The sequence below is a fragment of the Cornus florida genome, unplaced genomic scaffold (genome assembly GCF_030987335.1).
Source record: "Cornus florida cultivar Cherokee Brave unplaced genomic scaffold, ASM3098733v1 CherokeeBrave_3.0.0_Hap2_Chr03, whole genome shotgun sequence".
NCBI classification, from domain to species: domain Eukaryota; kingdom Viridiplantae; phylum Streptophyta; class Magnoliopsida; order Cornales; family Cornaceae; genus Cornus; species Cornus florida.
In genome coordinates, this window is record NW_026775573.1 from 49,030,171 (window position 1) to 49,083,006 (window position 52,836).

At 38.3% G+C, this 52,836-nt stretch overlaps 1 protein-coding gene across 1 annotated transcript; it reads left to right on the plus strand.

The window, feature by feature from the left end:
- The first annotated feature begins 33,393 nt into the window (after positions 1-33,393).
- On the plus strand, positions 33,394-44,097 carry LOC132300468 (thiamine biosynthetic bifunctional enzyme TH1, chloroplastic). Its single transcript, XM_059797552.1, has 10 exons — positions 33,394-33,493; positions 33,770-34,051; positions 34,174-34,248; positions 35,600-35,675; positions 35,750-35,825; positions 36,647-36,781; positions 37,196-37,260; positions 37,388-37,515; positions 38,318-38,574; positions 43,382-44,097. Exons 1-10 carry the CDS (start codon positions 33,443-33,445, stop codon positions 43,935-43,937), a joined length of 1,701 nt encoding a protein of 566 aa, XP_059653535.1. The 5' UTR covers positions 33,394-33,442; the 3' UTR covers positions 43,938-44,097.
- The last annotated feature ends 8,739 nt before the right edge of the window (positions 44,098-52,836 follow it).

A 52,836-nucleotide genomic window follows, 5' to 3' on the forward strand; every position in this document is an offset into this window, starting at 1 on the left:
GTGAGTTGAAAGATGATTTCCAAAGAGATTCATTGAAAACAGTGTTGAAAAATGTGTTTGAGAAAAGTTCTTGAAAAATGTTATTCATGATTCTTCTTTGAAAAGTGATTTGAAATCCAATGAATCGAACAAGTCCAATGCTGAAAATTCTTTGAAAGAAAATGCTGAAAGAGTTTTTGAAAAAGCTCCATTTCCGGACGCCTTGAAATGGTCAATTTCAAAAGAAAGGCAAAAGACCAAGAACAATGAGATAATGGATATGTTTAGGCAAGTCACAGTTAATCTTCCACTTTTGGATTCAATTAAGCAAATTCTGGCTTATGCCAAATTCTTAAAGGACTTATGCACCCAAAAGCGGAAGAACAAGAGCCAAACATCAAAAAAACTGGTCTTAACCGAACAAGTGAGTTCCATTCTACAACACAACACTTTGCCAAAGTTTAGGACCCCGGTGCACCTACAACATCTTGTGTCATTGGTGAACATGTCATCAACCGGGCATTTCTTGACTTAGGGGCTAGTGTTAACCTTCTTCCCTAATCGGTTTATGTCAAATTGGGCCTAAGTCAATTAAAACCGACGTCGGTGGTTTTACAACTTGCCGACCGATCCATTAAGAAGCCTAGGGGGATAATTGAGGATGTGTTGATTAAGATTGATAAGTTCTTCTTCCTGGTTGACTTTATCGTCATTGACACGGAACCGGTGCCCAATCCAAAGAACCAAATTCCGGTTATCCTTGGCCGTCCTTTCTTGGCAACCTCAAATGCCAACATAAATTGTAGGACGGGGATAATGAAGATTTCTTTTGGGCACATGAGAGTGAAGTTGAACATCTTTAACCCCACACCCAATCCATTTGACAAATATGAAGAAGAGGTTAATATGGTAGAGGAATATCATGATCTTGCTTGTGAAAGAAATGAGCTTTTGTGCATGAACAATGTTTCAAAGCCTTCATCTTCATCTTCAGCATTGCATGCCAGAAAAGTGATTTCGAACTCTTGTTGTGAAAGGGCGTGGAAGCCCAAGGAAAGTTTTGACAAGGAACTCAAGACGTCTTTTGAGTTTACCCCAACAAGTTCTTCTAAGAACCATTTGTTGGGAGTGACTCGAAACATCTCTCATCCCAAAAAGGAGGGGATGCATTGCAAGATCTTTGATCCGGGCTGAAAGAGCCCAAGGTCTTGCTAGAGACGTTAAAGACTAGCACCGAAATTCGTAGGATGTCAAAACCCTATTCCTCCCTCATTTCTATCTTGCATTTTGATTCTTGCGAAGTCTAGATACTGTTTTTGTGGTTCATATACATTGGAAGGAACTGAGTAAGGGATTGCATGAGCATTCAAGTCATTTTGAGCATTTAGGCATAATTTCGATCAATCCAAGTCTTGGTTCGATCGATCGAACTTTGGTTCGATCGATCCAACTATGGACTCGATCGATCCAGCTCTCATTTTACACCCAACACTTAGAAAAATTTTGGACCTGCATCCAAATTCCAAAATGCATGCTCTCGGGATCTCCAAATTTTCAAAAGTTCGATCGATCGTAAACCATTTCGATCGATCGAACTACCTTTCGATCGATCCAACATGTGGTTCAATCGATCATGAGTCCCAACACTTAGAAAAATTTTGGACCTGCATCCAAATTCCAAAATGCATGCTCTCGGGACTTTTCAAAAATTTTCATGTTCGATCGATCGAATTCCAAGTTCGATCGATCCAAGGTTCCAACACGTATCAACTCTTGAACCCTTAAACTTGTACATTCTTTATCCTCTTCGATTGATCGAAATCTTTCTTCGATCGATCGAAATTTGCATCTCATTGATTTAATTTCCTTTGATTTTTCAAAATTCATTTCAAAAAAAAAAAAAAAAAAAAAAGAGAAAAAAAATCCAAAATTTCAAAAAATGCCATTAAGAGTGAAGACCTAAGTTCGATCGACTGAACTCCATATTCGATCGATCGAACTCTGCATATCGTGTTTTTAAAAATATAACCGAGTTGGATCGATCACTTTGGATCGATCCAACTTCAAAAGGAAACCAAACCCTAGTCTCCCTCTTCTCTCAATCTCATCTCAATCCGGCCAACCTCCATTCCAATCATCTTCCTCATCTCCGGCGAGCAAATTTCGGCCAACTCAAGTCTCATTTTCCCCGCGGCTTCACACCTTTCTCTCATCTCATCTCTCTCGATTTAGAGGTAAACCGAATGCAATTTTCTTGATTCCAAGCTTAAATTAATGCATGTTATTGATTTTCTATGTCGAATCATGTTATAAATGTGTAAATCGTCCATTATTGAAACTTGAATTTCCTGTTAAATGATATACATATACATATCCATTCGGCCGAACCGAATTGGGGATTGTAATGTGATTTGTGGAGATTGGGGAGTGTTTGGGTGTTGAGGATTGGATGTTTGGTGTGTAGATGGGCCCACAAACACGTTTGTGTGGGCCCCGTACTCTAGATCTCACAGATCTACGACTTTTCAGATTCGGCATTTGCACAGTTCGATCGATCGAACTTGTGCTTCGATCGATCGAAGTAGTGAACTTCATTTCACTACCTTCGATCGATCCAATCTTATGCACTTTCATGCTTCGATCGATCCAAGTGTTGGATTGATCCAATTCACTTCGATCGATCCAACTTTTGAACTTTTCCACTTCGATCAATCGAAAATTTTCGGTGATCGATCGAACTTAAAGTTCGATCGATCGAACTTTCACAGATCACACATACACACTCCATTCATCTCATGTTGTCTTCATGCTATCTTTATATGCACAATGCCTGTGATATTCCACATTGTATGCATTTCATACCTACATTGCTTAGCATGATTCACATTTCATCATCATCATAGATTCATGTCATCCGTATTTTGTCTATCTTATTTGACATACATGTTTCTATTATGCACTTAAATTCTTATATCTGGCACTGACTTATATTGAAATTTTCTTGTCTTTTTACAGATCATGCCTCCGCGGTACAAGAGTACAGCCAGGAGATCTTCGGGGCCACAGCGACCCCGCAGACATATACAGCCTAGGATAGAGATGGTTGCAGAGCCATCTCATGCTCAGGAGGAGCCCGCACAGGCTACTCCCCCTCAGTCCCCATCCCACGAGGCTGAGGAGGGAGCTGACCACATGCCATCTACATCCCAGGCTCCTCCAGCCTTCACACCATCACCTTCTCCTGTGCACCATCAGGCAGATGCAGCCGCCATGCCATTACCGCAGCCACCTCTACCGGCTCAGCGTCGTGACCAGTTGCTGCCGAGATATGCAGCTATGACTGTGGCTCAGGAGTCATACTTCGATACTAAGTATTTCTCCGAGTCTATCCTGACCCGGTCTGGCTATCAGGATATCATGCAGAGGGGCCTCTCAGCCATCTTTGCCCCAGTCACCGGCCTTGTATACCCGCGACTGGTGCGGCTATTCTTTCAGCATCTCCGGCCTTTGCCACGATCTCTCGCGGAGATGATCACTACACTGGACAGCCACGAGATTGTCATCACAGTTGACACTCTGGCCCGTGCTTGCCGGTGCCCACACCGGTGTCCACCTGAGCTTGCAGAGACATACCCGAGGCTGTATAGGCCTTCATTTTCTGACATGGCTGTCTCCTTGACAGGCCATCATGCCGGTGGTCAGACATTCGCCACCAGGACCTTCTTGCCTGACGACCTCTGGTTCATCGACACATTTCTCTTCCAGAACATTTACATGGCGGGCCACAAGATCCAGAGGCGTCATGACTACTTGACAGCTTTTTACGCTTTTTACACGGGCTGCTGGGTATCTATCCCAGTCCTCATCTGGAGCGTGATGAGGTTGCTGTATGATTCTTTCATTTCCAGGAAGGACCCTAAGCGGTCCAAGGTCCTGCCCTTCGGACACCTCATCACGCAGATCCTTCTTGACCAGCGCTACAGAGTGCCTCCAGATGAGGAGCCCCTTGCACGGTCCAGCTTCTATAGGAGGAGCGACTGGAATAAGAGCTACAATGCTCTTATTCGGAGTCTTCAGGAGCCAGCTGTAGAGGCAGCAGCTGAACTAGAGGAGGAGGAGGCAGCCCAGGCATAGCCGGCACCTCCAGCAGCAGCAGATATCGCAGCGGACGACGCACCAGTCGGTCCGGCTACTGATCCCATGGACATTGACCTGGAGCGACCTGCGGAGGAGTATGCCGATGCTGCAGATGATGCTGATGCCGATGATACCAGTGATCGAGCCGCTACTCAGGAGCGAGTTCGGGAGTCTTCTTCAGAGGCATCTCTGCCTGAGTCTCCAGTTCCCACTCCCGGATTCGGAGCACGCTTGCAGACACTGGAGGAGGACGTAGCAGCCATGCGAGCCGACATCACTGCCCACCGAGCTGAGTTCACCTCTTTCAGGGTGGATGTCATGGCTTGCTTTACCGATCTCTCCAGCCGACTCCCTGTACCTACACCCGCACCTGCACCTCCAGCCACTGCAGATCTTCACGATTAGGCCTCTTGAGACTCCATTTCCAGTTGTTCTATGCTTTCATTTCTTTTATTTTGGATCTGTATTATACTGTCACTGTTACTGTATTATACTTTGCGGTCGGTCTGTCGGCTTTATTATTTTATTGATGTACCTGCACTTTATATTCTCTATATATTGCTTTTTGATTATGGATGTCTCTTAATATCTCATATTTGTATGTTTGACTCCATCAGGTACACCACAGTGACTTCAGTGAGAGAGTGCTGCCCAATTTTTCAGGACCACTCTTACACCTCTCTCTTTATTCTCTATTTATCCCATTTTACACTTGCATGTCCACTGTGCACTGATTATCCTATCTTGTTATCTAATGAGTTTATCCGAGTGCAAACTTTTCAAGACCACAGTTTATCCCAAGTTTGGGGGGGCCATGCCTTTGGATACTTCTATCCCGATCTTTCATGTCTAAAGCACTGGTATACTCTTTCCTTTGTTCTCTTCACACATTGAGGACAATGTGCAGTTTAAGTTTGGCGGTATTGGTGTATGTTTCAGTGCTACTTTAAAATTCAAATTTTGAGCATGTCTTGTGTATTTGAGGGATATTTCTATACTTGGTCCATTTCTAGTTATGATTTTGATCTTTTGAGGACTATATTGCTTAAAATTTAAAAAAATTGCTTGACTTGAGAGTCCAATACTCTTTGTATGCCGTGAGGATGCCATTTAGGAGTAAATTTTTCAAAAGATCGATATCTTGCTTGCATTTGTGGTCCACATCATCCTGAATTTGTGATTGTTTTGAGATTCATTCTAGGATTCTACACTAGCACCGGCGCACGCTAGCATTCAATTGTGGGGTACATGCTTTGTTGATTATTGAATTGGTTATATCCCAATTGAGCTAGTAGTGCATTGAAAGCTTTCATTCTTGATAAAGGTGGATAACAACCCCTTTTCATTGAGTAGCCGGGATTCTTGCCTCATTAAGCAGTGAACTTCTCGCGCCGAAAGGTGGAGGGCCCAAACTCTAGGTTAATAATTAAAAAACAAAAAAAAAAGAAAAAAGAAAAAAGAAAAGAAGTTGTAAAAAGCAATAAAAGTGAGGGCTTCTCCCAAAATGCGAGAAGTGGGAAATGATTAGATGGTTGTTATCTTGATTTGTAGCTTAGTTGATTTGAGTTTGTAAGTCCGTAGGGGTGTCTTAACACCTAATGCCCTAAAGCCATCTGGTTTGGGAGTCATTGACCTAAAGCTCGCTACATGAATCTTCTAGAAAGCTTAAGAGATCAACACATTGCACAATACTTCCATCTTTGATCCTCAATAAAAAATAAAAAATAAAGAAAAAAAAATAGAGTGAAAAGAATAAGTGCACCTAGAACAATAAAGCTTTAATAAAAGGTCCACTCTCTTATCTTGATGATCGGTACTAGATTTGTGTGCTAGTTTGAGGGTAAGGATGTGATTACTTCTCTAGTTGGCTAAGATAGCAACACACTTGATGTCAGACCTCTCACATGGATTCTAGACTTGTTTCGATTTTCATGATCATTTTCTTGATGTGTGGAGGACCATGCTTGCTTGCTTGATATTGAAATTTTGGGAGATTGCTTAGAAACGGTTGAAAAATTGCATACTTGAGGTAATTTTCTCCTAATGCTTGTTTGCAATATTGGTGCCTCTTTTGAAAGAATGAGCTTAATGTTTGTGGGTACCATTTCTGGAAACCCTCACGAGACTTCACTCGTCCACTAGGGGTTTAAAAGACTTGTTGCATATGTTAAATGCAATCGTGTTCCGTACGAAAGTGGCGCTATCATTTTATTGCTTTCTAGTTCATAGTTATTTAGTTGTTCATTTCATTCCTTACTTCGTAGTTCATTGCTAGGGACTAGCAATATTTAGTCACCAATGGTGATAGAGGACCATGAGACTTCATCATTTCGTGGAACCACTTCTCGATAGACCCCGCGAAATCACCCTCAGCGACATCAACAGTGCCAGGAATCAAAACAATTTTTCCTCCGAAGGCCCCAGCCATTAACTTGGGACGCTTCGAAGAAGAATCATCCTTCGCTAATGGACGCTTAGTCCTTAACTGGGCCCTTTTTTGCTTTTGAGAGGGAGAAAGCTTGCTTGCCTTGACAAGAAGGTTCTTCTTTTCTTGTAACAACTTAGCGGCCGCTTCCCTCTCCTTCTTTGTTGTACGGGGTTTTGGAAGAGGAAGTTCCATCACTGATTGAGAGAGGGTAAGAGGGGCAGGCAATAAGATAGCCTCAGAGTCGGAGGCATCAAGGTCAATGGGCTCTTCAGGATTTAAAGCAATTACTGGAGGATCTCTCGAGATCACCTCAAGAAGAGAAGAGGAGAGAAGGATCTTGACAGAAGGAACGTCGCTCCAAACTCTTTCCTGTAAGTAGGTAAGACGATTATCAGCAAATTTTGAAGAGAAAAAATTAGTTTTGTGACCTAGGAAGTCATATATACAACAAAAATGTTTTACGACACAAACAAAGCAAGAAGACTCGCCCGAATCATCAAATGCGGAACAGATAGGGCATGAAAGCTCAATCGGATGAATAAATCCCGAACGGAAGAAGACCGTTGTAATACCCCTAATTTGAAAAGGATAGTCCTGGTATTTTAATTTAGTATTTTGTTGTATTTTTAATTATTTAATTGTTTTGTTGCTTGGTTATTTGAGTTAATTGTTCTTATTTGATTTAATTGATTACTTGAATTAATTGACTTATTTGATTTAATTAATTATTTGAATTAATTAGCTCATTTGATTTAATTGCATTCTTTGATTTAATTGACTTAAATTATTTTATGTAATTATTTAATTATGTAAAATAAGTTGAATGAGTTTTTTTAAAAACAATACGTTAATTACCTAGGGTTCTCTAAGAAGTCAGTATGTGTAGCCAGCATGGATTAACTTAGGATGTTCAATCTATGGGCCGACTAAGATTTTCATTAGGGCTCTGGCTCTAGTTATACAAGGATTAGGGTTTTAGTGTTTTAAGCCTATAAATATAATTATCACGTTGGTTTAGGGTTTTGGAAAAATAGAGAGTTAGTTCATAAACAGAGGGTTTAGAACGGAGGCACCATAAGGGCTGTCAAGGAGAAGAATACAGAGGACCAAGGAAGGGTTGTGGTGGATTAGAACGGAGCAATAGGAGGCTTGACAGTATTTCAGTGTTACCGGAAAAGTGGACACAACGCCGAGATTTCATAACTGAAATCACAGGTAAGTTCTTTCCTTCCTCTTTCCCGTTGGCTTGTGTTCTGTGCACCTAAATAGTCTCTAGGAGATTTATTAAAGTTGACCTTTAAGTCTATGGGACAAACAGTATAGAATTAATGAACTTTCTATGCTGTTAATGGATGGAAGAGAAATAAATCGCTTAATTAAATTTTAGCAATTTAATGGGATTTCGTATGTTTATAAAACTTATTTTAAATGCATGATAGGGTCATTTATTTATTTGTTTTGATCTATGCATGCTCTGGATGTCAATTGTTGAAATATTTAACATTTTCTGCAATTACATGGATTAACGCTTGGATTTTAGTTGCTGAAATATTAAATACTCTTCTGCAATTATTTGGATAGTGGTTTTGGACAGTAAATTACTAAACTATTATTTATGTGTTGTAATTTATATGGATATGGAGGATTGTATGCATCGGTATGGGACGGTGGCATACTAGGGATGGTTTAGCTCAAAACGCTAAGACCTAACCTATCGAATTAAAGGAATGGATTGTAAAATATTGAATCCTAAATTGTGTTTAAGCCAGATCAACTGACTAAGTTGAGTGACTTCCTGGATTAGTTGGTTGTAGTTAAGTCATATTAGCTGAATGAGTTGAGTGACTAACTGGACTGTGCTTTGTATGTCACCTCAATAAATAATTGAATGACATACTATGGTTTTGGACGGACTTTAGATATATGGTTATAGTACCATGAGATGAGCTTGAGTCTTAAGCTCGTTGGTTAGGGTGCGTATATGCAGTAGATGCGTAGTTGGCTATAATAGGTTGAGGTGTACCCTGTTAGTTCTAGGTACTCATACCCACCTTTAGGTGCGTATTCGCATGTTGCCTTTTACTCAGGTTGAGACCCCTATTGTAGTCTAGTGAATGTCCCTTAGTGTGGATATATATAACCTTATGCACTAGATAGCTATTGTGAGGTATCTATGATATATCTGCATATCAGGTCACTGTATAGATTGCAGTTAGAATAGAACTTGTTCCTGGGCTTGACCCACTATTTTTTTCTTTTCAGGTACACGATGGTTCCAGCCTTAGAGCTTGATCGTGCTCTTCGAGGACAATCTCTTATTCATCTACTTACGTAGGACTTCTCTCGATATTCTAGCTTAGTTTTATTTTTTTTTTCTTTCATTCAGTTCAGTTGGGATGTAATGACCTGGTCATTTTTCTTCCTTTTCTTTTCTCAGATTTTCACGGATATTTTTTTTCCGTTGATCTTTCCTTTCTGAGTTCGGTTTCTCGTCACTTAGTGTCATCTTGAGTGCTCGGGGATGGTTTCCGAGACTCTTTTCCTTGGATTGACGACTTCCTTTGAGGATCGAGTCATTTTCACATTTTCACTTTTGTGACACTATTCATTTTTCGTCTTTTCTCGGTTATCACTTTGTTGGAATAACCTCACTTTTCGTGTTCGGGTTTGATTCCGGTTTTGCATGCATCCACGATATTTAAATTCCATTCTATGTGTATTTTTACTTTCTTATAACAGCATGCTAGGTATTTACTTTTCTTGTAAAGGACATGGATGCATAAATTTTGGTAAATATTCATAAATTGAGGGTTTTTGTGTAATTAAATAAAGTAATTATTTTTCGTCTTATGGACCATTTTATAATTTAATTTGGAAGATATTTTCAAAGAGGACCTTTTTGTAATTTTCGAAAAGTGTGACAAGTGTCACACTCTCATTGGTCCACTTGTTGACATTTGTGTGGAAACACTTTGATATCTTGGATGATGACATGTGGAGGGTGGAGATTCAACCACTTGTTGGCTTAGGATTGGTGCACTTGTTAGTTTGGATGGTTTACAAGTGTAGGCTTGAGATTAAGCCTAGGATGGAGCCTTGGATGGAGCATTGGATGAGTGGCAAGTGTATGCTCCAAATTAAGTCTTGCAATTAATTTTTGGGCCACTTTGGAATTATGTTGTTAAGAGGGGTTTTTAGTGCAATTGACCAAAACTTGTGTGTGTTGACCTTGGTGTAAGACCACATAGTGAGTGGAGGATTTCAATTTCCTCCACTCACATTCTTTCACACTTAATTTCTATCTCTTCCCTCTCTTGTAAAGAAAACCCTAGCCTCCATGGATGGAGCTTGAAACCTTAGGCCTTGACCTTGATTCTTGATGGCCTTCCACTCACCTTAGACCTTGAAGCTTGGAACACTTTTTGTTCCCCTCATCCTCCTCTACATAACCCTAGAAGGGTTTGCCATTTTGTGTTGATTTGCCTTGAATTCTAGAGAGACTCTTCTCTAGTGAGGTAGGGAATGTTATAGGGTTATATTTTTGTTTCTTGCATGTTATTGATGCTTTTATAAGTTATATGTATATCTTTTGTTAATTTGAGAAATTAGTGATTTATCATACCTTGCATATAACTCATTTTAGACTTGGTAAATGGCATGGCCATGAGTTGATCTTTGATATATATTAATTTGGGATGATTTAGATGTGGCGGCCCTTAAACGAATTTTTCTGCAAAAACACGAAGAAGAAACCCCCCTTAAAATCACGTTTCCTACTCGGTCACATGGAAGAAATAAAAAAAAAACACGCTATAAAATCCCTAAAATGCCCCTAGAACAAAGTAGGTCAAGAGGGACCCAAAAAGCTGCTACAAGCATTTTTTTTCCTGAAACAGCCAGAACAGAGAGTAAAAATAGGCTAGTAGATGAATTTTTCTGGAAAAACGCAAAGAAGAATCCCCCCTCAAAATTGAGTTTTCTACATGGTTGTCAAGAGATTAAAAAAAAAACTCACTGTAAAATGCCCAAAATGCCCCTAGCTCAGTAAGGGGTCAAAAACTCAAAAAAAATGCAACTTTGCACCAAGTATGCATTTGGCCCTAAATGCATTTCTAGGTTGAAACGAATGTGCACGCAAGTGTATTTAGTGTTTTTAAGCACGCGGGAATGGTCCACGGCTCCCGAGAAAATCCGATGCAAAATCCGACCCCCAACGGCCAAAAAGGCGAAAATGCACAAGAATTGGGAAATTTGAAAACAAAATTAACAAATGATTTCAAATTACCATTTAGCCCTTGGCCACACTTCATACATGATTAATGAGACCCTACGAAAGAACAAAAATGAAATTCCCACACCCGATGCAAAAGTTATGACACAATGTCTAAGCATTTTTCAACATTTTCATATTAAGCCTTGAAAACGAAAGTGCATAGAAAGCAAGATACATGTCATTGGCTTCCGGCCTCATCTCATACATGTTAAATACATTGAAAAGAGTGTACTCATGTACACTTTACATAAATGGAATCAAAAGATACAAGCTTTGTCAAAATAAACAAAAGTAAACATGATATGCTAACATGTGCATAATCAATGTCATCAAAAATACTTCAAGACTTCTAGCATGTCTAAGAGTGTTGTGTATCCCACAACAAAACTTCTTTACCTGCAAAACACCCAGTAACTTTGGGGTGAATAAACAAGACTAACAAGTTTATTCGTAGGGGATGAGCATGCATCGACTCGATTTCTTTAGAGATTTTTAGGACTAACATGATATAATTCAAAAGGGATCATGCCACCTAACGTCTATATCAAATATTAGACTCAGAGATCATCCTAAGCTACCATGGAGTATAAGCAACAAGAATCATGATATATATACATATATAAAACAAGTCAAAGTTGGGATAATCCAAGAACACGATGAAAAGGATACTTGAACATAGGTTAACATGAATTGCATTATCAATACAATTAAGCAAGGTTTAGAATAATCCCATACAACACGACAAAAGGATACTAGAATACAAGTATCACATTATTAATGGAGTTGAACAAGGTTTGGAACATACCAATTAACACGACAAGAAGTATACTCGAATACAAGTTAACACGAATTACATTATCAATGCAATTAACATGATTAGAGCATTCCAATTAACACGATAGAAGTAATACACGAAATGAAGAACAAGACATAATATCTATGCAATTAAACAAGAATGGATAATTGCATGAAACACAAAAAAGAATATACATAAATCAAGAACAAGGCATAATATCTATGCAAGTAAACAAGATTGGAGTATTTTACATACACGACAAGTTTAAATCTTCAAAGAATAGTAACTTGAATTTTTAAAGAGTGAAATCAACCAATATGGAAACTCGGATATCGCCCGGATTAAAACCGTACTCTTGAGATCACTTTAGGGCTACTAGAACCAAGTCCTAGCCATGTCAATTCTTGATTGATATCACAAGTCCCAAAATCAACAAGTTGTGCAAACCAAGATAGTACCAAAATACTATAAATGCATTAACCATGTCTCATGCATAACCAAGATTTTGGAACACACAAGTCATGCCCTAAGTTCATCAACTATCGTGGCATGTAAAATGTTAAGAAATCATAGTGTGCATCTATATAGATTACAACTAAGATATATATAGCACATGGAATCCATTAATGTAAATATACCACAAGTATAAGATTAATGATTTAATTAACTACTAAACAACACATGTGTAATTAAATCATTCCAAGACAAATATGCATGTTCATTAAGTACTTTAACGAAACCAAGATACAAGGGATCACGATGCTTGATAAAATGATATAAGTCCATAATTTAAAAGTCAAATTCACAAATTTAACAAGAGTTCAATTTCAAGGCATGATTAACTCGATGGAAGCATTAAAATAGAATTTAATCTACTTAAATGATTAAATTATCAAGATTTCAAGGTGAGTCAAAATGTTCTTCGAACAAGTTATTTTAAGGGTTATGTCAAGGCCAAGTTCGAGGAAACCACTCAAGATGAAAGCACGTAAAGTCAAAAACCAACTCCGAGCACGAAAAGTGAGGTTGTGCCAAAAACTGGCAAATGGGGAAAAGACAGAATAGGGAAAAGGACGAAATAAGAAAAAGGACGAAAGTGAATAGTGTCCCGAAAAGTGAAAATGCGAAAATGACTCGGTTCTCAAAGGAAGTTGTTAATCCACACAAAAAAAGTATTAGAAGCCAATTCTGAGCACTCGAGAAGACACTAAACGACAAGAAACAGAGTTTAGAAAGGAAAATTAAACAAAAAAATTTCATTCGTAAAATTTCAGGAAAAAGGAAAGGGAGGTAAATGACCGGGTCGTTACATTTGATGAATTTTCAAATCTAGAGATTAAATGGATTTAATTTGATTTAAATTCTAGTAAATTGTATTTTACTTGTATTCCATTTTAGACTTGAGATATGGTATGACCATGATTTGGTGCTTGATATATATTAATTAGGGATCATTTAAATAACTTTTGAAATCTAGAGATTTGATTAATTTAAATTAATTAAATTCTATATGATGTTATCTTGCTCATTTGACACTTTTGATTTGATATATGTAATGAGCATGCTATGTTGTTTAACATATATTAATTTGAGGTTATTCGAATTTGATTTGAAATCTAGAGAATTTAATTATCTTGTTCGATTAACTTATATCTAATGGCTCCATGGATCTATTGGTATTTTAGAAGTTGTTTCTATATTCAAATCATGGAATTGAACTTGTTATGTATTCACTTTGTTGTGTTTTGAGCATTGGACAACTTTGTTGTTATATTTATATTCATGAGAACATGTGTTTCTTTATAGAATATATTGATGCTATGTGTAATGAATTGCACACTTTGTAATTGACATTATATATGCCATTTTAGAATTGAAACTCTAAGATATAGATTGTGTGGTTTCAACCTACTTGTGCATGGAAGGTGGTTTTCGTGTATTATATAAATTACGTATAAGTTGTGAACTTATTTGATTAGTTTGGAGTCTTGGGACATTGTTACAAGTGACATGGCTAGAGTTTGGCTCTAGTGCGGGAGGTATGAGTTCTCCCCAATTGAGATAGTGCGCACTAGGGTGGTTTTCCCAGCGGGTTAATGCTCGGAATAACCATTTAGTTCTCGGCGGAAATCCAAGATGTGATGTCCAAGTCTTCCACTATTTGATTTCGCATTCAATTCCAAGTTGACAATCATGTTTAATTGTGACTTGTGGTTTTGGCTATTGGCGATTGATGTTATTAAGTACATCCATACTAAATTGTTATATTTAGTTGTTTTCACACTTTTAGATTTCAAGTTGATAACTTAGAGAATCTATGTCTTGATGTGTGGTATTTGAAATTCTAATTGTACTAAATTGTTATATTTAGTTGTTATTGCATTTTAGATTTCAAGATGGTAACCTTAAGAATCTATATCTTGATACTTGTGTAGTATGCTTCTATGTTGGTTAATTGCGTAGATATTGTAATTTATGCTTTGTTGTTCAAATGTGACTTTGGAATGATCCTATAGATTCATTTGGAACATAGACTTTAGGTGGCATGATCCACTATAATTGTTTTAGCATTTTAGATTTCAAGTTAGTGACCTTGAGAATCTACATATTGTTGTTTTGTATAGCATGCTCCCATGTTACTTGTATTGCACGAATGATGTGATTTGTGCTAGAAATGATCTTAGGTAGCTTAGGATGCTCCCTGGATCACACTTTGACATAGACGTTAGGTGGCATGAGCCCTTTTAACATGTTTCTCCTTAAAGTGATAAAATTGAAAAAAGTTAGATCGATGCATGCTCATCTCCTACGAGTAGCTTTATGTTACTCACCCATGTTGTGGGGACATTTTTTAGGTACAGGAATTAAAGTTGAGACTCTCATTATGCTTGGATGGTTTGTAGACTTGGAGGTTTCCATCTTTGTGAAGGTTGGCTTGGAATGCCATTTGTAACCTTATTTGTCAAAATGTGTATATTTGATTCCATATATGTAGTGTGTACATGGGTGCACTCCTTACAATGTATTCAACATGTATAAAATGAGGCCAGAGGCCAATGTTATGTATTTTGTATCCTATGTAATTTTTGACTTCATGAGATTTTGTGAAAATATTGAAAAATCACAACTTATTGTTTCACCATGGGTGCATCGGGTGTGGGAATTCCATTTTCATTCTTTCATAGGGTCTTATTAATCATGTATGAAGTGTAGCCAAGGGCCAAACAGTCATTTGAAGTCATTTGTTCATTTTGGTTTTCAAAGTTTCCATTTTAAGTTTATTTTCGCCTTTTTGGCCGTTGAGGGGTCGGATTTTGACTCGGCCATTTCTGGGAGCCGCGGACCATTCCCGCGTGCTCAAAATCACCATTTACATGTGTGTGAATGATCGTCTTCATGAAAAACTCTTTCGTTTGTGTTTTGAGCCTCCTATAGATTCATTTCACCTTTTTGTTGAAAAATTCAGCTTAAGGGCATTTTGGGAAATTCTTTTGGGAAATAAATTCCGTTCTTAACTCCGTCACATAGAAAATATGATTTTAGGGGGATTTTCTTCATGACATTTTTCCGAAAAATGTCATCTTGACCTCAGAAATCGTGTCGCAAACTCATTTTTCTGCTAGAACACTGTTTCTGCTACATTTTGGGTGTTCTGTTCAAGTTAAACCGGTAGAACCGGTTTAAGGTGTCATTTTGGTTCAGCTTGGGCGTACTGCCAATGTTGAACCGGTTCAAGTTCTCCAGAGTTTTCAGTTTTGGTCATCCAATTTCAATCTGATGTAACTTCTTCGTTTTAACTCCGAATTGGTCCGTTCTTGAGTCTAAATTGACCGCGTTGAAGTAAGATTTCCAATGGTACCAATTTTAGTTTCAAATTCTTCTCCTAACTCATGATATACTTATTTTAGTGAGAGTATGTCAGTTTTGGTTCGAACCGGGATAGGGTTCATTTGGGATTTCTTTTCCTTTGGCCTTAGGACTTCATATAAAGTTACCAAAGGATGTTTTGTTGATGTTTTTGATCTCATTCGACTTATTGGGAATCAAATTCCTTCCTCTTAGGGTAAAATGACCATTTTACCCTTGGTTTTTCTTTTGGTAGGGTTTTGATAACCTTGTCTTCGTTTTGCTTCTACCGAGTCTCAAAATTCCTTGAAGGGCCATTCTTGTGTCTTAGGGATGATGTACATCTCTAAGGACTTGGTTTTGTTTTGCTTCCGCATTTTGGATCCGCTTCGGGTCATCACAGGACACACTAGGTTGAAAAATCCAAGGTCGTCACATGGGATTTTTATTTAGGGGTCCAATGGATGGATTCCCAAGTTGTAATCTTGGAGGTTTTGGAGAGTTAGATTAATAATATTCATTATCATTTGGAGGATTTTATATTTGATATTTCTTCCATCTTTATTCTACTTCTTATTTCATTTTTATATTCTGTGTTCGCTTTAAAATACTTTAATTATTTGATATTTCCCTTGGGTTTGGACCTGGGCCTGATCAACCCATGTCTCGGATCCGAGGGGTATCACAGTTGGTATCAGAGCACTCCAAGTTCAAGTGTCTCTAGGATGTTTCGTATTAAGATTTCCGCGTAGCGTTTTCTCTTTATTAGAGTTTAAGCTTAGGATTCGTTGTATTCCTTTACGGTTCGCTTAGAACGTACTGATGTCAAGTTTATTCTGTAATTTCAGAATGTTTGGCACTACGAAAAGGATGTGGTCTGTGATGAAAGCAAAGAAGGACCCAAGGAAGAAGAAGGTTACTCCGACGATTCCCCTGCGAAGGCCGACTAAGAAGGCGGAATTGGAGACCAAGGAATTGGTTCCAATAGGTGTTGTTTCGGAGTACAAGTCATGAAAAGTTTCTGGTGTGCGAGATTGGCCACTATACTGTGGACCTAACACAACTTCAGTGGTGCTCGAAGCTAAGCCAAGCGGAGAGGAAAACCCCGAAGAAGATCAGGATGGAGGAGATACCGGAGCATCCAAGATGGAGGGCACCGGAGTTCAAGGATGACTGCTCTTTTAAGAGTACTTTTAATTACTAGTAGTGGAGGAGGTATTAGTAGAAGTGTAGTACGGATTTAATCACGTACACTAGTATTTTGTTAAAGAATATCTTACGTTTATTCATTTGACAGTTTATGGTTTGGAAAAGTTCTTAATAAAGTGAACTAGCGGTTTTGGCTATCTTTATTGTGTTTGTGGTTGCATTTTTTTTATGTAATATATACACATACGGTTTTATTAGACTATAGTGGAATGTGTATGTTATGATAATAAATGGTTATCACAGAGGAGTGATTGGTTTTTAGACAGGCAAACAAATATTTGTTTGTGGTACATTGTGTTGAGACAGGACAATTACCAAGGAATTTATAAACTAACTTGTGTAGGTCGATATGGTAGGTTTGTTTCCGAAGGATGAATTTCCAAGATAGCACGATAATTTAAAAGGGGTAGCTTCGGAGTATTTTAGTTACCTTAAGTGTTTTGCTCTACGGAGTATTCAGCATTCTGGTTTGGATAATTTAGTTGGTGACACTAGATGTTGCAGGCTCAAATTTCTAGCCAATCTAGTGGTCCTGGACATACACACTTATGCTGTGTTACTTGGGGTGGGTTGGTTAACCTGAAGATGAGCCAAATTCAACACCGACAAAACCCGAAGATAAAAAGGACTTGAGGGGTATTGAAAGACGGGAAAATGCAAAGCTGAGAAAAGCATTTTGCCCTCCTCCAAACCCTCACCTATACTAACGTTCAAATCATGGTCATACTCCTCAAGGGTAACGTCAGAAGGAACATGATTCTTCTTTCTCAACTAAGAAATCAAAAAGGACTTCCTTTCTACAACATCTGCAGGGAGGACTATGGGACCCTCGGCATAATTGCTCAGACTCGCCGCCATAGTTCCCGACTCAGAATAAGACATGTGAACACTATGAGTTCGTTCACTACTTTCTTAACTCATAATATAAGAAAGATGGAACGAAAAGAAAACTAACCTCGGTGAATGGAATGAGATGTCGAAGTAGCTAGCAATCGGATTCTAGCCAAAACTCAGGAACAAAATCACAGATACAGATGCCGAAATCACGAAAACGCAGTATATAAGCTAAAAGGGGCAGATAACGGAAGGGCAAACACAAAGTCCCAGAATCAACAGCACGAATGGTAATGATCAGCAATAACAGCCGCGAAAACTTCTCCACTTCCCGAAAATGGTTACAATTCCTTTTATGAATCAAATTCATAAAAAAGAATCAGGGGCAAAGTGTAGAGGGAAAAAAAAAATCACACCAATCGCAAAACAACACGTGGCGACAAAAGGTAGCCCACAATAAAGTTAAAAAAAGCTAGAAGCCCATAATCAAACATAAGCCCAGCGAAGGAAGGCCTACTTAAAACAAAGATAGAATGAACAGGCCCAATCTTGACAAGACCCAAACTTCATAACGCCCGCAATAACGTTAAATGCACGATCTGTAGGCATAAATTACCCATGTTAGGGAATAAAAGCCAAGAAATGGCTCCATGTAAATTCCTAAGCCAAAAACACTTATAAATAGAGTCTGAACAAAGGTAAAGACCATCGAACTCTGAATATAACTACTATCTCAAATATTTACTTGCTCCCTTCTTGATTTTTTCTGTGTGCTCTCCGTACTTAATCTCTTTAGGTGTTCGAGTGTAAAAAATTGCACCCACAGGGACTTCGAGCCACCAAAGCCCATCCATCAGATGACGCAGACTCGGGTAAAAAAGAAGTGTGGACCCCAGCAGCTAATTAACCGTCTTCAGGGAATAACTTTTGTCACCAAGCTCCGGAAAGAAATGAACGAGCGAATCAAAGGGCTAAAAGCCCAAACGCCTAAAGACATGGCAAAAGAATTCACTATGTCAATAGTGAAGACCCTTTTCATAGATCAGATAGAACGGGTCGCAAGACCCAAGAAATTCACAATGCCAAAGTTCATCAAATTCAATGGAACTGGAGATCCCCTCCAACACCTGAACCACTATACTCAAGAAATGACACTAGAGGCGCACAATGATTTATTCATGTGCAAAATATTTTCGTCCAGTCTGATAGGGGTGGCCCTAGAGTGGTTCAAGAATCGCCTGTGCAAGTCAATCCCAAACTTCGAGTCACTATGCGTTGCGTTCTTGGCCAGTATTATGGAAATAAGAAGCAGAAAAAAACCATTGCCAGTCTTTTCACGATTCGATAGATGAAGGGAGAAGGCTTGCAAACCTTCCTTACCTGATTCAAGATGGAGTCTTCGGGCATACCAGATTGTAATCAAGATACAGAGCCATAGAAGTATTCAAGATAGCTATGGTGCAAGGCTCACGTTTCCACTCTTCTCTGGTGAAGAAAACCCCAACTAACATATCAGAGTTAAATTCGCGGGCACAAAACTACATCAGGGTAAAAGAAAATGAAGTAACTAGACAGTAGAGAATGACCCTGGTTACAATAAAGAACCGACCGAAAGAATGATCGAGCACCTAGAGGGTCCATCGGGAACCCCCAGCCAATGAGGGACGAGCCCCTGAGAAGAAGTCCTGAATGGCCGAAAGAGTCACACCTCTCAAAGTAACTCTGGCCAGACTGTACCAAGAGACCAAGGCAAGAAACATTTTCCAGATCCCATTACCAATCAGACAGTCAATGGAGCAAAGAGACCAAAGTAAGCAATATGTATTCCACGGTGATTTTGGCCACCTAACCACTGATTGCAGGAGCTTGAGAAGACAAGTGGAGGCGTTAATAGCCAAGGGCGAATTAACTGATTACCTGATTACCCTAGGACAACAAAGGCAGCAAGATCGAACCCAGGCAATTCCAAAGGCCGCGGTAGAAAACCATCATGTCCGAGTAATCAACACAATTCATGGCCGTCTGGAGAAGGACGAGCAATCGGGAAATTCCCACAGGATTCAGCTTAAACAAGCCCATAAGCTGCGGAGGATTGGTGAAATCAATGATGTTGACTGCAAACGTAATCCAGCACAAGTTTCTTTTCATAAAGGAGATCTCAGAAGGGTACAATAGCCGCACAAAGACCCATTAGTAGTTAGCCTACTAGTGGCCAATTGCCTGGTCAGATGAGTACTAATTAACCCTGGCAGTAGTGCCAATATCATAACAGATTGGACATTCGATCAGTTAAAATTGGCCACAGATCATATTCACCCCACTAGAAGCCCTCTGGCATGATTCGATGGAAGAAGAGTAAAGCCCACAGGTGTAATCACACTGTCAGTCACTGCTGCTAATAGATCTCTAAAAGAGAACTTCGTGATTGTGGATATTCACCCTACCTACAATTTGCTAATGGGCTGAGGATGGATCCACCGCACGGAAGGAGTCCTATCAACCCTGCACCAAGTTATGAGATGCGTGATTCCGAACAGTCATGAGGTCATCGATATCTGAGGGACCAGGTAATAGCAAATGAGTGCTACCACATGATGAGTTATCCCTCTGATAAGGATAAGAAATTGCTGAAATAGCAATTACCGAGCTCTTCCCCTCCCGAAGAGAGGGAGGAACCGAAAGAGGAGCATCTTATCGAAAAACCCTTAGAAGCCGTGCAGATAGTCACAGGGGACGAGCGCAAGTTGACCTACATAAGGACTCTCCAGTCAATTCAGGAAAAGGAGGAGCTGACAGAAATCCTGAGGCAAAACGCCGACATCTTTGCTTAGAATCACTGGGATATACCGGGAATTGACCCACAGACGGCCTGTCATAGCCAAAATGTGAACCCTAGCCACCATCCGGTAAAACAAAAGTAGAGAAGGTTTGCCCCCAAAAGAAATAAAATTATTGCTAAAGAAGTCATTCGACTTTTAGAAGCAGGGTTCATCAGAGAAGTCCAGTACCCTCAATGGTTGTCAAATGTGGTGGTTGTCCAGAAAAAGAATGGCAAATGGTGAGTATGCATTGATTTCACCAACCTGAACAAAGCATGCCCAAAGATAGCTTCCCACTCCCCAACATTGATTAAATGGCAAAAGCTACGACTGGGTATGAAAAACTGACTTTCCTTTATGCTTACTCAGGCTACAACCAGATCCCGATGAACCCTTCGAATGAAGAAAAGACTTCTTTTATCACCGAACATGGGACCTACTGTTACAAAGTAATGCCCTTCGGGTTAAAAAATGCAGGAGCAACGTATCAAAGACTAATCAACAAAATGTTCGAAGAGCAGATCGGCCGAACGGTCGAAGCTTACATAGACGATATGGTTATAAAAAGCAAAGATAAAAAAGATCATCGGCAATACCTGCAGGATGTATTTGATACTCCCAGGAAACATAGAATGATGTTAAACCCAGCAAAGTGTTCGTTCGGAGTATCCTCGGGTCAGTTCCTCGGTCACCAGGTGAACAAGAGGGGAATAGAGGTAAGTTCCACTCAGTTGGCAAAACTACTACAGAGCCAAGAGCCTCGAACCATGAAGGAAGTCCAAATCCTCACTGGGAGAGTAGTAGCTCTTAGCCGTTTTACATCCAGACAATTAGACAAAAACAAGCCATTCTTCGACGCAATCAAAGCAAGAAAAGGAGATATTTGGGGGGTAGAGCAAAGAGAAGCTCTCGTGAAACTCAAAGAGTACATGATAAATCCCCTAATTTTATCTGCTCCAGAGCTCGAAAAGCCATTGTACCTCTACCTAGCGATATCTCAGTCAGCAACCAGCTCGGCCCTAGTAACACCCGGTCTTCCACTCCAGCAAGGCCATGACCGACGCAGAAAGCCAGTACTCAATGGCAGAAAAAATCATCCTTGCTCTAGTTCAGGCCAAAAGGAAACTTCGACACTATTTTGAGACTCATCGGACAGTAGTTCCCATGATACACCCTATCAAGGCAATTCTCAGTAAACCAGATATCTCAAGTCGGATCCCCAAGTGGGTAATCGATTTGAGCTCCTTTAACATTCAGTACGAATCGCGCACCGCAAAAAAAGGGCAAGTGATTACAGATTTTCTCTTAGACACTGACCCAGGGGAAGAATAGCAAACCACCGCAGACCCTTGTTGGGAGTTATACGTCGATAGTTCCTCGAGCCAAAATAGAGCTGGAGCAAGGCTAGAGATAAGAACCCCTGAGGGAACCAGAATCCAATAGTTAATCTGACTAGAGTTCCCAGTCATAAACAATGAAGCTGAGTATGAGGCGCTATTGGCAGGGCTCAAATTGGCCAAAGAACTCCAAGTAAAGCACCTCAAAGCCTATAGTGAGCAACTCATCACCAGGCAGGTGACGGGAGAGTACACCTCCAAAGAGAGCAGAATGAATGCATACCAAGAAGAGGTTAAAAAATTGGCAAAGTACTTTGATACAATCAAATTTCAGTAGATTCCTAGGGAAGAAAATCCGATAGCTGATCGCTTGGCGAATGCAGCATCCATAGTGGACGAATCACTAACCAGGGTCATCCCAATTGATGTCTTAGATATGCTAAGCATCATGAGAGGAATGCAGGTACTGGTCATCCCATGGGAACCAAGCTAGATAGATCCAATATTGGCCTACCTTGAGAGAGGAAAACTCTTCAACTCTAAGGAAGCAGCCCGGCAGCTAAGAATGAAAGCTCCCAAATATTCAGTTGTAGGAGGACAGCTCTTTAGGTGATTGCATTCCAGGCCCTACCTCAAATGTTTGACCCCTATGGAGTCCCGAGAAGTTTTAAAATAGATACACGAAGGGGAATGCGAGAATCATTCTGGGGGCAGGTCATTGACTCATAAAGCTCTCACTCAAGCTTATTTTTGGCCCTACATAGTAAGGGAAGCAGAGGAATACTCTCGTAGATGTAACAAATGCCAAAGGTATTCCCCTTTGTCCATCTACCCACGGAAAAATATACACAATGGGGAATGGACATGGTAGGACCCCTACCAATGGCTGCATCGCAAAAAAGGTACACCCTGTTAGCCACTGATTATTTCACCAAATGGGTAGAGGCAGAGGCATACGCAAATGTGACTAAAAAGTTTGTTTGGAACAATCTAATATGCAGTTTCGGAATCCCAAAGTCTATCATCATAGATAACGGGCTAAATCTGGATAATCAGTACACTCAGAGTTTCTTCGACAAGTATGGAATCAGCCAAAAAGTATCAGCTGCATACCACCCCTAAGGCAATAGGCAAGCGGAAATAACTAACAGAACAATCTTTGCCTGCATAAAAAAGAAGCTTGAAGATAAAAAGGGGAAGTGGTTAGACGAATTGCCAAATGTCTTGTAGGCATATAGAACCACCCCAAGACGTCCCACAGGCGAAACTCCTTTCTTTTTAGCTTACGGTACCGAAGCCGTAATCCCCACCAAAGTGGTAGCACCCATCATCCAAAGCTTAGCTTGGGACCAGAAGTCAAATAATCAGTTTCTAGAACACAGTCTGGATCTATTGGAAGAAAAAAGAGAAGTTGTAGCCATCCGGCTAGCAGCTTACCAGCAGAAGATAGCAAATAGTTACAACAAAATAGTTAGAAGGAGAAACTTCAATCTAGGAGATATGGTACTCCTAAAATCAGAGAAGTATATCGGCAAATTGGAACCCAACTGGGAAGGACCATATAGAATATCAGACGTGATTGGAAAAGGAGCTTATGGACTTCGACACCTGGATGGCACCGAAATGACCAAGCCAAGGAATGTAATGAACCTGAAAAGGTATTTTCAATAAAGTAAATCATTCGATGTTTTCCAGTACTCTACTTTTTGAATGAATAAAGCTACTAACAGTTTTCTTCAAAAGTCCCACATTGGATAAAAAAAAAAACTTCTGGCTGTTATTTAAAGTAGAATAACACGAAATCAAAACAGTGAAGTGGACCCCCTGATGGTAGGCAACCCATAATTGGACCCACCATCAGGGGGCTCCACTTCACACTTTTTATCTTGCCATAGATGAGACTTCGTCACCTATAAGAAACGATGTCCCACATTGTTTAAAAAATGAATTCTTAAGCTTTTCTTATAAAGTCACCCACTTGCTTATCTGTCAGTGTATGGAACCATTGACAATGGGATCCCATTCATGACATCAAAATGCCCCATTGTCAGAGGTCTCCATACACTCCCCACGTCTTTTTAGCAAAAAGTTATTTTTTGTTCCTAGAACTTGGGGTCCCACATCAACAAAAAAGGAAAAGAATCATTTATTATTAAAATATGACCTATTAGATGTACAGTTAGCGGGTGCGGGCCCTGAATTATGGAATCCATGGGTAGATACAGCCCATTATTGGAGGGCCCATAATTCAGAGCCTTCCCCGTTTTTCTCTAGGAAAGATCTTTTCAATACGATGCCCCATTTTAAATAAAGAAATATATATATACGTGCATATATGTTTTTTGTAAGACAAAAATGCTTGAATTCTGTGTCGGCAGAACAACTCCCTTAGAAAAATAGAAACCTGATACCTATGTTACCAACAGAGGCCCAAATAAAAGGGGCCAAAAAAAAAACTAAATGGCCCCAAGAGCCGATCGCAAAATAGGTAAAGGCCCCAAGAGCCAAATGCCCGATCAGGTTTGATCAGAAAAATGATCAGGCCAAAAAGCCGAATGACCTAGCCGATCGCAAAATAAGGGAAGGCCTCAAGAGCCAAACGCCCGATCAGGTTTAATCAGAAAAATGATCAGGCCCAAAAAGCCGAACGGCCTCAAGAGCCGATCGCAAAATAAGCGAAGGCCCCAAAAGCCAAACACCCGATCAGGTTTGATCAGAAAAATGATCAGGCCCAAAAAGCCAAACGGCCTCAAGAGCCGATCGCAAAATAGACGAAGGCCCCAAGAGCCAAATGCCTGATCAGGTTTGATCAGAAAAATGATCAGGCCCAAAAAGCCGAACGGCCTCAAGAGCCGATCGCAAAATAGGGAGGCCTGAAGATCCAAATGCCAGATCAGGCTTATCAAAAAAATGATCAGGCCCAAAAAGCTAAACGGCCTCAAGAGCCAATCGCAAAATAGGCGAAGGCCCCAAGAGCCAAAAGTCCGATCAGGTTTGATCAGAAAATTGATCGAGCCCAAAAAATCGAACGGCCTCAAGAGCCGATCGCAAAATAGGCGAAGACCCCAAGAGCCAAATGCCTGATCAGGTTTGATCAGAAAAATGATCAGGCCCAAAAAACCGAATGGCCTTAATAGTCGATCACAAAATAGGCGAAGGCCCTAAGAGCCAAACGCCTTATTAGGTGTGATCAGAAAAATGATCAGGGCTAAAAAGTTGAACGGCCTCAAGAGCCGATCGTAAAATAAGCAAAGGCCCCAAGAGCCAAACGCCCGATCAGGTTTGATCAGAAAAATGATCAAGCCCAAAAAGCTGAATGGCCTCAAGAGCCGATCGCAAAATAGGGAAGGCCCCAAGAGCCAAATGCCAAATCAGGTTTGATCAAAAAAATGATCAGGCCCAAAAAGCTGAACAACCTCAAGAACCAATCGTAAAATAGGCGAAGGCCCCAAGAGCTAAACGCCCGATCAGGTTTGATCAGAAAAATGATCAGGCCCAAAAAGCCGAACGGCCTTAAGAGCCGATCGCAAAATAGGCGAAGGCCCCAAGAGCCAAACGCCTGATCAGGTTTGATCAGAAAAATGATCAGGCCCAAAAAGCCGAACGGCCTCAAAAGCCGAACAGCCTCAAGAGCCGATCACAAAATAGGCGAAGGCCCTAAGAGCCAAACGCCCGATCAGGTTTGATCAGAAAATTGATCAGGCCCAAAAAGCCGAACAGCCTCAAAAGCCGATCGTAAAATAGGTGAAGGCCCCAAGAGCCAAACGCCTGATCAAGTTTGATCAGAAAATTGATCAGGCCCAAAAAGCCGAACGGCCCCAAGAGCCGATCGCAAAATTGGCGAAAACCCTAAGAGCCAAACGCCTAATCAGTTTTGATCATGAAATTGATCAGGCCTAAAAAGCCGAACGGCCCGAAGAGCCAATCGCAAAATAGGCGAAGGCCCCAAGAGCCGAATGCCCGATCAGTTTTGATCATGAAATTTATCAGTCCCAAAAAGCTAAGCGGCCCCAAGAGCCAATCGCAAAAGAGGCGAAGGCCTTAAGAGCCTAACGCCCAAACAACCTAAAAAACCGAATGGCCCCAATAACTGATCGCAGAATAGGCGAAGGCCATAAGAGCCTAATGCCTGATCAAAATTAATAAAAAAAAAAAATCAAGTGCAAAAAGCCAGAGCAGCCACATAACACAATCGCAAAATAGACAAATGTATCGAGATCAAATCACAAGCAAGACCATAAGCAAAAGCAATCTCAAAGATTGTTAAAAAGAAACTTCCATATTTTTTAAAATGGGTGGGGGGTAGGGCATACCTAACACCTCAAAACAATAAAATAAAATAAAATAAATAGCAAGGAGCTACGTAGGGTCATTATCAAGCTCAACTTCACCTTCCGCATTAAATTTATGTGTAAAAGCATCAACTAACTCTACCCTGGCTGGAGTAGAGGAAGGGGCATCAAACGACAGAGCAGGTAACCCTTGGGAGCCCGAAGGATATTAGAGAGGAGGCAGAACCTCACTAGCCACCTCACCCTTCAGCAGAGCAGTAAATTCAGTCTCTCTAGGGCCAGCCGAGGGCTCAGCATATTCACCAGCAATTAAGAACCCCTGTTTGGCATCATGCTCATCAGCATCACCATAATCTCTCTCCTTAGAAGGAAGCTGCCCCTAAGCAAAACCGAGCCTGAAGCCTTTGGCATAACGAAGATTCACAATATAGGAAAAACGGTTAACATCTCCAAACCCCCATCCTTGCAAGTTTGAATAAGAGAGTTTGCCTTCCCAAGCTATAGGTCAAGCTCAGCTGCTTTGTGCTCAAGTTCCTTAGCTCTTTTGTCAAAATACTCAATTGACTTAAACTGCTGAGCTTTTTCCCTCTTCTCCTCTGCGAGGGAAGCCTCCAAAACATTTACCCTACTCTGAAGGGTAGTAGACTGGTTCACTTGAAGGGAGTCAGCTGACAGCTTCTTCATAAGAGCGAACATTAAGAAAGAGCTCTGTGCAAAGATAACAAAGAATTGTTAATAAAAAAAACCCCTTAGTAAAAGGAAAGCAGAGGAATGAGAAAGAGTTACCTCTATTATGGACTTGGGAGCAAGAGACAACGGATCGTCAATACTCATTTGCTGCTATAAAATTTCATCTCTGGAAGGCCACATCCCTCTGGCTAAACCCGTCAAAGTCTCCAGGTCTTCGGCTTCAGAGTCACCAATAATGATAGGGGACCCATCAGACTCCATTATTTCGAGGAACCACTTCTCGGTAGACCCCTCAAAATCACCCCCGGCAATATCAGTAGCGCCAGGAATTAAGACACTTTTTCCTCCAGAGGCCCCAGCCATAAGCTTGGGATGCTTTGAAAAAGAATCGTCCTTCGTTAAGGGACGCTTAGTCCCTGACTGGACCCCTTTTTGCTTTTGAGACAAAAAAAGCTTGTTCACCTCAACAAGGAGGTTCTTCCTTTCTTGCAACAACTTAGCAGCTACCTCCCTCTCCTTCTTTGTTGTACAAGGTTTAGGAGGAGGAAGTTCTATCACTAATTAAGAAAGGGAAAGAGGGGCAAGCTATAAAAGGATAGCCTCAGAATCGGAAGCGTCAAGATCAATAGGCTCCTCAGGATTTTGAGCAATTACTGGAGAATCCTTCGAGATCACCTCAAGAAGAGAAGAAGAAAGAAGGACCTTGGCAGAAGGAATATCGCTTCAGACTCTTTCCTGCAAATAAGCAAGACGACTATTTGCAAATTTCGAAGAGAAAAAGTTAGTTTTGTGACCCAGGAAGTCATATATATAACAAAAATGCTTTACGACACAGACAAAGCAAGAAAACTCACCCGAATCATCGAATGTAGGAACGGATAGGGCATGAAAGCTCGATTGAACGAAAAAATCCCGAGCGGACGAAGATTGCCACGCCCCTCCGACCTTAACAATTTTGTATTTCCATTCTTTGTCAAAGGTATTAAAGTGAGAGAAAATAGTTCTACCTGGTCTAGAATGAAGGTGGAATCTACCCTCTCCTCCTTTCAATCTATCAAATGAATAGCAAAATAGAAGATCGGCAAGATTCAAGGTTAAACCTCGAACCCTGTTCAAAGCGAGAAGACAGGAAAGAATAAAAAAAAAAATAGGGTTAACTTTAAGAGGAGCCAGATTCAACACCGACAAAACCTGAAAGTAAAAAAGATTTAGGAGGAATCGAAAGGCGGGAAAATGCAAAGCTGAGAAGAGCATCTCGCCCTCTTTCAAACCCTCACCTGTACTAAAATTCAAATCATGATCGTATTCCTTAAGGGTAATGTCAGAAGGAACGCGATTCTTTTTTCTCAATTGAGAAATTGAAAAAGACTTCCTTTCTATAACATTTGGATAGAGGATTATAGGACCCTTGGCATAATCACTCAGACTTGCCGCCACAGTTCCTGACTCAGAATCAGACATATGAACACTATGAGTTCGTTCACTACTTTCTTGACTCATAATGTAAGAAAGATGGAACGAAAAGAAGACTAACCTCAGCAGATGGAAGGAGATGTCGAAGCAGCAATCGGATTCTCTCCAAAACTCGAGAACAAAACCACAGATGCAGATGTCCAAATCATAAAAAACCCCAATATATAAGCAGAAGGGGGCAGATAACGAAAAGGCAAGCACGAAGCCCTAGAATCGACAGCACGAATGGTAATAATCAACAGTAACAGCCGCGAAAACTTCTCCACTTCCTGAAAGCAGTTACAATTCCTTATATAAATCAAATTCATAAAAGGAATCGGGGCAAAGTGTGGAGGGAAAAAACCACCCCAATTACAACACACCACGTGGCGGTGAAAAGTTGCCCACAACCAAATTAAGATAACCAGAAGCCCACAATCAATTGGAGGTCCAACAGAAGAAGCCTTACGTATGTACCAGTTCAACCTAGTTAGAGTGAAGGAAGTTTTACTTAATTTAAAGGCTAAATGGGCGGCCCAATCTTAACAATGCCTGAATTCCATAACGTCTGCCATAATAGTGAATGCACGATCTACAGATGTAATTACCCATGTTTGGGAATAAAAGCCAAAAAACGGCTCCATGTAAATCTTTGAGGAAAAACTTATAAATAGAGCCTGAATGAGAATGAAAAGGCATCGGATTCCCAATACTACTATTCTCTCAAAGATTTATTTGTTCTCTTCTTAATTATTCTGTGTGTTCTCCATAATTTATCTCTTTGGGTGTTCGGATGTGAGAAATTACACCTACACATATTATTTGGATTTGGGTTACATCAATGCCCTAACAGAAGATTTAGCTACTCATGAAGATGGACGATAATATCATTGTTGGTGTAGAAAGCATCTCTATGGACTGCAACTCTTCTTCTTGGGAGCTTCTTATTCAATCTTTAAAGAGAACTCCAAAACCCTAAAAGCCGCCACAAGATCTAAAAATTGCAAAAGTGAAAAAGAGATTTCTTTATGACCTTTCGTTTTCTTCTTTGTTTTTTTTTAGGATAAATTGGCTCATACTCCTTCTTGAATGGGCTTTAGGACTTCTGGGGTCATCTCGAGCTCTACAACATGTGCTCGAGCACAAAAATTTGTGCTCGAGCATTTTTTCATCAATTATTTTCGAAGCGTCTTTTTTTCCAACACTTCGCATTTTTTTTCTGATTTTTTGAATTTGTGTTTGAGCATAAAGATTTGTGCTCGAGTATTTTGGAAAATGCTCAAGCTCTGGGACCTGGAACTTGCGAAGCGTCTTTTCATATTCCCAGGGGAATTTGTGCTCGAACACCAAAATATTTGGCCAAAATTCTCTGGTTTCTTCAAACTGTGTTCAAGCACAAAAGGTCTGTGCTCGAGCTCTAGGACTAGTATTCCTTCGATCACCCAAAAATAGCTTCAGAATAAGCTCGGAAGGTCCGATACATTTCTATCAACTTTGGAAACATTCTTTAAGCTCTAGAATCATGGTTTTGTCCTATTCTTCGGGAAATGATCTACAAAAGACAAATATTTTAAAATAAGTATAAAGACCGAGATAGAGACAATGTTAAGGTACTAACTATGCATGCTGAAGGGCTCAAATATGAAATATTCAACGCTTATCACTTATTTAGTAAACGAGCCTAAAAAATGTGCTCAAGCTCAGCTCATTTACTTAATGAATGAGCCTAAACCGAGCTTTTAATGAGTCAAGCCCGAGCTGTTCATTTGTAGCCCCATCCTCAAGGTTATTTTGGAGAATGTGACAGTTGATTGCACCCATGAGTTAAAAATTTGATTGTTTGGAGTGGGTTGAACGGAGCTTGTCATGCATGCACATGAGCCAAAAAATAATATAATAATAAAAATAAACAAGTTTTTGAGTTTATATATATATATATATATATATATATATATATATATATATATATATATTGAAGGAATGGACAAAAACAAATTATTGTATTATATATATGAATAAATATTTTAAGGACGTGTTACTACTGTTAAGTGGGACTATGGAAATCATTGAAATTTTAGACCTATACTACTATATGCACAATGATCCTAAGTTTGAAGCCCTTCTAAATTGGAACCTAGGCGACTACTTGGGTTGCCTATGCCCAGGCCGGCCCTACATAATAGAGTTGGAAAAGTTTCAAAAGGGATTTTGAGCCAAAGGGTAGGAGTTCCAAACCTTGCTAAATTGTCATTTGTGTTTGATTCCTTCTTCCATTATCTCATTTATATTATGCTTGTTTTGAATATTGTCACTTCTTATTATTACACAATTTAAATAGATATTCATATTGTCTTGCATAATTTTTAAATTAAAAAAGTAGCTATTATTTGCTATATACTTTAGGGATAAAATCATAAAACACTCACTACATTCAAATTTAGATCATAAAACCCTAACATATTTCAGAAAACCCTTATACTTTTAAAAAGTGATCACACTGCCTCAATATCCGCATCCAACCCTTTAACCGAGCCATGAGATGACAAATTTAACCTTACTATTTAATATTAAATTAAAAACTAAAAATTATTTTTAAAATTATAAAAATATCCTTTAAAATTGCATAAATTATGTTTGAGAGAGAGAGAGAGGGGTGAGAGTTTTAGAGAGAGAAAGAGGGTGAAGAAGAAGATTAAAGGATATTTTTATAATTTTAAAAAATAATTTTTGTTTTTATAATGTAACATTAAATAGTAAGGTTAAATTTGTCATTTCATAGCATGGTAACGGTTAGATATGGATATTGAGCAATGTGATCACTTTTTAAAAGTGCAGGGGATTTTTGAAATAGGTTGGGATTTTATGATCAAAATTTAAAAATAGCGAGAATTTTATGATTTTAACCTTGTACTCTCCTTTATTCACCCTTGTGAGTCTTTGAGCAACACATAGTTTACCTTTTAATTCGGAGGGCCCAATAGTTCAGGTTTTTTTTTCAAAACTATTTTGTCTCACTTTACATATATATTTTCAAAACAAATTGAAGTAGGACAAACATATGCAATTAAATATGTGGAACAATCACAGGTGGTTTTACAACAATTTTTGAGTGTCTCCAAAATAAATATTTGGATAAAGCGCAAAAATAACCCCTTAAATTACTGGCCAAAATGCAATTAACAGTACAAAAACTTTAATTAACCCCTGAATTAAGCAATTTGGTTGCTTTTAACCCAGTCCGGTCACCCATAAAAAAAAAAAATTTGATCGTTAATAGGCGCATAAATGACCATTTAATCTTTATGAAATAATTTAGTTTCTCACTTCAAAAAAAAAAACCAAGTGTCCATTAAACCCATTCTTTATTTCTCTCTCTCTCTCTCTCTCTCTCTCTCAAAATCCCCAACTGCCTTTCACACACACACACACACACAAAATAAAAATAAAAATCATGATCAGATTTCTCTCTTTTCTGTGTGCATATATATATATATATATATATATGCACGTGTGATGTGTGTCTTTGTATACATAGTTGAGTACAGAAATTGACGATGGCGATGGCGATGGGGGAGGAAGGCGACCGGCGGTAGCTACGAGTAATCAAAGAGAAGATTATGGCGATGATAGCAATCGGGAAGCTCGCCGAACTGGGTTCACCCACTAGAAAACCCACTCCGTCGGCTAAGTTGTGAAAGAATGTGTATAAATAGGGCAAGATTGCACACAAAAATGAAGTAGTTAAAAATGTCAAGAACAACCCAAAACATTGCTCTGTCATCTCTTTGGTGGTACAAACTCTCTGGTGATGGACCTCAATTGTCAGCAATCCAGTCACTAAACCCCCCATGAATATTTTGTCACTGATCACCAAGAAAACCCAATCGCAAAATCCTTAACCCATAGCCAAACCCATATTATGACAGCCACGTCGACGGGTCTTATCGTCAAAACACCATCACATTCTTCCCACAGCCATCGCCATTTCCATCGCCGATTATCAAGCCCTTTATCGTCGTTACCAAAGTCTAGAGATAGAAAAGGAAAAAGAATTCTTGTTGTTGCCATCGAAATCTCTCACTGTCACCTTCCTCACCAAATCTTTGCCGTAGTTGGGTCTGTTATGCACGTTGGAATTTCGCCCCAAATTGCTTTCCAGTAGGTGATCCTGATGGTGGTGAGGATGTCGACTTTACAGAGGGAGACATCGGTAATCAGTCGGCAGTGGAGTCGCAGCTGATACCGTATCAGTTGGCGCAACAATAGTGCCGGTCTAGGAGTCGAAGATGGGATCCCTTAATACCTAGAATTACTGAGGTGTTGATTTTTTGATGGCCCTTCAAAATTACAATCCTTCATGTCCATTGAGTAAGTTTTATAATATCAAATAATAATGAAATTACGTGGTTTTGTTTAAGGGTATAAATGTCTTTCAACAATTTAGGTAAGAGCAATTGTCCAAAAAAATAATTGCCGTCCTTAATTGCACCAAATTAATAATTCAAAGGGGTATGTTATAGTTCAAGGGGATTATTTGCAAAACGCCAATAGTTGAGGGTTTTTTTAGGTGTGCGTACGGTTTGGTTTGGACCGGTTTGAGATTTTTTAGAACCAAATCAGTCTAACGGTTCTAAAAAATTTGGAACAAAATCGGACCATTTGACCAAAGAAACCGAACGAAACCAAACCGTGAGAAACTAGTTTGGTTTAGTTCGATTCCACGATTCCTGTAACTTTTTTTTCTTCTTAACGAAGAATTAATATCTTAAAATCCAAATGTATAATAATAAACTAGGTTAACCAATATATTCATAACTGTTAATATATTTAGAACTTTTAATTCATTCTTCTATATTATTATTTCTCGAACTAAATTTAATACATTCAAAATTGCTAATAACATAATACATTCAGAATTATTAATTCAATAACTAGCACTTCGCAACAATTTAGAAAAAACAATTTAGAAAACTAACAAAATTCAATTACTGAAAATCAATAATGATAAAAAAAAAAAAAAAAAAACACATGCACCAGCCAGAGTAAGATTATACGGTTTGGCTCGGTCCAAAATAATCTCAAATCGTGATCAAATTATATCTCCACTTTAGAACCGTGAGCAAATCAAATCGTTAACAAACTAATTAATTGAACTGTCCAGTAAAATCTAATCCAATTTGAATTTTCAATTTGAAGGAAATTTTGTGCGCCCTAGGTGTTTTGCGCTCTAATCTAATTTTTTTGCACTTTACCCTAAATATACTTTTAGGGTAGTGTATAGAAATTGATCTAAGGAGATCAAATGGACCTCTCTTAGTGCCGCTTGGAACGCTATACAATAGTCTTCTGCATGGGTCACTATTGCTCTCAAGCCCTATCCGGTTCCTTCTTCATCCCCAAGGTATGGTCACCGTATCATCATTTATGTTCTATTTTCTCACTAATAAAACACAGAATTTAGTTAGGTTCGCTATTGATTTTTTTTTTTAAAGGTATATACCCCGACAGTTTGCGTACTACTTTTATATAATTTTCCATCTAATTTTCTGACCAACCAAACGAGTAATTTCACATGGTTTTGTCTCATTTAGTAAAATACTTTAATTCAGTACTCTCTTCCTTATCAATGTATAACATACAGTACAATTTTTTAGAATTTGCATTGAAATTTTGTTAGAGTTGCTCGCGATTCAGTACAATACAAGTTCCTCCCCAAGGATTTCATCAATCTAGGGTTTCAAGCACTTTGTCTGCGAATTCAAAAGTCCACCAAACACCTAGCTTTGTGGCAATGCAAGAAGACAGGAGTTTGAAAGTTCCGCATGTTCTGACAGTTGCTGGCTCTGATTCCGGGGCCGGTGCCGGAATTCAGGCTGATCTCAAGACTTGTGCTGCCCGCGGAGTGTACTGTTCTACCGTGATCACTGCTGTCACTGCACAAAACACCATTGGTGTTCAGGTTTGATTGCAATTTGGAGACTCGTATTATAGCAGATTCTGGTGAAAGTTTTTGGTTTTTTGTTTTTGTTTTTGTCAAAGTTTGTGTTCTGATTTGGGTTCAAAAGTTCATTTTGTTGTCAGGGTGTGAACATCGTGCCAGAGGAGTTTGTTGCGGAGCAATTGAAGTCTGTGCTATCTGATATGCATGTTGATGTTGTAAGTCAATATTACGGATTGCCATTCATGTTTCAGTTTTATGGTTTACTCTGATTTATCTTGATCTAAGAATTTTTTTTTATTTATTTATTATTATTTAAATTATTATGAGCTGAATTATATATTTTGAATCAATCATAATATTGAATCCATGAATTATGTCCTTAGCTTTGACATACTCGAGTTCCTTATGTGGTGTATTGGATCCACGAATTTACAATGTTGTCATTGTAGATAATTATAGCATATAATACTTGTTTTGAAGTTGACAAAAACTGTCTAGCAAGTTGTTGCATGGACAAGGATATGTGATCCGATTACGATCACAACACAAATTGGACATGTAAACAAGGTAAATTCCCAAAAGGCGGCAAGGACATCACACATACATATATGGTTCATGTAATTATGATCACTCTGCTCCACCAAACCGGATTATTGATTAAACATAAGACATTCATGTATATTACTTATGTTCTAAAATATAACTAACTTTGTCTTTTCAAAAAGAGGCATTGCCCCTTTCCCACCGATCATCCTCCCGTGTTAGATGCCCCTCCCATCAGGACAGAAAGTTCTCGCTACCACTTCGTGGAACAAACCAGTATATCTCGTCTGTCAACAAGTTCCAATCATCTTTGGCACACGAATTGCCTCCAGTTGAAATTGTGCAGTGCAGGGTTTTGAGCCGATGTCGCAAACTGATGTGTTTACCTCCATGAAGGACATAGGCATTTGGGACTTGCATAACCTTTTACTCACAAGGTAAAATGGACAGCTTTGTCTGTTTCAGTGCTCAAAATAGTTAAATTTAATTCATAGAAGAGAGACTCCAGTAACACCTCTCGAGCATCACCCTGTCATTATGTGAACACAAATCTGGTTCTTGGACTAGATGAGAATTTTTGATCCCTTTTTCTAACAATGGTAGGACTGAAGTTTTAAACCGATCTGGTTCAGAGTAATCACAATTGCTTTTTGGAAGGGAAGATTTTTTTCCTGACTTGTGCTTAGACATTATGAACTTGTATCTAAACAAGTTCTCCGGCACATTTGAATTATCATAAAATGAGAGAGAGAGAGAGAGAGAGAGTAATGTACTCTTCTGGAAAATTGAAGAACACCCTACTCTTCAATTTGTTATTTCAGATACATGTGTCTTTTTTTCTATCTCTGATCCTTTATATATTATCTTAATTAAAATTCCTAAAGATTCATTGCACATATTATATCGTTCTTTGGTTACTTTGCCATTTAACCTGAATTGCTTTTGACCTTTTGCTCCTAATTAAAATCATATTATTAATATTATTGTTAAAAATTCATCTAACCAATGCTGAAATCAACTTAGGTGAAAACAGGCATGCTTCCTTCAATTGGCATAGTCAAGGTCCTTCATCAGAGTCTTAAGAATTTCCCAGTTCGAGGTATGCAGTGTTTTTTATTTTCTGGTTGCAATTGTGGTGGCTTTGAGTTGACTCAAGTGATTCACTGAAGGCAGCTTTAGTGGTTGATCCTGTTATGGTATCTACAAGTGGAGATGTGCTGGCTGATTCTTCCATTCTTGTTGGATTTCGGTATGCATTTATTTGGATGCTATGTAGATTTATGGTGATTTCCATCATTGAGTTCCGTATTGTTGCATCAATTTATTTTGATCGTTTTTTTGCCACTCACTTTAAATAATAAACATCTAATGCTTTAGTATTAAGATGGTGTCTCTCCAGATTCCACTTTGCTTTAGTTCTGTGTTAAGCACCAATTACTCTACAAGCATAAGTGATTCAAAGTGGCTTTAGCTTATTTCTATGCATTTCATTTGGTTTAATCACCTGACTTGTTGAATAGTTTTTTGGGTCCAATATGACAACCACAATGTCAATCTTCCTCTATTACGGAGCAGAGCCTTTTTGTTGATCTTATATTACATCCTAAGCCTGAATAATTAATCATCTGAATGATTTCTGGAAATTAATGCAAGCAGCGTGCTTGCTTTGTTTGTTTGTTTGTGTGTGAGAGCGAGAAAGAGAGAGAGATGCACTACTCTTTTATATCTAAGCATAGAGCCGTGATAATCTCTCCAAAAGGAGATAGTACGAATCTGTGGCCGAATAAAGCTCCCCGTCTGATGCACTTGAGTATGGGTCAGTTCCTGCTCGTGTCAATACTTAAAGATGAGACATATCCATGCTTTTAAGGCCAATTTTGTTTAGCAACCTTCATTAGAAGGTTCATTAAGCAAAAAGCCTAGTTGGTTTACATACTTCTTTTGGGTTGGGTAGGGTGTGATTAAGGTACTTTATCTAATGATATTTCTCTAATTATTATTTCTTATCTTTAATCCATTTTACTTGCTCAAGAATCATGTTTTCATTGTTTATTTGGTTCCTGAATATAGGGAGGAGCTTCTTCACATGGCTGACATAGTAACTCCAAATTTAAAAGAGGCATCTGCTTTGCTTGGTGGTGTGCAATTGGAAACTGTTGCTGACATGCGTTCTGCTGCAAAATGTATACATGATATGGGCCCAAGGTTAATTCTTGCAAAATCCGGCGGAACTCTTTAGCTTTTTGATAATTATGCATACCTTCACAAAGCTACTGAAACTGTATTCTACAACTCTCTGCCACAAGTGGGAAAATTACACATTGACCTGACCTCCTATGGTTTGTGGTCACTTCACTTTTCCTTGAATGTATGGCTGTGAGTCACGTGATATTGTACCATTCTGATCATTCTTGAAGTGTTTACATGAGTCCTTCCTCACTGGATCACCATTTCCTGTTGCATCTACTTTTTCTTTTTGGTCCTTCTGCTATTTTCTGCATACTCCAGGTGTACTTAAGGATGTTCCATTTACTTTCGTAATGAAAATTACTTTTAGAATAACTAAGAGGAAGAAGAAGAATAAAATGAACTGTAACATATTGTTGATATTGCTTTCAGAAATGTACTTGTCAAAGGAGGTCACCTCCCTGCTTCATTGGATGCTGTTGATGTTTTCTTTGATGGTATGTTCTACATATTCTATAGAATCTTTGAGCAGTAATAGAATTTTTGCTACCTGCCCTTAGGTGTGAGCATGTGTATGCGCTCGCTTGTGCATAGGTTAATTTATTCTCTGATTTATTCTTGTAGGTGAAAATTTGTTTGAGCTATGTTCATCACGAATAGAAACTCGGAATACTCATGGTACTGGTTGCAGTTTAGCTTCATGTATAGCAGCTGAGCTAGCAAAAGGTTCTCCAATGCTAACTGCTGTCAAGGTAATGAATTATTTGCTTTTATTTCTGAGCCCCAAAAAGTTTCTAATAGTTTAGTGGCTTGAAATTTCAGAAAAGTAAGACCTAAATCTCAGTATTTGGCTGTTAATAATGATATAAACAGTGGGACTGCTTTTAATTGAGTCTCACAGTTGATGATAGACCTGAATCATATCCAATAGGCTTGGTTTATTAGGCTTCTCTTTTCTTATCCTCAATTGGCTTAGAGGGCCTGCCATTCTTGATAGTACAAAATCAACAGGATGCAAGGAAATATTATACAAATGCATATAATCTAGAATGACAATGTTGTGATGGATGAGTTGCAAGAGAAGAACAGGATGGATACGGATGCATTCATGCAATAGATGTACAGAGTAATATGGTATGATTAAATGCTTTGACCATATTACATGGCCTACGATTGAGCTGCTACAAGATCTAGGGGAATGAAGATAAAGAGAACGGAAAGGAAAAAAAAAAGACATTAACTCAACGGGAGGTTTTGAGAAAATAAGTGGTCTATACTTCGAAAGATGTTAAGACCCTTGACAGGGTATAAATGAAAAGGATATTTAGTGTATCTTGGAAACTGGCATTCATTTTGTGATAGTTGCCAGTATCCATTATATGAAAATTACAAGGTTCATATCTTGATAGAAGCAAAATTTCAACTACTATGCTTACAATTAATTTTTTTCTAAATTTTCCCGGCATTAACTTCATTTTCTTTTCTGTTCCCTCCACCCTGTGACTGGAGCATCTTTAATTTTTAGTTTATGTGAGTTTATATGATTCTTGGCAGGTAGCGAAACGTTATGTTGAGACAGCCTTGGACAACAGCAAAGACATTGTCATTGGAAATGGACTTCAGGGTCCTTTTGACCATCTATTTAAGCTCAAGAGTAATATCCATAATTCATGTAGGCAGAGGGCATTTGATCCATGTGATCTCTTTTTGTACGCTGTTACTGATTCTGGGATGAATAAGAAGTGGGAACGTTCCATCACAGATGCTGTGAAAGCTGCAATAGAAGGCGGTGCCACAATTGTACAGCTAAGGTATATATACATATATTTAAAAAAATTGTTTGTATGCATAACAGAGTTTCTATGTGGTGTAGGCTCTTGCATTTAGTTCTATACATACTCAATGGTCAGCAGAGGTGCTTGTTTGAGTTATAATATTAATCTAATATATTGCATGCCAATATTTAATAAGGCTGTCTAAAATTCATTTTAATGTGCTGACGGTTTATTATGTCATTTACAAAGCATTTTTATTTATTTTCCGAAGAAAAATTCCAAATATTCACATAGTGCGTGTTATGAATAAATTAGCTACCTTTCATATAGTTTACTACTTATTGGTTTCTTTTTGTTGTTTACGTGAACTATATGTAAATACTTCTATTCTTAAACTCCTTTTGTAGAAGTAGTTGTATATATGATGTGTTCTTTTAGTTCTATCTTTCACAGGGTTATGCCATAACATTTCAACTTCAGTTTTACTTTTTGTATGGTGGTGGAAGATGTTTGGAGCCGACCTCATCATAATTGTGAAACTGGAACTAAAGAACTGCACTGCTGAAAAAGCATCTAGTCCCCTTTATAAACAACTAGTGATATATCTTTTTTTACCAGAGTTGGAGTTAGCAATCTGAGATTCATAAGCTCCCAAGTATTCTCCACATTTTCTTCCCTCATTTGAAATTTAACAGCGAAGGGAGATGGAAGGAAAGAAATCTGGGGGGTAGGGGTGATGCGCAAGTAACACCATGCAAGAAACACTAGAAATGAAGGTTGTGAACGCCAAGCACAAAGCTTGAACTAATATTAGAGCAAAAACCATGCTGCCACCTCATGATGTTCCATATATCAAAGCCTACATCTCCTCAACAAAGGAGTCTCCAGAGACAGTTTACCTACATGAACTTCTATACTTTTACCAAAATATCTTTCTGTCCGAATTTTATGCTCTTCAATAAACTTTCCTGTATCAGCTCATTTACTGCCAGCCTGTTGCTTCGCATAGATTGATTTTTCAGAAATTATTTATGAATTTATTATGCCTTTTCTGCTTGAAAGCAAAATATTCCAAGTAGACCAGTGTGTTGCCTTTGTCAAAACGCACAGTTGATAGTCGTTAAGAGTTAAAGAGTGTTTAGTATTTTCCTTGTTTACTTTGGGGTTAATTGTAATTTTCTTTTCTCAATATATATATATAGAAGAGGTGGTGTAGAAACCCTACAACCATCAAATTACATTCCTTATTTTTCTTCTTCTCCTCCTCTTCTTCTCTTCCTTAAACCCTAAAACACATACACAGATTCTAACTTGGTACTGGGTAGAAGAGCCAAAGGTCTCGAGTTCGAACCTCACCATCACCCTAGTAATTAAAATTGAAACACGTGTTGGACCAAAAAGAAGGCCACACGTGAGAGGGCGTGTTGAAAGATTTAAATATTTAAGTTACACCCTCTCTAACAGCTTAAGCTTTTGGAGTATATGGTTGTTAATTTGGAAATATCCTTCATTATGGAGTAGCTGTACTCAGTGACAGCAAACTTGAGATTATCATTGCTAGGTCTGACGGTTGAATTTCAATCTAGATTTCTGGAGGTAGCAAAAGATGTTCTCTAATTTAGTCCCCAAGGATATTCCTTTTCTAAGGCTTTGATTTGCTGCTCTTCCAATTAATTTATCAAATTTTGTTTTAAAGAATGAGGCTCTGTTACATTTGTAACATTTCCTGCAGCTTCTATGAATTGGAAGTAGGTGTAGTGCTAAATCCACCTGATGTTTTGAGGGTCCATGTAGCATTTAGCAAACATTGGGCGACATAGGCCTGCCTTTCAAAGAAATCCATGTCATCTTTTGTCTACTTCGGAAGATTTCATGACCTGTTCCTATATTTATTCATGGGGTAAAATGCAAAAAAACCCCCTGAACTATTGAAGAATCAGCAATTAACCCCCTAAACTACTAAAGTTGCAACTAACCCCCTGAGCTATACATTTTTGTTGCATATTGCCCCTTCCGGCAAACTTCTGTTCCAAAGTTGCCATCAAACGACCATGTGACTGTCACGTGACCCTCAATATTTAATTTAATGACTATAATTCCCTTATAAGCATGAAAAGACTTTAATGCCCCTTATTGTGCCCATTACACACCCAAACAAGCCTTTTTTTTTTTTTTTGCCACAAACCCAAACACACCCTTATACACCTGTTATTCACACAAACACACCTTCAGTTCTGTCTACACACACACACACATTTATATAATACGAGTATATATATATATATTACTGTTCATCTTCACATCGGATAAAAAAAAAAAATCTGGTTGACCACGCCCTAAACGTCTCTCTCTCCTCTTCTCTTTCTGTCTATATATATATATAGCTTGTTAATTCTTCAATTAAAGATTGTCCGGACCAGAATTTTCAGAGGAAATGTTTGCCGGAGAAGAAACACGAAACAACCCTATTGTGAGTGGGAAAGTGCAACCAACCCAAAATTTGGGTCTTCTTCCCAAATGCTAGTACTATTCTGCAACTTTTCCGCCAAACCCTAGCCCTTCCTCCTTCAAATCGGGCCACCAATATACCTTCAAACTAACTCAATTCATAGGGCTTTGAGAATACAATCCCTAATCTTGAATCCACACCATAACCCGAAAAAGAAAAAAAAAAACCCACACTCTCGGCTATGGTGTGGATTCATCACAGATAAAGTCACATCGCCGATAAAGTCTCCACCGTCGAGCCGTCTACCACCACGATTCCAATCTCTCTTGAAATTGTTAGGTCGCAAATTTGGGAAATTTGGCAGGTGGTGCGAAGGAGTAGTGGGCAGAGAGAGTGGTGGTGGTATGAGAGGGTCATTTCGGGCATTCAGGTGGTGGTGGTGTTGTTATGGTTCCCATGTTTGATTGGTGGTTGTGGTTGAGCTTGGAGGTAAAGAAGAAGAAGAAGCAGCTGCAGATGGTGGTTGTGCTTGTTATTTTTTTTTCTTCAAGTTCTTGGCTGATTGATATATATAGAGAGAGAGAATTGGTGATTGATCTGGTTTAGGCTTTTGATTAATTGACTCAGGAAATTCATAGCAGACATGAATCAAGAAATTCATATAGATAGAGAGAGAATTGATACGCGTAAACCAGAGGCTTAAACCCATAAATTACCATGTGGAGGATTGACGGTATAATCAATTAGGTGATGTTTTGGTTTGTTTGATGCAAAGGAGTTTAAGACAAAGTGATAAAGGTTACATATATGCTGTCATAGTGTTATTAGTCAATGAGATTATACCTTTCCAAGTCATCCCCCCAACTCAAAGACTCCAAAACTATGTAGTTTTAGTAAGGGTAAATGAGTCTTTTTGTTTTTCCAGCCAACTCTCCTGCCGGATTGTCCTTAAATGTAACAAATTGATAGTTCAGGGGCTTTTTTTGTAGCTCACGGGGTTTGTTGCAACATGCCAATAGTTCGGGGTTTTTTTTTTTTTTTTTTCACCTAATATTTTTCTAAAAAAGGAGTTTAAGCATGCCAAAATTGTTTAGTTTTTTTATAAAAAAAAACACTAGGAGCTTTTATAGGTTGTATCAGTTGTCCAATGGTGAATACAGAGGTTCCACAAGGTAATTAGTTCAGTTTATGTGGCCTAGGGAACCATAACAAGCAGTATCATACTCATCAACTTATCAAACCATTTCCCCAAATATTTGGCATCGGATACAGAACCCTGTTTCACATTCTGCTACAAGGCCCACACGCTCTTGTCACACTTGTACCAAATCTTATACCTAGGGAGATTTTCCCTTTTGTTTGTATGTACGCACTACTTAATTTTACACCAAATGTCTGTTCTGAAACATCTATATATTTATTTTTTATTTCTTTTAATGTTTGTTACTAGTTCTTATATTTGTACCTCTGAATCAGAAGTCTCCATTTTTTCCCTCTTTATCTTTTTTATTTTTCCAAATAGATAGACCATCCCCTAGCTTAGCATCAAAGACTAGAAGCTTTAGATGACATGGAGCTTAAACAAGTATTAGAGAGCTGCCAGTAATTAGCAACTAATATGCATTTTTATTTAAAACTGTAAAATTCTTAAAAGGATCTAGCTTCTTTCAATTAAGACAGGTCTAGTAAGTTATGGTAGCTAGCTTAGTGCTCATCATCCCAACATGAGAAGGAAGAGTTAGACCCTCCTCCTAGTGGGCTGGGCTGTTCAATGAATCAGCTAGCCAAAATTCAGCCCGATAGATGAGTTTTATTTCCCCACCTTACTGCTATTTTTGACATTTTATGCCTTTTTTCTTTCCTTCAAAATTGTTGTAATATAGAGTATGAATGGGATGCTGAAACTTACATGGTCAAACCCAGTTGTTGTTCAGTTACTCAAATATGCAGGTCATATGCAAGGGTAGGGCCCTAATACTATTTTGTTACTGATTTGGCAGTAACAGAAAGTAACTGGACCTAGATTTCTGCATAAAAGTTAGAACATTATTAAGTTATTTAGTATTAGTTGATTTGGGGAAGATGATTCTATATGGGGGAAAAAACGTACCATACATGCTTAAGAAGAGTTGTGCATAGAAGAACTTGGTTTTGAAAATGCTGTCAATGCATTATGAGAGTCCCATTTACGTACAATTGTTTCTTCTGTTTATGTGGACAGTTTCCTCACAACTTTAGTACAAATATCTGGTCAAATCTCCTCCGTAATTAATCAGTATACAACACACTGGGAGATTTCCAAGAGCTTTTCGAGTTAATGAATAGTTAGAATCTTAGCTTGACCTGTGTCATACGCATCTATTGGTGTTAACTGTTCCATTCTCATGTTTAAAGGGAAAAGGATGCTGAAACACGGGACTTTCTGGAAGCAGCCAAAGCATGTTTGGAAATTTGTCGTTCCCGCAGTGTACCTCTGCTGATAAATGACAGAATTGACGTTGCCATGGCTTGTAATGCTGACGGCGTGCATGTTGGCCAGTCTGACTTGCCTGTCCATGTTGTCCGCTCTCTTCTTGGGCCTGAAAAGATCATTGGTGTATCATGCAAGACAACGGAGCAAGCTCAACAAGCTTGGACTGATGGCGCTGATTACATTGGTTGTGGGGGTGTATTTCCAACCAATACAAAAGCAAACAATCGAACCGTTGGTTTAGAAGGATTAAGAAGTGTTTGTTTGGCATCAAAGTTGCCAGTGGTTGCCATAGGTGGTATCGGGATTTCAAATGCACGGTCTGTAATGGAAATAGACGTCCCAAATCTCAAAGGTGTTGCAGTTGTGTCAGCTCTGTTTGATAGGGAATGTGTCCTGACGGAGACTCGGAAGTTGCATTCAATACTGATGGAGACAGCCCCAATGGAAAATAAAAGGAAGGAGGAGAGAAGTTGTTAACGGTGACCTTGTTAAAGCCAATAAAACTACGTAATAATGGTATTAGAAGTGGTAATAGTAGGAGTCTTTGTTTTAATTTATTTGTGGTCAAGCTATGCAGGATTGATGTTTTAGCTTTGGATGCAAATGAACTATATGTTATTTAACTTTTCTTTACTTCCTTGGACTGTGTCAATTTGCCATAAGCATGTAGTTTGATATTGTGATTAAATTTAAAGGAACTGGATGTTGTGGTGGCTATCAAACAATGACAGTAAACAACAGCATAAACCAACAAATGGAGTCTAAAATAAACTCTCATTATTTGCCAAAAGAATAAACCTTCATACAAATAGATACGTGGAGCTTCAAATTACAATCTTTAATACAACCTAGCTAGCTAATCAAGTCAAGTTGGTTGGCATCTCGAAACGACAAACTGGCAGATGTGATTCGTGTTGAGCGGTTTCAAGACAAATGGTGCATAGATTATCACGAGAACACTTTAGTATCACACTATGCCCAGGCACCGAACTCATAAGACCAAACCTCGACAAAGAGACAGGAGGTGACGAAACATGGTGAATCCTTCACTGTGCGGACTCCTGCTAGAGACAAAGCGGACAAAGCGATCGAAGTATCTGCGTGCCCAGTCGGCGGATTCTAGCCATGAGTCGGCATGTTGTGCCTAATCCGTGGATATTATTATTATTATTTTTTTATTTAAGTTGGGTATTCACACTCACGTATTTTCACCGAAGCTCGAACTTGACCTCTCTTTAAAAAGAAAAGAAGGGCTTCTACTGCTAGACCACTCGCCTGTGAGTCATCCTTGTCTCCTTTAAAATACCATATTCAACACAGAAAATTGCACAAAACTGAAAGGGATTTATCAATGTAAGGAATTAGGGCGGCGGTGATCGATTTAAAGGGAAGGGATCGCTGAATTCTGGAATTAGGTTTCTAATGGCTCTATAAGGCGGCAGTGATCGATTTAAAGGTAATCAAATTAAAATTAGTAATTGCAATCAAAAGTTAAAAAGATTTCTGAAAGGGATCGATGATGTAAGTATAAAAGGGGCGGCGGTGATCGATTTAAAGGGAAGGGATCGCTGAATTCTGGAACGGCTATATAAAGGGAAGGGATCGCTGAATTCTGTAAATCTGGAATTAGGTTTGTAAGTTCCAAAATAAAATTTAATTATATATTTTTTTTTTTATTTTTTTTTTCAAAAATGAGATTTTAAGTTGGATCTTTGAAAGGAATATGGGACATTTTTAGTCGGGCCCTTAATTTTGACAGTCCTAAAATATAAAAATTATTTTAGGGGCTTCTTTTTCCAATACTACTAACTTGCACTTATGTATAACAAGTTTGTTTATGAGCTAACATATGAATAGTTGAATTCATTTACAGTCTTATTTTTTATTTTACTTTTTAAAACTCAAATATTGTAAAAGAAAATTTTCACAATATATACACAGCAATATGATTTTTTTTTGAAATATATATATATATATATATGGATATGACATGAATATGTCAAATAATATAAATAATAATTTTTGCTCAATATTTATATAACTGTGAACCAAATTCACTAATTTGGAACTAAGAGTTCAATATTTGTTATTTTTCTATTTATAAATTTTATGCTATATTTTTAATCAATCCATAATATATTTTAAATTATATTGAATCTCAATTTTTTTTTTTAAATAATAATAATTACAAAATCACCTTATTTGTTTTGTAAAAGTGTTTAAACATATTTTTGATGTGTCCCAAGTGCCAATCATATCCAACCAAGAAAATAATATATTTATTTTAGGATACTTTTATATGTTTTCGACACGTGTTCGGATCATATATGTGTATTTGATACCATCATGACACACCCCAGGGTGAAGTACCTGTGCTTCCTAAGTTAAGAGAAAATGTGGCGCTTGACTCTTCTTCATCTGCATCCGGTCACATCTAAAGAGCAAGGGCTTTCATGTCCGTTGAAAAACCTAGTGGGTGGAGTTACGAGGTCTAGGAGGTGGACAAAGACAATCAAGTGGAATTTCCGATCTAATCACAGATCGTCGAGCTTCATATTGAAATTTAAAGATGAAGATGATACGATACTATGGAAAGTCTCAAATTAACTGTTTGACGTTGGTGGATTGTTATGAATTTACATATTTATCCTTAAGAATTAAACCATTTATTTTATGAAAAAATCTAAAAAGGGTTGTGTATTGATAAGTTACATTTTTGCTCTTCTAGAAAAATATATAGTTTGGACTCCTTTCTCTTTCTTTCCCCTCTTATATATATATATATATATATATATATATATATATATATATATAGGGATACACATATATACATATATAACTCGCCACCATTGAGACACTCTCTCTTAAACCACCTTTTGATTTGATACAAATATTTGTGGATATATGTATTTGTATATAACTCGCCACCATTGAGACACTCTCTCTTAAACCACCTTTTGATTTGATACAAATATTTGTGGATATATGTATTTGCATATATATATATAGGGCTAAAAACACAAAACCCCCTATTGTTTATAAAAACTACATATAATTCCCTCTATTATTAAAAAAATTCCTGAACTAACATAAACTATCACGTTATCCCATTTTCGTGACAGAACAGTTAAATTATTGCGAAATAACAATAATACCCTTGATAGTATATTAATATTTTATTAAACTGAAATTGTTGATTTCAAATGACAATTATGCCTTCCATGTCTACACTCGCACATGTGTCAATAGCCTATTGGCTACTGACTTTAACTTTCTTTTTTCTTTTTTTCTTTTCAATTAGGCTCTCTCTCTCTCTCTAACAGTAATGAAGCCTCTGGGCTACAGATTTAACAACTAAAAATTCTAATGTGAAATTCCAACAGAAAAATTCATTCACAAGTGAACTTTTTAATGAATTCCCTTGACATACATACAGAATTGGAGTTTTCATTCTCTGGATCTTTCAATGGAAATTATAACTTGAAATTCTACTTTGGATTGTGCTTTTGATGTAGTGGCTGATTCTAATGCTTGTGATGCTTTGACCGTGCACTTTGCTAATTGATAATTTCCATGGTAGATATAGGGCTTTGTTTGTTTGATTTGCTCCACTGTTTCGATCCCTTCTGGTCTTATTAAACCCACTCATTGATCTCTTGGCCCCAACCATTTTAACTGGTTAAAATCTTGACCATTGTGTTTTATATGAAAATTGGAATTTCATGTCGTTTTGGGTCAAATTGAAATTGCATGTTGTTCTCTGTCAAATTGAAATTGGAATTTCATGTTCTTAAAAACAATAATCTTTAAATGATGTGTATCCCCCATTTTCAGAAGTTTAATCTAATTAGTGTTTTAAACATTTTATTAATTATGAAATCCGAGTCTCTCTCTCTCTCTATATGTATATTTATATATATCTGTACGTGTTGAGAGGTTTTCATTTATAATATGATTGGACATGCTCTTGTGCCTTTTCTTGTTATTTCTCCCCCTCCCCTCAGTATTCCATCACATTCTTCTGAAGGTTTGAAACAACAGCCACAAGTTTTGTGCATATATTGAGCGATATAGAGAGAGAAAAAAAGAAATAGTTTTAGAGAGAGAAAGTGAGTATATCCATACATTTGTTTTTAGGGTTAATTCCACCTACACCTCTTGACGTTTGCCTATATTCCACCTACACCCCTTCTACATTTCATAATTCCACCTGCCACCCCTCTTAGTAACGGCCGTTTCTTTTACTAACAGAGATATGTGATTTTACGATATTGCCCATAATTATATATTAATATTTATATAAAAATTTGTAATTTAAATAAAAAGACTAAAACACCCTAATCCTCTCAATATACCACATTACATATGAACCCAGAAAGTTGAGACCCATCAAGCCATGAACTATGACCCGATTGAGGCTCATGACAACCGCGACCAGTTCCTACCATTGGTCTATTTTGAGTGAGGTTTATAGAGAGATAGAAGGTGGGTTTAGGAATTGGGACCCATTAACAAAAATTAGTTCTTCTATTTCAAGTGAACTTCGACGAAATCTTGCGGCGTCGATGTAGCGTCGAGTTCCAGTGGTGATGGTGCTGCCGTCTTTGATTACTCCTCGACGGCGTCACAATCGATGTCTCTCGGCGGCGAGACGTCGGATTACAGTTTCGATTGCATCACAATGATGTCTTTTAGCAGCGGGATGTGGGATTACTCCTAACAAAGTTGCAATCGATGTCTCTCGGCGACGAGATGTCGGATTACAGCATCGATGGCATCATAATGATGTCTCTTGGCCGCGGGATGTCGGATTATAGCCTTTATGGTGTTGCAATCGATGTCTCTTGGTGGCGGGACGTCGGATTATAGGCTTACAACCTTGACGGCGTTGCAATCGGCGGCGAATATCCGTGTCTAGTACTCCGTCGGGAGGGCCGGCTTACGCATCTGCGTCTCGTGCTCCGTCAGGAGGGTCTGTGATGTGTGCCTGTGTGTGGGAGGAAGACTATATATATATATGGGAGTTAACAAAGGCTAGTTTTGTAATTATGTATTGGTCAACGAGGATAAAGATGTCATTTTAGATATTAGAAGGGTAAAATTGACCTTCTAACAAATTTATCATGTTGACATCAGCACACAGCATTAGTTGCTTAACGGCAGGGGGTATTTTGCTATGTAAATCAAAACCTCAGGGGGTGTAGGTGGAATTTTGAAACATAGAGGGGGTGTGAGTGAAATATTAACAAAGTTCAAGGAGTGTAGGTGGAATTAATCTTTTTTTTTAACTTTCGAAAAAATATATATATGTATATATATATATATATATATATTCTTAAACAAAGAATAAAATTATATTAATTTACACAATAACACACTCAATTATATGTCCCCACTTCCAGTTTGCTCATCAATAGATTCATCAGCACCAGTTAAAGAGCTTCTAATGAAGAAGATCCAAGAGCTCGAAGCCGGATATGCCCACCTCAAACAAGAGATTTCAAAGCCCATGACTTCCAATGAAAAAAAATGGGACCAAATTCAACAACAGCAACACAAACACATGACAAGTCGTTCTTGGAATCAATAGACGCTATGGTCACCAGAATCCATGGAGCACACGTGCAAGTATAAGAAAGGGTATTTTGGTCATTGTAGACACTAAAATTTTAGTGGGCTTTGGTGTTGACAAATGGACCCATTAAATATGGGCCTAATGTTTAATTAAGTTATTTAATTGCCCAAGTTTAGCCCACTTAAATTATGTAATTAGCCCAGCCCGGATGGTTAAATAAAAAGATAATTATTCCTAATAAAATATATTTGGAATAATTATTTTCAAGGATAATTATCATAATATAACTAGCCCAGCCCAGTTATAATTTTATCCTTATCAGAAGATGACACGTGTCATCATCCTATCAACCCAAGAAGCCTATAAATAAAGGCCTGGAGACAGAAATCCAGAGTCCAAAAATCCAGAGATTCAGAAATCCAGAAGGTCCAGAAATTGAGAGAATCAGAAATCCAGAGGGCCAGAAATCCCGAGGGCAACCTGAAGGCGAAGAATACCAAACACATCCAAAGTCGTGCCGTTCTTCACCAAATTCAACAAATTCTCTCCTCTCTGAAGACAAATAACAACAAGCACATCCAAAGACGTGCCGTTCTTCCTCAAATTCAACAAAGGACACAAATTCAGAATTCAGAAGTTCAGAAATTCAGACACAAATTCAGAATTCAGAAGTCTAGAAACAAATGACACAAATTCAGAATTCAGAAGTCCAGAAATCCAGAGACTCAGAAGTCAGAGACACAAATTCAGAATCCAAACCCAAAAGCGAAGAACATCAAGCACATCCAAAGTCGTGCCGTTCTTCATCAAATTCCACGGTGATCAACAACAAGCGCATCCAACGACGTGCCGTTCTTCATCAAATTCCACAGTGATCAACAACAAACATATCCAATGACGTGCCGTTTTTCATCAAATTCCATGGTGATTCAAGAACAAGCTCGTGCAGCCCTTGGATCCAACCAACAACAAAAAGGAGATTAAATCAGAGGACCATTCTTTTTGTAAAGAATATTATTACAGAGGATTGTACTCAAATTTTTCAAATTAATAAATTACTATTTACTCCATATTTTGTTTCTATTTGCTGACTTATAAAAATTGTGTGTACAGTCATTACATCATTACAATGATATTTTGGTCAATAAAAACTAACAAGTGATTGACACATGATTTGCTCTGTTAGTTTGTGACGTAAAAGTAACAAGAAGGTGGTGATATGATAGACTTTTAAAAACATTAGGTGTAATATGATAGTTTCTTTAGTTAAAGGAGTTAGTTGATAGTTTTGGAAAACAACAAGGGGTTTTGTGTTTTTAGCCCGTTAAAAAACCTAGTGGTAGAGTTACGAGGTCTAGGAGGTGGACAAAGACAATCAAGTTGGATTTCCCATCTAATCGCATATCGTCGAGCTTCATATTGAAATTTAAAGATGAAGATGACACGATACTACGGAAAGCCCCAAATTGACTGTTTGACGTTGGTGGATTTTATGAATTTACATTTTTGTCCTTAGATAAACCATTTATTTAATAAATAAAAATCTAAAAAGGATTGTGTATTGGTAAGTTACGTTTTTGCCTCTTCTAGAAAAATATAAAGTGGGATTTCCCATCTAATCATAGATCGTCGAGCTTCATATTGAAATTTAAAGATGAAGATGACACGATACTACGGTATACACACAAATTTTGTAAGTTTGCAATATAAACAAAATATGGAGCAAATAATATAATTTTATTAATTTGATAAATTGAGGTACAATCTTCTGTAATATTCTTTGTAAAAGAAAAAATTGGTCCTTTGATTAAATTTCCTTTTTTTGTTGGTTGGTTGGATTCAAGGGCTGCACAGGCTTGATCTTGAATCACCGTGGAATTTGATGAAAAACGGCACGTCTTTGACTGTGCTTGTTGTTGATCACCGTGGAATTTGATGAAGAACGGCACGATTTGATGTGCTTGGTGTTCTTCGCTTTTGGGTTTGGATGTTGGGGATGAGAGTTTCTGTATTTCTCTCTGAAATTCTAGATTTCTGAATTCTGACTTTGTGTACCCCTTTCTTCTTCCTCCAGGCCTCAATTTATAGACTTCTTAGATTAATAGGATGATGACACGTGTCATCTCTTGATAAGGATAAAATCATAACTGGGCCGGGCCGGTTATATTGTGATAATTATCCTTTAAAATAATTATTCCAAATATATTTTATTTCCATTTAATTATCTAAGCTAGCCTAATTAAATAATTTAAGTGGACCAAACTTGAGCCAATTAAATAATTTAATTAAATATTAAACCTATATTTAATGGATCAATTTGTCAAAACCAAAACCCACTAAAATTTTAGTGTCTACATACGGAAAGCCCCAAATTGACTTGTTTGACATCGGTGGATTGTTATGAATTTAGATTTTTGTCCTTAAAGTTAAACCATTTATTTAATGAAAAAATTTAAAAAGGAATGTGTATTGGTAAGTTACTTTTTTGCCTCTTCTAGAAAAATATAAAGTGGGATTTCTATCTAATCACATATCGCCAACTTCATATTGAAACTTTAAGATAAAGATAGACACGATACTACGGAAAGCCCCAAATTGACTGTTTGACATTGGTGGATTGTTATGAATTTATATTTTTGTCCTTAAGAGTTAAACCAATTATTTAATGAAAAAATCTAAAAAGGATTGTGTATTGGTAAGTTACATTTTTGCCTCTTATAGAAAAATAGGGTAATGTGCAAAAAAATCCCCTTGAACTTTACTATCTCTCCCAATCCCCCTCCCCGGGAACTATTTTTTTAACAAAAAACTCCCTAAACTATCACACTTTTTGCAAAAAAAAAGCCAGGTGACATTGTTCCAGTAAATTTTGGCCGTAAAATAGTCACGTGCATATGCTGTAAATTGAAAATGCCAATCCTACCCTCTTTGTCTCCCTATGTCTAAATTCTTTCCCCAAATTACAGACATTGGAACCTGCAATTTATTGTTCTGCAACAAGACATTCACCAATTTGGGAAGAGAACTCAGCGTCGGAGGCACGACACCGGTGAACTAATTATCCTGGAGCTGCAAAATGAAGAGATTCGCACACTGAGACAGGTCCGGGATAGGACCTGTGAACCGTCGCCGATCTCTCCATCTCCAAGCTCACTGCGCCTACCAAAAGCTCATCACACAGCCGCCGGACCAGAGCTCATCACACAGCCGCCGGATCTGTTCTCACAGCCGTCGTCTTATCTCCCCCAGATCCGTTTCGAGCTCGATCCACCACCGCTGGATCTGTTTTCATCAACCTCGCAATCGCAGCCTCCTTCTCTCCGATCCACCACTACCTCATCGATTATGGCTCAACTGAATCCATCACGGTCGACGTTGACAACCGTCGTTTCGCCGGCGACTCTCCGTAGTTCGAACGATCTCACACAGGGATTCGAACCCACTTCCGAATTTTGTCCCGTTCCATTGTATGCCAGTTCCGGCCCAAGTTCTTGGCTGTAATAAAACAAGAGAATCGACATAGAAAGAAAAGATCTAAGCATTAACGGTGCAATCGCAGCGGCTAAAGTGAAGTCTCCGGCCAAAAATTGGTGCACTAGCAGCAGCCAAACCACTAAAGTCTCCGGCAAAAGAGGAGCGGTGCTACACCGAAGTTGTTGATGCAGAGGTCTCGGTAGGAGGAAAATTCTCCACATTGATGGTGGTTGTGAGCTGGCCGCCGGGCGATTCTGGTGACTTGGAGACCTGTACCACGGCGACACAAGGTCGCCGAGTAGTAGGTTTGGACATGGGTTGCCATGA

Coding starts and splice junctions, on each gene's coding strand:
- LOC132300468 (XM_059797552.1), top strand. CDS start 33,443: ATGGGTCACTATTGCTCTCAAGCCCTATCCGGTTCCTTCTTCATCCCC. Junction 33,494..33,769: donor GTTCCTTCTTCATCCCCAAG/GTATGGTCACCG, acceptor AAATTTTGTTAG/AGTTGCTCGCGATTCAGTAC. Junction 36,782..37,195: donor ATACATGATATGGGCCCAAG/GTTAATTCTTGC, acceptor TATTGCTTTCAG/AAATGTACTTGTCAAAGGAG.